Here is a 72,089-nt window from a genome sequence, read left to right as displayed (position 1 = left end):
GCAATTTGATTTTTAAAATTGTTGCTTTTGTGTTGTGCAGGATTCAAACTCAAATCTATCTCAAGTGTACTGCACTGTTAGTAGGGTTTACGTGCAAACCGAAATTAAATGTGCAAGCGAGTTCTAAAACTCACTTGGATACGAGTGCAAAGTCACACTGCCTACTCTGAAGTATATTTAAGAATACAGCCGTTTCAGCACAGAAAAACTGTTATGTTACTTGGGATGGATACATTCATTCATGTATGTTCATACATTTCCACATACCAACATATCTAACTACAACCAGCTGTTAATTTTTTGTTAGAAGTCGCTCTTATTCGTCTCAACACTTAAATTTATCTCTTACTTGTGCAATTTATCGTGGAATATCATCACAGTAAAACTCTCGACTACTCGACTGAGCAAGGTAGAAACCTTTTCTTAAAAAATTGGAGAAATTTCACTTTGAAATGAACAAATGAGAATGAGACGAATATAGGTGTTGAGAAAAACATCGAAGTGATGACTCTAGTTCTAGTTGCATGTGGAAGGTATTTTATTATTATTATTTATTTCTTTAACTGGAAGCGTAAAGGCGAATCTTTTTAATTTGCTACCTGCGGGTTTCTTGACGTCTCACAACATAAAACTTTGCAGTACTTTTGGTAAAATAGTAGACAATATGCTGTTACTTCCAAGATAATTTGCAGATTTTGAAAAGTATGTTCCTGTAACTTTCGAACAACAAGCAAATGAATTTCATTACTTAAGGGTTTGAGTGGTAGCCCGTTCTTTTGACACAAGTTTTGTCCAAACCGGTTACGTAGTCTCTGAGATATTGAAGATTCTAAGCATCTCTGAGAAAAGTGAGTGAGTTTGAAAAGTTGCACATTCATACATACACACACACATACAGAAAAAGTTCAGCTCGTTGAACTGAGCTGGGTGGTTTGTGACATTCGGCCTTTTGGATCACCTTTATACCTTCCGTTTTGCCAGTGTGCTCTCCGGGGCTCTGTGGTTAGCGATTTCGATCGGCTAGCTCTCCCACACGGTTGGGAAATCGAATTCGATTCCCGATCGAGGCGAGGGTCTTTTCGAGCTGGAAATTTTCTCGACTCTCAGCACTGGGGCACGGTGTACCGTTGTACTTATCCTACACATGCAAGATGTGCCAAAAACAATATCGACAACGAGTTTCCCCAACTAATCTAGTAGATCGAGACCGCTATTTGCCTCACAGGCTAGCGTGCGATATTGTTTGTTGTTTGCCAGCGATTGCTATACCTTTCTAGGAGAACGGCAAAACATGGTGCATATCAGAATGCGTATAGAAATGTTATTTTGGATATAATTAGAAATGAATTTATTTTATTTCAACTCACTTAACTTTATTTTCCGAATGTATACGTTTAGGAGGTCGTTTTGTACATTCAAAATTAAACTGTCACTCTTTCAATAATTCACATTTTAAGAACAGATTTGATTTTGACCACTTTTCATTTTTGCTACTCTAGAACCATATATGGTCGGCGTGCGACCAGACCGAACCAAGCGCCATTTTTTTGAAAATTAAGTTTTTAACACTAGTGGATGTTAAAATTGATAATCTATATTTCATGAAGAAACGAAATCATTTGAACAGTTTATAATGGTATTATAACAAAGTTTCTCTGCAGCAGTTTGAAGGAAGCATACGGGGTGAGTAAACTTTGATCGCCGATTACTCGAAATAATGTTTTTGGCGCTTGGTTCGGTCTGGTCGCACGCCGACCATATCGCAGCCAGACGCCCTAGCTGAGTTCCAAACTAATGTAAAGTTTTTTTGTAGTAGCAAATCGCAACCAGATAGCGCTACTAGTGACGCCAGCCTCGTACACCAATGAAAAACAATGTACTGTAGCGATTGTCATGCTTTGCACTTACTGGAAGTGGTGGGCACTCGAAGCTGAGTCTGCTGCATCAGACGTTCCTATGGACTGCTTGAATCTGACATCGTTTTTGGTCACTCCTGCAATGGTTATCTCTGCTGCGAAAAAGCTGAAAAGTTCAAATTCTCCGGGACCTGACGGTATACCGTCGGTGATGTTCTGTCGCTGTGCTGTTGATTTTGCTGCGCCACTCGCAGCCATTTTCACCCGCTCCTTCAACAATGGAGTTTTCCCTGCAATCGTTCATGTTTCCCGTGTTCGAAGCTTGCGACAAGAGAAACGTAAAAAATTATCGAGGCATAACAACCTTATCGACAGCGTCAAAGCTATTCGAAATAATCGTCACTGATGTGATTCGTAGCCAGTCTATAAGCTACATCTCTACTGATCAGCACGGTTTCATGCCTGGGCGATCTGTTACCGCGAATTTGCTGGATTTCACCAGCACCTGTATTACTGCAATGGAGAAAAAAATCCAAGTGGATGTCATCTACACAGATTTGAAGGCGGTTTTCGACAAAATCGATCACAATATACTGTTGGCCAGACTGTCTCGTCTTGGATCTTCTTCGAGGCTGGTATCGTGGATTAGGTCTTACCTGACTGGTCGTGAATTTCGTGTTAAAGTTGACTCCTGTGTATTTTCGAGTTTCCACAATTCTTCCGGAGTGCCCCAAGGCAGCAACTTAGGTCCATTGTTGTTTACGCTATTTTTTAAAGACGATGCTTCGAAATTGCGTCTGGGTTGCAAACTCATTTACGCCGATGACTTGAAAATATACTTGGTGATTCGTTCAATTGCAGACTGTCACTGTTTGCAAAATCAGCTGAATCTGTTCGTAGCAAACTAATCGCGAGCGTATCAAAATGCTTCGTCATGACGTTCCATCGCTCAAAAACCCAATTTTATTTGATTATTACATTAACGGGACTTCACTCCGAAGGGTTGATAAAATGAATGACTTGAGAGTCGATCTGGAACCAATACTGTCATTTAACAACCATAATTGCCAAGTCCAATCGACAACTTGGTTTCATTTCGAAAGTTGCCAAAGGCTTCAATGATCCATACTGTTTTAAATCCTAGTATTGTGCGCTGGGGAGACCAATTCTGGAGACCGCTTGTATTGTCTGGAATCCTGTTGATTCGTGCTGGATCAATAGAATTGAGGGCGTTCAGCGAAGATTTCTAATACTGGCCTTACGTCACCTTCCTTGGCGAAATCCTCTAGTTCTTCCTGAATACGAAAACAGATGCAAACTTTTGAACATGAACACACTTAAAAGAAGGCGTAAAATTCAACAGGCGTTGTTCGTCGCGAAGTTGCTCAGTGGAGAAGTTGACTCCCCTTGACTACTTTCCATGCTGGATTTGGCTCAACGTCCTCTTCGGTACCAGTCACTGTTGTAGAAAAGATTCCACCGTACTGCCTATGCATATGATGCGGCGATACCCTCGATGATCCGCACTTTCATGCTTGTGGAGGATCACTTCGACTTCAGTGAAACTTCTAGTCGTTTTAGAAATAAGATTTCACGTTCGGCAATTTTGTGAATTTTTATTTATTCATTAAGACACTACTAGTGTCAGATGAAATACAGACAAATACAAATACAAATACCAGGCAGTGCTAGCGTACAAGTGATTTATAACGCAATTCTCTTTAAAAATTTACATGGAATTTTCGATCAATGGTGTTCTTGCTTGGACGTCTGTCTGTATATATATAATAAACTATAGACTAAGCGTTGTGTGCTTTTCAAAGATCCGCGTTTACTGAAGTTCGTTTGCTTTTTCGAAGGTATTTGGAATTGGTAATAGAAACTTCGACCGCAGAAATAAAGATGTAGATATAAACTCGGTCTCAGTATGACCGTTTAGCCGGAAATTACCCGTGTTGCACATCGGAGTAGGTTTCGTTCGGTCGATAAATATCGTTCTTAATCTAACGGCCACGCAATATATACCTCCGTTTGCCTTCGTAATGAAATAACTTCGCGCGCAACTTTGTTTGATTCGTCACTTACCACGGTGACCAAACCCTACCTTTCCGCCGCAGTCGTGAAGATGCAGAGATAAACTCGGTCTCCCATAGCAACAACTGTTAGACTTCCTTCCTTACCACATTCTTCTTTTTTTTACGATCGACTGGGTGTGGCCGGCGCCGTTATCGATCTATACAAAGCGGTAGCTACTGAATTGCTGTATACTGAAGATGGCAAATTTATCCCAAGTAGCCATTACGCGGTTCCTTGTGCAACTTTACTTGTTCAAATCGATCTTATTTGTTTATTTGTAAAAAATACATCAACAGGCCTTGTGGCCCAACTGATTTTCTTAATCTAAGTGCTACGTGCTAATGTTAAAAATCGATTCTTCAGTACCTCGCGGCTGGCGTCAAAGTCGAAACATGATGCGTAACGGTTAAAACGGCGCTGTAGACCGGTTATCGTGCCGAAGCTACTGTAGTTTGTTCGTCTACTTTGCACGTGAAGAAACAGGCTATTTCGCAACATACGTGGTCTGACATAGATGTTAAGTTGTTCGAGAATCGCCGGGCAATCTATCCGTGAAGTCAATACGTCCGAGATGAATATAGCTCTGATCACATCCCGACGAATTTGCAGGGTGTCCAAATCGATATGCCTGCAACGTTCGTAGCTTGGTAGTTGAAGGGGTCAGTCCACGGTAGTCTACGGAGAGCAAAGCGAATGAACCGTCGTTGTACTGCCTCGATTCTGCTTACTCCGTTCAGGTAGTAAGGACACACTGAAGCGCAGTATTCTAAGCTAGATCGTACCAAAGCGCAGTATAATGATTTTAGACAATAAATGTCGCTGAAATTTTTTGCAATGCGCATTATGAATCCCAGGTTCCTGCTGGCCTTGTCGACGGTGAAGGTCATATGTTGTTTAAATGTGAGTTTGGAGTCGAGTTGTACTTCCAAGTCATTAACACAGGTTGTGCGTCGTAGAGGCGTATTTGATAGCTTATAATCGAAAGTCACTGGGCTAAGCTTCTTTGAGAACGTTATAATCTCGCATTTGTCGACGTTCAATTGCATGCGATTGTCGACACACCATTTCGCGAAAATTGATAACTGCTCCTGGAGTGCAGCGGCATCCGATGGAACCTTCACTTTTGCAAATAGCATCGTTCAGGTAAATAAGAAAAATCAGTGGCCCGAGGTGGCTACCTTGAGGAATGCCGGAGTGAGCGGAAAACGAATTCGAGGAAACTGCGTCGATGTTCACTGCTAAACGCCGATCTGTCAAGTAGGATTTAAACCATAGTAGTAGGGGGCCTCCGATGCCGAGCTTTTCAAGCTTCGCAACGGCGATCTCGTGATTCAGTTTGTCAAAGGCGGCGGAAAGGTCCGTGTAGATAACGTCCGTCTGAGACTGGTCGTCAAAGCTGTTCATTACGTAAGATGTAAGCGTCAGGAGGTTCGTGGCTGTGGATCGCTCGGGCATGAAACCGTGTTGTTCGTCTGCGATGTACTGCTTGAAGAACGAGAAAGTGGGTTCGAACACGCTGAGCTCAAAAAGCTTCGGAATAGAGCAAAGCGCTGAGATTCCTCGATAGTTATGAACGTTTCTTCTGTTCCCTTTCTTATGTACTGGAAACATGTATGCCGATTTCCAGATCGAGGGAAAACACCCGAACTGATGGATTTGGTGAAGAGATTACTCATTGGAGCAGCCAGACTACTGATACAGTTTCTCAGGAAAAAGGACGGTATGCCATCTGGCCCAGCGGATATGGAAGACCTGAGCTTCGAGGCGGCTAATGTAACCGTGCTAACGTCGATGGAAATGTTGGTGAATGCACGACCGAGAAAAGGAACACGTGCCATCGCAGAAGTAATTTCGTCCGTCGTTAACCTTTCGTCTACAAACACGCTAGAGAATTTCCGCGAAAATAGTTGGCAGATCTGTTCAACACTATTCGCTGTATCACCGTCTAAGAACATGCTTGATGGTAGGCCGCCGTCTTTTCGCTGTTCGTTCACATATTTCCAAAATGATTTGGGGTTACGTTTGAGCTTGCGCTCGACATGCCACTTCAGGGGCTTGGCAGCGCACAGTTGCGAAACAGAGGTCCAAAAAGCGCCCATTTTCGTTGGTGATTCTGTTGCATTGCTGAAGAGTAGCGGTACTGTAGCTATCTAGCAATTCGTTAGTGGCTGGTGACAAGCTGAGCGAGCCGAAATCAGCGTACATGAAACCATTACCCCGCTCTTGCCACCGCGGACGTCTTCGAAATGATGGTGTTAACCGAAGACATGTGTGCGCGAAGAAAGTCTGTATCGCGGGTACGATCAGGAGGAACATAGATAGCACACAAAAATAACGTGCGGTCCACGAGTTTAATTGTTGCCCACACTTGCTCGGCGGTCGACCAATCATCGTGTTCGAGAATAGAAGCATTGAGTTGATGGTGAACTGCGATCAATGCTCCACCACCAGAAGTTTTGCGACTATTTTTAGGGTTCCGGTCACAACGAAAAACTTCGTAATTGGGTCCGAAGATTTGACGAGAGAGTGTTCGATTGGTCGACGGGCTAAAAACGGGTAGCGAGTCAGTGGATGGTCTATGGTTAACGTTTGCGCACTTGCCTGATTTGAGATTTTGGATGCTCCGTCCCTCGCATCCACACGCAGGACCGGGACGACTGATGACCGCTGGCTGGAAATGCTCGCTGCGGCGGGGAGGTAGGGAGCATCCATGATGCCAACATCGATGCGTCCCGGTGTCACGTTGAATCTTGAAGTGTCAGTTGAAGAAAGATGTCTTGTTGTGAGAGTGCTGTCATGACAGCGGGAGTCAGTGATTTGATCGTCCAGGAGCGATAAGTCAGTTGTCGGTGGGCTGGAAACGCGTAGCGCATCAACAAATGAAGGATTGCTAACAAATTCATACTTGCCGCAGACATCGATCTGGAAGTTCCGTTCCCCTAACCCACACGCAGGACCGGGACGACTGATGAACGCTGGCGGGAAATGCTCGACTGCGGAGGCGGGGTCGGGAACTTCCATGATGCTGATAACGTTGCGTCTCGGTGATGGAGCGTGGTTAATTAGGGTTCCTCTATTGCAGATGCTTGTATTGAAGCGCTGTCCGACGCAGTTCCTCCAAAAGGGGCGGGCAAAACAGGGGTAGCGGATGCAGTCCCAGTAGCAATGTTTCCGTTGGGAATTGTTACCGGAGTGGCTGGGAAAGCGGAGGTGGTGGGAAGTAACCAAACTGTGGAGTTGCCTCGTGTGTCAGCGAATTCCCTGAAAACGATCCCTTGTGGCCAAGTACCAGGACTCAAGGCAATGGCTTTGTGTTCAGGGGGAACACCGACCTTGAACGAAACAAAGTTCAGTGACTGAAGATCAGTTCCTTTTTTTACCAGAGAGACGACTTTGATTGCATCCCGTGTCTGTTATCCATCCCTGACTAGTTTCTCAACGACATCGACGGTCACGGTAGGGTGAAAACGTGAGAGGTTTACCCAAAACAAATCCGGTGGAGAATTAGCCACTAGCCTGTCATGATTTTCAACGTGTCTAGTACCAACAGCCGGTTCGATTGAAGTTTCTGCCTCGCCGCGACGACGCTTAGCGGGACGGTCTCGATTTGGTATTCGCACCAGGGTTGCAGCGATTACCTTATCGGCAAGTTTAGCTTCATGCAGATTGTTTTTAACAATTTCGTCCTTGAGTTCCGAAAAACTGTGTAATTGATCGCGATCACGGAAAAGCACCTACGATATGTGCGGCCGTCATGCTCATACTCAAGCTCAATATTATTCAAACTAGAAGTCCGGTAACTATTTCATTTGAAACAAAAATTATCAAATACGGTTCAGTCATCTCTAATAAAACTGAGTGAGATTGGAGAGCTTTCCTGACAGAAATATTCAGATAATTCAAAATTTGTATACACTTTTTTTGTATTACTGCTCGCAAAAGAATTATTTTCGTAAAGGAGAAAGTACTATTTACATCTCTACAATAACATTGGTAACATAAACAAAATCTTACGTAGGAAATTTTGTTGGGCCCTTTTCTGCAGCACATACCAGCCAATTCTGCAACATCTCTATTCTAACCAGAAAATTCTGGGAACATATGTAGTAACAGGGCAGTGTAAGATATCCCAGTAATGTTTTGATTTAATTTCAGATTATTTATTAGTTGATACATTTTTATTGCTCGGCTTACCCAAACGAACCCTTATCTTCGCACAAAAGGACGAAAATTGCATCCTCCATCCCTCTAGCACTGACGACCATTTATCTCTTTTCAGTTTGACTCTTTGCGCTTTGCTGTAACTTTTAGCGCAGCTCTTCAGTCGAACGGGTGGCAGAGGAACATAGTGCGAAGGGTGAATGTTTTGTCATTCCGAGCACTAAAGTGCTGCTACTGTCGCTGAGCTGGAAAAATATATCATCTAACAAGAGCCAGACGAATATCAACTGCTGCTGGAGTGATTAGGGGTGGAAATCACTCGCATGCGTCCCATTTCTACACGCCTGGCAGTGGCACGACCGACACTTCGCAGCAACATCTGACCCACACACCATAGAAGCTTCCGCACCCGCTGGACCATTGGTGAATAGTCATGAGAATGAAAAAAGGAAATAGCTAGACGGTTGGTTTCTTACGATACATCTCCACGCTCGAAAACATCGGAAGTCAGTCAGTAAACACGCGTGTGACACTTTCAGTTGTCAGAGCAGTGCTCAGATGCGAATAACGTTGGCATCGAGCAATTTGGAAACAAAAACGGGCTAGGGTAAGGGGGTGAATATTTGATTGCAGTCATTGTCATTTATTATGTCGAGCATACGATCGGTATCAAGCATGGTAAATTACTTAATTTGATATGTTTTCGGTACATATCAAATACAATCCTAATCAATGAGAAATGTATTTTTCCGATCGAGAATATAACAGAGGCTTTCTTTCGAGCTGAAAATGCAATAACTCGGATGTTGTTTTTTTCCAAATTATCAATTCCACAAAATTTATATTCATGTCATCAATCTGATTACTATTGTGAATTTAAACATTTTTAAACATATTGGTTAAAACATTGTATAATAACATCAAATTGTAATATTTATTAACAGTAGTTATATCATTTAGCTATTGATGACTATCTATCTAATTAGTCATTAGTCATTACCAGACCCGGATTAAAAGTTGTGGGGAACCAAGTAATATGTCGAGGCCCCTTTTCAGTTGTCAAAATTTCAATTAAGCAACATGTTGTACAAAAATAAAAGTTAAGGAAAGGTTATAGAAGGACTGTGTTAGTTTCGTCTGAATTCTAGGATTTTAAGAAGTGTCACTATTTTTTTTGTTGGAAATGAAATTTTGTGGAGGCCCACAGAATGGGAGGGCCCGAGGGCCATGGCCCCCCTGCCCCTCTAGATCCGGCTATGGTCTTTACTAATTAAGAAAGATAGTCTAGATAGAAACATAGAGTTTTATTATTTTCCAATTATTCAACCAAATTTTTTTGCAGTCATAAAATGATATATGTTATATTGATAATACATTTCTGTGAATCTATGTTTGTTGCTGACAGGTGCGACTCGTGCGTTTTGAACCTGCCTGTTCAACTAAGAATTCTTTAAATCACAATTTGGGAAAGTAGTCACAATCATGTCCGCGTAATAAGTCATTTTCTCTGATACTATTTAAAAGTGAAAATAAAAACCAATTAAATATAAATAAAAATTTGCATTTGAAATAATTTTGTTGCTGGCATCCCCGTGTGCAGTGCACGGGTTGCACCTATGGACGAGTCGCCCCTGGTTGCTGAAGAACCACGAATAACTTACAACAATTTATTACATTAACATCAATTTTGAAATATCTCAAAAACGAATGAATTTAGAAAGTTAATCACCAAGAGCTTATGATGTGGAATTACTATAAGAATCATATTGCATCATTAGAATATTAAAGCAAAGCAAAGCCTTGGTGTTAAATTCCGTATCGGAACTCGACCTTCTGTTTATTATACACAGGCTTCGCAGCCAACTGTTAAGTGTACATGACAATTGCGGGGCTAGCGCTACGATCCTACTGACACTAACAGTCTCTCCCGAGCCGAGACTCGAACCTATGACGACTGGTTTGTTGGCCAGCATCGTACCTCGAGACCAGCTGGGAGTACATAAGAATATTATTATTTCTAAAAATGTTGGAATTGAAAAAATGCCTCAAAACATTACTTTGAGAAAGACAATGTTCTACATCTAAAAAAAAAGCAAAGCCTTGGTGCTACATTCCGATTCGGAACTTGACCTTCTGTTTATTTATACATACACAGACTTCGCAGCCGACTGTTAAGTGTACAGGACAATTGCGGGGCTAGCGCTACGATCCTACTGACACTAACAGTCTCTCCCGAGCCGAGACTCGAACCTACGACGACTGGCTTGTTAAGACCAGCATCGTACCTCGAGACCATCCGGGAGATGTTCTACATCTATCCACCCTGAAAATATTTATCAAAAGTAAAAGTTTTTTTAAAACGTCAACTGTCAATGATAGATAAATTTTTGAAGATTTTTCTTTGTTTCAATTCTGAATTTGGTGCTTATTTAATTTTTTTACCGTGAATTGAAAATAACTTGAAAACAGATGCAATTAGAAAGTTAATTCCCTTAATTTTGATAATACATATTTGTTGAAATCATTTTAAAAACGTGGAAATTTAAAAACAGCTCTAAAACATAACCTGCAAAAATTATTTGTCTCACATTTACTTAGAAAAAATTGTTTCTTTGAAACAATTTTTTTTCTCAAGTTAAAACTTTGTGTTTATTTAGAAATTTAAAAAAAAAGTCAAGCGGGGAAAATACTCAGTTTATTAAGTGTGCAAAATTCCATTTGAATTGAAAAAGGTTAAAATTTAACGGTAAGTCAAGGATTTGCTCAGTGATAAATTAGGTATGTGAATCTGGCACGAACAAAAAAAATATTGCACAAAACTAGGAATTACTTTAACTTCAAAAGTCTAGTATTCTATAAATAAGTTTGGATACGAAAGAGAGTGTAACAATTGCTTTGATGCTAATTTTCTTCAATACAAAAATTCCAATACTTATTGTACTACCTATTTGACTTTTCCCGTTTGGCTGTATCAACCCTTATCGCAAATATGGAAAATACAAGTATCTATTTCAAACAGATGTCCCTCCTTCGACCATCAATAAGCGTAAGGTTTATCGGTTTCTGTCCACCCGATAAAAATGAAAACAAATTCGTAACAATAAATTACACGTAGCCGTATTACATTGAAATTAGATCAAACCGAACCAATTAGTTATGGTGGCCTTTTTCATGACAAATAAATTCCCAGCTTCTTCCTGGTATCTCTCCCTAACAGCACTGCTGCCGTGTGCTTTGTCTGGTGCAGCAATGTAAATATTGGAGTAAAAATTACCACCGAAACGAATCGCGACACCAGTCAAGATATTATTTGCTGGAAGGAGAAACTGATTCGCCCGTTTGCCTCTTCGAAAAACCGCACCACAGCACACAATTCACAATCGGATTCGCTGCGGTGCATTGTATGTTTTGTTGCGCGGATCAGTCCAACGATTTCCTCGTTCGTTCGGTTATTATGCTCATGTACGACACCGTATCAATTTCTTTATTATTTGTGGCCCTTTTGATCGAATCACACACTTACAGAATACTGTTTCCTTCCCTATATCCACCCCACTGCTGATCTTATTAATTGTATTGAAAGTCGTGTTAAACATCGCCTCATAAGATCAAAGTGATTGAAGTACATCGTTTTGCCTCTCAATCTTTCACGTTACCATGCGGAAATACGAACAAACGTATTCGAACATTCGCCAGTTTCTGTAAGGCACCTTCGCTATCGTCTCAAAGGTCCGGACACACCTCCAGAAAGATGTTTCCCGCATTGCATTTGGCGATACTCGCGCGCGATGAATGGAGTGAATGGATGGAAACACAAAAAAGGTATTGAAAAATTCTTATCTCGTTTCAAGAAATATGATATAACTCCCCCGGCTCGAGAGACTCATCCCAACGCCAACTATGCGCGGTTGCTGTCGACATCCGTTGGGTCGTAGTCAGTCAAACAGATGTTCCCCGTTCACCATCGACCATCGACGTCATTCATAAATTGCCTCATCCAAGAAAAAAGCTCGAATATTATATCAACGGCATCCAAATAGTCATTTATTATAAACAACTGGCGGCGAATTTTTTATATAACTTGTTGTGAGGTTTTTGACATTCAAACACAAATTGTTTAACGTTGCTTATCAAACGATTCGGGATGAAGAAGCTCACTTTATCTTAGACTAGTATGTTCATTAGCTCATATAACCTTCCTTAAGAGACAAGCACACGAACAACAGTATAGTGTGATTTAAGCCAAAAATCGCTAGACTGACGCAACGTTCTACCGCGAATAGATTGCGCTTCCCGGTCACACGTCGCAACGTTTTTGCACAGCCATATAAAATATTGTAACATCCTGTGCATATTTCAAATTGATACTAATCGTTTTTCAGCTTCACGTGCTACGCATTGGTCCCCCCCAAGTCTGCAACGCGGACCCGAAAGAGACGGCTGTAACCGTTTGCATTCACTCGTGCAACAGCTCACAGGGTGAAACGAATGCAGGTAGATAGGTCTCGCTTCGATCAGCTTGAAATGTTGAGCGCGAAAAAAGAAAACTGTGCGAGAAAATGTGCAAACGCCAAATCCAACGTCTAAAGTGTTGAAGCAAACACACCTTTTTGTTGGTGCAACGAAAATAACATCAGACATTGATCAAACAGTGCTTGAAGGAAGAAGCGAGCAAATAAACAAACAAGCATTGAGATTTATTACGAAAATTAAGAGGCAAAATTCGCAGGAGTAGTAATTCATGAAGACTTTAGGCGAAATTGAATTTAGATGTCCATCGAACAGTTGCAAACAAGTTATAAGCACAGTTTCTAACAAATCTAATAGAACCACAGAATCTTCGTGGATGTGATTCGCACAGCGGGAAAAGCCACAAATTGTACCCGCTTGATCCGCATCACGCACATGTACCAGGCGGTGGAGGCATCAGGCTTGGTATGAAAATTCAATTAACTGATGAGGAGCAAACACAAACAAATCCGTAATCAATCCGCAAACGGTTCATTATGGTAATCCCTCGAAAAAGCAAAACAAGGGAGCAGATTATTTTGACAAACTATGTACAATGTTTCAGGTGGAAAGTCGACTGGGCTGGTTGCTTTTTCGTCCTAGGGATGGCTGAGTGACATGGCGAGACGTTTGCAGTGCGGGACTACGATTCTCGCTCAGCAAGAGGTCGATTCACGGCTTCTGTACGAAATAATCTTTTCAATTTTTGCTACAATGTTGGTTATTTGAGTTCAAATGCAATACTTTCTATACCTTTCTGGTAGCAGATTTACATCTCCATCAAACGTAACGCAGGTTGTTTTGATAAATGTTGGCTCTAGTTTCGCAAAAAAAAGATAATCTGATAATGAGAAAATCCTTGTTAGAGCACTGCTAAAAACTTGAAGAGCAAACGCTGTAGGAATAGCTGAATAAATAGAATTTTAAACCTTTTTTCTGTAGTTCGAGAATACATCTTACTTCATAATAATGATAATGCAGAATGATTGATTAGTGTTATTTCTCACAAGTTGTTCTTAGTCGTTTTGAGAAATTGAATAATGAATTAGTCTTGTTGCGAAGGGTAATAAGCTGATTTGTACATTTATTCATTTATTTATTTATTTTCTTATTTGACCAGCTAGCCATTAAGGTGATGATGGTTTTTCTAGGGTGGGGAAAAGCCCACTTTAGAATGCCAAGAGTCAGTCTCAAACGGGCGTGAAACCCCACCAGAGTTTCTTCTACGTAAAATAATATTTAACCATGAACATTGAACAATAAACATTAAACATTTAGCATTTTTAGCCTATTTTTTAAATTTAAACCATCACTAGAAAAACAAAAGTCAAAACGCACATACAAACTATTAAATAATCTACATACAGCTCTGATTGGTTTATTTTGTCCATATACGTCCATATACGCTGATAATCAAGTCTAATTATATCTGCTGATCTGAAGTTTCTAGCGGGATCGTTGATGTTTATTTGCGACAGGATACAAGGGGCATCTGTGAGGCCAGTTATCAGTTTACTAACCATAACTGATCCAAATATCTTCCATCTTTTCGCCAGGATACCCTTACCTAGTAAACGGCATCTCTCTTCGTCAGGAGGCAGCTCCATCCTGTTACGCCGTACTGAATGAATTTACATTTATACTTTCACAAACCCACATTTTTCCGGGCATATTTTGTGAATCTCAATATTATGTACATAATGTCCTGTATACTAATACTTGGCTGTAAAGTATGTATTCAATAAACAGAAAGCACAAGTTCCTATAACGGAATGGTAGTCTTACCTTAGCCTTGCTTCACTAGGAGATCAGGTGGGCGAAATATTGACATTATTACCACGAACAACACCACTTTCATCGACGTAAACTAGAAAACTCGTACTCTAAAGCAGGTATTACACGAAGCAAATATTTGCTATTTTTGGTACGGATTTTATTTTGTGCAAAAAAATCGTACCAAAAATAGCAAAAATTCGCTTCGTCTAATACCTGCTTAAGAGACACGAATGATTCTTGAGGTGCTAGCATGGACGTTGTTAAGGGCCGACCGAGTGTACCAAGGGGTTATCATCTAAAAAATTAACACACTGTTTGGGAGGTGTGCTGTTGATGAAAATTCCAGTAGTTATGAATGAAAAATTAACATTTGTATTGAAGAGCATCGAACCTTCAGCGGAACCATCTCGGCCGCTTACTGGATTTAGTTTTTTGCTCCCCTGAATGCCAACTGTTGATTGATCGCAGCATTGCACCGTTACTTCCTTTCGATCCACATCACCCGCCTCTCGCTATCACATTGCCCGTCACCTGTACTTGCGTCGCTGCTCGTGCACGTGAAGAAGTAAATCCCAGATCGTTAAATTATCGCAGGATAGATTTTGCCACACTGACTAATTATTTACTGGACTTCGACTGGGAAAGCTTGTATGCGTGCCCTGACGTTGACGATTTGACTGACCGATTCTGCAATATAATTGTTGAGTGGTTGCATTCCAACTTGCCTCTTGTGAAGCGTCCTAATTCACCTGCTTGGGATACTCTTCGGTTGCGTGAACTGAAACGACTACGGAATCGCTCTCAGCGCACGCATCGTCGACTGAGAACAGCGCTTACAAAGAGTAATTTCAAGCGTTACTCTGATGAGTACCGCCACCTGAATAGCACACTTTATAAATCATATGTATTACGTGTGCAGACTGACCTTCGAAGGAACCCGAGAAGCTTCTGGAACTTCGTCAACTCCAAAAGAAAATGCTCTTCCGTACCCACGAATGTACATTTCGATAGTGATGAGGCAACATCGGAACCCGAGTCATGTGAGCTGTTCTCGAAGTTTTTTGCCTCCGTTTTTGCCGAAAGAGTTGCTTCTGACCACGAAGCTCAACTAGCGGCATCTAATGTTCCCTCCTGTTTAGTTGACATAAGCACCTTTACAATTACGACCGATATGGTATTGGCTGCTGCTAAAAAATTGAAACGGTCTTATTCGGCTGGTCCTGATGGAATTCCTGCTGTTGTTTTTAGTCGTTGTGCCACCGCTCTTGCAGTTCCGTTATGTTACATTTTCAACAAGTCTTTTGCTCAAAGAAAGTTTCCTGCTGTTTGGAAGCAGTCGCTGATGGTGCTTAAATCCGGTGACCGGCAAAACGTTCGAAACTATCGTGGCATTACTAGCCTCTCTGCTGGGTCTAAAATGTTCGAGATCATAGTAAGCGGTTACATGCTTTCTCGCACTAAGCACTATATCTCCACCACTCAGCATGGATTTATGCCGGGCCGCTCTGTTTGCACCAACTTATTAGAGTTCACTTCATCGTGTATTTCGCAGATGGAGCTGAAAGCTCAGGTAGATGCGATTTACACCGATATCAAAGCTGCTTTCGATCGTTTGGACCATACGATACTCCTGTGTAAAATCTTGCGCTTAGGTGCTTCCCATCAGTTCGTTGAATGGCTAAGCTCATATCTTCGTGGAAGAGTTGTACGCGTAAAACTCGGTTCAAGTGTATCATCGCAATTCACCAACAAGTCAGGAGTTCCCCAAGGAAGCAACATGGGGCCCTTGTTATTTGCACTGTTTTTCAATGACGTGACACTGCTGCTAGGTGACGGCTGCAAGCTGGTGTATGCAGATGATTTGAAATTGTTTCTGGAAGTTCGGACTATTGAAGACTGCCGCCGTTTACAAGAATTTTTGAATGTTTTCTCCTACTGGTGTCGAAAGAACTGGCTCGTGGTTAGTATTTCTAAATGCGGAGTTATAACTTTCCATCGTATCCTAAAACCGATTATCTTCGACTATCGCATCGACGGTTTGGAACTGAAGAGGGTCGATCATGTAAAGGACCTTGGTGTTCTACTTGACAGTAGACTTACATTCCACCTGCATCACAGTACGATGATTTCAAAAGCTACACGCCAGCTCGGCTTCATTTGTAAAGTCGCCCGTGATTTTAAAGATCCTCACTGCTTAAAAGCCCTGTACTGTTCATTAGTACGTCCACTGATTGAGAATTGTAACCTGGTTTGGTTTCCCTACCAGCTAACTTGGAACCTGCGGATTGAGCGTATCCAGAAACGATTCGTCCGCATTGCATTGCGTGAGCTTCCTTGGCGTGATCCCGCTAATTTACCACCGTATCCAGACCGCTGCCGTTTAATTGGTATTGATACTCTCGAGCACCGACGGAGATTGCATCAAGCAGTGTTCATAGCCAAACTGCTCTGTGGAGAAATCGACTCACCGAAGCTTTTGTCTCTTGTGAACTTTCGAGCTTCACAACGCGCTTTGCGTTCAATTGGATTTCTGCAGACCCCATACCATCGTACATCGTTTGGCTATAATGAGCCCATCACCGCCTGTATTAGAACTTTTACTCGTGTTGAACATCTATTCGACTTCAATGAATCCTTGGATAAATTCGTGCAGAAAGTCAAAAGAACGAACATTTTATCAACTTGACACTCAAACATTGTTATATTTATTAAGACTCGGGTCAGATAAATTATAGAAAATAAATAAATAAATAAATAAATAAATAAGAGCATGGGAAACCAGTTCAAATAGAAATTTAATTGACATGTGAAGTTTTTTGGTTATACCGATAATTTTCTTTACTTGGTGTTGAATCTTTGAACCATAGGTTACTGATATGAGGCTGCGTTATTGCAACGTCACAATGTCCGCTTCAATAAACGGTTGGGAGTGAGTTGGATTCCTGGTAGAATGTAGCTATTTAGTTTCAAAAGAAACCCAGGCTTGTGTTTATTTTCAAGCACCCGACACACCCTTTCTTTGTGCTGAATTCAAAAATACCTCGATGACTTTTTCTGGACGAAGCAAGTCTCTCTTGCAACTATTGTTACTTCTGTCCTTGTTTAGAAATCCTATCGTATCCATTTAGTTTATTACGCAGACCATCAGAATGCAATCGCCGCTTGTATCATTTGTTCAAAACACTGGTGCAAAGGAGTGCAATTTAGCTATGTCGAGCTCAAGATTAAATTGGTTGAAGTTCACGGCACAGTTAGAGTAGTGAAGGGCAGAAGTACGCGTTGGTCTATTTGAAGGTGCGACGCGACCATTGGCGCGTAAACCATATTCCGGCGGTAGAGTAAATGCTTTGCCAACCCGAGCGTCCGTTCACCAAGATGGTGCGGCTCAAAACAGCGTCTGATCTTCATGTTAGGAGCGGCTGATTAACGATCTGATCAACGTCCTGGTGGCAGCGTGGGACTCTAAACAGAGTTGACACGATGGTTCCCCGGCGAGACAGGGGGTTGGGGAAGGCCCAACGATCCGCCCCGGAAAAAACATGTTACAAACAACGCAAGAAATAATACGGATCCGAACAATCGTCACGGACCTAGGCAACGAAATTAGGACTACGATTGGAAACTTGGGACATGGAACGTCAAATCGCTCTGCTTTCCAGGATGCGACAGGATAATATATGACGAGCTACATCCACGCAACTTCGAAGATGTAGCGCTGCAGGAACTTTGTTGGACTTTGTTATACGATTTCTGGTTTGCTGGGAGAACTATCGACGGTGTATAACACCCGCCGAAGTCGAACGCAACGACCGAATATCGAACTGCAACAGCAACTGCGGGACGCTGAAGTTGCACAGAAATACGCGCAGCAGCTGGAGGCAGAGCCAAGGATGGAAAAACTCGTATCGCATAACAATCATTCGGGTATCATTTCTGAACGTGCTATTTATAAGCTTTCAATCCTAGCAAACCATCGCTATTAAAAGTTACATTCTCAAGCTTGCAAGAGACAACTTAGAGCAAAGAAATATATGGTAGCTTTCTTTGATGATTTTGTTTCAGTATTGCCTGCTTTAGGCGGAGCGAGCAACATATAGCGAGTGTTTCACGAAAGAATCGTAAACGATTGCACTCAAGCGATCGCAATGATTCTTTCAAATGTTGGTTGCTTGTTGGCGTAATTCGGCTACTCCACATCGTGCTTTCACCGTGATATACCACGATGATTCTTGGTGATTTCAAGTATCAGATGCTAATGCATCATGCTAAAATTTCGGTAAGCATTGATGATACCTATTTGCTCCGGCAAGCAAACAATTGAACGCAATCTAACGTTCATTTGGATTCATAGTTTTGTATCACTGGCGATAATATCTCAAAGCTTCTCGCGATAATGTTGAGTGCAAGTGAACTTGGATACAATAAATACTATCGTGTTTGAATCATTCAGTCTCCTTCTATGGTATTCGGAACTGTTAGAAGCGAAAAACAATCAGCAGCGTTTCTATGGAAAACTTGTACGCGAGTGGAAATAGTTGAACGATAACTGATAAATCAAAGAACACATTTGCATGAAATATTGCTAGTGAGTGAACTTTTCCATGCTTGGGCAGAGCAGCTTGGCGAAGCTACTCTTGAAAATGGCTGGAGGAGCATCCGATCCGCCATAGGTAGCACTGCTGTAGCGCTACTAGGTACAGAGGCTCCGAATCATAGAAATGACTGGTTTGACAGCGAATGCAAACGGAGAGAAGAACGCAGCATGGGCGAGAATGCTGCAACACCTTACGAGAGCGAACGTGGAACGATACAGACAGGCATGGAACAGCTAACGACACTCGGAAGATCTACGAGAGACTGAACAGCTCCCGTAAAGGCTTCGTGCCGCAAGCCGATATGTGCAGGAGCTTGGACGGCAACCTCCTTACAGACGAGTGTTAGGTGATCGAAAGGCGGAAGCAGCACTTTGACGAGCATCTAAACGGCGATGCGTAGATTGCGAGGACGGTATGGCAACTGATCTTGTTGCACGAGCAGAAGACATCAGGATTCAGGCCCTGGAGGTGGAGGAGGAGATTGGCCGTCTGAAAAACAATAAAGCTGCTGGAGCTGACCAACTTCCCAGCGAGCTATTGAAATACGGTGGAGAAACACTGGCTAGAGCCGTGCATTGCGTCATTGTTAATGTTTGGTAGGAAGATTGTGTGTCCCATTCACAAAAAGGGTGACAAGCTGGAGTGCTGCAACTACCGGGCAATCACTCTGTTGAACGTCGCCTACAAGGTACTCTCGCAAATACTCTGCTATCGACTATCACCATTTGCGAAGCAGTTTAGAAATCCTATCGCACTACCAGGCGTGATTCATGGGTGCCCGCGACACCACGGATCAGATATTCGCGGTTCGGCAGGTTATGCAGGAATGTCGTGAATACGACGTTCCCACACATCATTTGTTTATCAATTTTAAATCAGTGTACGACACAATTGATCGAGACCAGCTATGGCAAATTATGCACGATCGCGTGATGTGTGTAGTTCGAGTATCGAGAACACTCTCGAGTCCCTTTAAAACCCGAAGAGGTTTAAGGCGCGGTGATGGTCTCTTGTGTCTACTGTTTAACATTGCCCTGGAAGGTGTCATTAGAAGAGCAGGGGTTAAAACGAGTGGTACAATATTCCAAAAGTCGGTTCAACTATTTGGTTTCGCCGACGATATCGACATTGTGGCTCTGACCTTTGTGAAGATGGCAGATACGTACATCGGACTAAAGGCCGGAGCCAAACGGATTGGACTGGTCATCAATGCATCGAAGACGAAGTACATGAAAGAAAGGGATTCACGAGATGGTGGTGATGAAATCGATGTGGTCGGTGAGTTCATGTACCTGGGCTCACTGGCAACTGCCGACAACGATACCAGCAGAGAAATTCAACGGCGTATCATGGCAGGAAATCGTGCATACTTTGGTCTCCGGAAGACGTTCCCATCGAGTAAAATTCGTCGCCGCACCAAGTTAACCATCTACAAGACGCTGATCAAACCGGTAGTCCTCTACGGGCATGAGACATGGACTATGATTGTGGAGGACCAACAATGCCTTGGGGTCTTCGAGCGGAAAGTGTTGCGTACCATCTTCGGTGGACTGCAGATGAAGAACGGAGTTTGGAGAAGGCGATTGAACCATAAACTGCAGGAGCTGCTTTGGGAGCCAACTATCGTCCACATCTGCTAAGATTGGCAGGTTGGGGTAGACTGGGAATGTTTTAAGGATGTCGGACGACAGCCCGGTAAAGATGGTTCTTGAAACCGTCAGGGACGAGACGGAGAGATGCACAGCGGGCAAGGTGGACCGATCAGCCGAGTGGAATGGAGACGACTCTTACGAACAGCAAAGGCCACACCACGGCTTGGGTAAGGTATTATTACTGTGGTAGTTTGACACCCTTCTATCCTCTGAAAGGGAGGGGCCCATACAAACGGAGTACAAATTTCTACGTAACTCAAGAACTAATCAAGTAAATAAAACCAAATTTAGCATACGTTTGTTTTTAATAAACTTTTAAATGGAGGTTCGACACCCCTCCCCGAGTCGCATATAAATAACACAAACATTTCTACACAGCTCGAAAACCAATCAAGCAAAAAGAACTAAATTTGACATGTGGAGGTTTTAGGGACAAAAAATGTTTTCATGTAGGCTTGACACCCCTCCCTCTTCTGAAAGGGAAAAAATGTTTCTATGATGGTCTGTCATCCGTCCATAATTGGAAGTGGTGGAGGTCTGCCATGCAAATGAAACAGATATTTAAACCAATCTTCCGGAAAATAGTCTGGAATTATCGGGATAATGCACAGCAGCCAAATATCGACTACAGACGATATTTTTGAATGGATGGAACCTTCTGGTTATTGAAAAACAGGTGAAAATGGCCAAATACTACCCAATATCGGTATTGCTGGAATCAAAATAATGTCCTGATGCCAGAAATGGACTCCTAATACAATTTTGAATCCATGATGACGACTCCCGGTGTTTGTAAAACAGCTTTTACATTTCTATTATTGAACTTTCAGTACATTCTATATTGCTAAAATGCTAACCTTCATTCTTGGCTTGGTGGCAACAACAATAAAAGTCAGGAAAAAAGACCACGTGATCATTTTGTTAACCTCCCCACCCCCGTGCGTGGTCTTTCGTGGTCTTTTTACAAACCCCCCCGTTTTCCTCTTTATGACCACGTGGTTTAGGAACGGCCCCAAAATAAAATCATTCTAAATAAAATTTCTTCAAAAAAGGATAAAGCTCCACCTATTGTGGTAACTATTGCTTCTGCATCTAACATTTTTAAAAGAGAACTTTTCAATGTTTGTCTCTTACGTTAAAGTTACCTATCAAATTGGCCGAAGAGGCAAATGTCTCACATTCAGTATTTAACTGAAAAGATGTTTAAATTTTTACATACGACACTAAGAGCGCTAAGTCATTCAAGGTCGTATTGAAATATCTTACTAACGATTAAACCGTTGATGAGATCAAACTTACTTTAACAGATTTACTTGACATAGCCCCTACCCAAGATATTCTAATGAAACGAAAATCACGAGGCGAAAAGAGTCAGTGGAATGGAGCACATGCTATCTATAATGTACGAGTAAAGTTGAAGTTGTATAGAAAATTTGGTGGAGGTGAAAGTTAAGTTTGTAACATGGACCAGAAATGCCTCATTTGTGAAAATTCTTCGCACAAAAAGGACACACGTCCTGTGGAAGAGAGTAAAAATTTTCACTGTGCCAATTGTAACGGCAACCATATGTAAAGCTATTTCCAGTGCCCTATCCGTTAAGCTACTGTTAGGGCATGGCAAGGTAAACAAATTTCAATTCCCAAATCAAAACATATTGCTGATTCTCCAACTGTACCAGTTGTACCGCCCAATTTTTTTACTCCTTTGCATGCCCGTCTATCGTATTCACAGCTTACAGGTTGATCGAACGCAACGCCGGCATATCCTGGTAGTTTGAAAATGACCGTTAATGTGGGTGAACAAAAAACAGTGGAAAACAAACATACCACCTACCGAAAATATATTTTCTAATATCAACGGCCTGGGACTTATTACGGCAGGTAAACTTTTTTTTCTGCAACAGGCAATGTTCAATCTTATGAACGCCACGTTGCAGGCAAATTCCATGTTTGAAGCAATTCAAATTGGAACATTTAATCCCCAGTTTTTAACCCTCAGCATCGTTTCAAATTAAAAATTCAACAATGATTGTAAATCAAGTTTTAAATTTCAAATTGAAATGCTTGCTCATTGAAATCCGATGAAAATGAGATTTTTAGTTTTTTATTAGTAAATAATGTATGTATAAGAATAAATTAAAATATGATTCCAATTACGTAGTTCATAGATATGACAGAAACCAGGGTTCCAGCGGTAGAGTTGCAATTATAATCCATCGCCGAATCAAACATCGTGTTCTTTCCCATCTTGAGACGAAAGTTATTGAACCGTTGGGAATTGAAGTTCAAACTGAATTTGGGATTTTATTTTGTGCCGCAACATATTTATCATTCCAATGAATGCACACACAAAAATTATTTTGAAGGTGATTTACGAAAACTTACCGAAAATTGTTCAATTTTTTTTATAATCGGCGATTTTAATGCTAAACATCGATCATGGAATTATTCTCAAAGTAATTCAAAACTTTATACTATAGTAATTGCAAAACTTTATTCACTGATTGTTCCTCACGAAACTTTTCTATTTTGTCTCCGAATGGTCCTATATGTTTTTCTCCTGTAAAAAATCCATCAACGATTGATTTGGAACTAACTAGAGATCCTCAGAGGGAGAGATACGCGATGAAAAAAACCGCTGATTTGGCAACTAGGTTTCACATATCAGAGGTGCCAGATCTCTTCTCAGAGCGCAATGTTCACTAACTTTTTTATTCGGCTCGTATAACTGATGGTGACGGTGGAAGTCCTGGGGAATAATAAAGTGCATCACAAAAACTGTGAAGGTGTTAATTTTTATGTTTATGTTTAATTTTATATACTTTCATCATTATTCTGTAGACCATATAAAGGGTTTGTGAACCACCAGTTGAAAATCACTGTGATGAAGCAACTTTGGAGCATTCTCAATTCATATTTTAGCAATAAAACATGAAAAACGTGCAAAAATAAATATTTTCTTTATTGAACCTTATGTCAATACCTTTCAATGTGTAACCTTTCTTGTTCGTTTGGCTCGAATTTTGACATGTTCGTTTGGCTCACAACACTCTCTTCGCATATCTCTCCTTCTGAGTATTGCTAGTACTAACCAGTGCTGATAAAAGTCATTTTCCCCAGCAAAATTCTTTGAAAATCACAGCCAATCATTTTCAATTTTCACTTCCAATGATCGCAGCACTCTTTCAGATACACTAGATTTTCGTCCTAGTAACGTGCTGTTATACTCAGATGAAATAGATCGCGCGCATCGTTCACGGTTACGGAATAAAATTTGACGACAAATCCAACCAAATGATCTTCACTTCAAAGCGAAAAAGAAAACCAAACAGTCCACTCAACCAAAATAAACCTCTCCGAAACACTTTTTCACTGACACTGACCGATGCCTTGACAATCTTCGTTAACTGATAAACTGATTTTGTTGTCTTGCTTCCATCGCATGAAATATAATGAGGTGTTTTGACAGTTCACTTCCATGCAAAAAGCGGGAAAGGAGAACTCTGAAAGGATTGTAAAAAAATAACGTTTATGGATGCTTTTTTTCACTTTCACTCAAGAGTGTCAACAAATATGAACCCTGGTACTAACAGATCAAAGTCGTGTGTGTCGTGATCACACATGTTGATTTTCTGACCATCTTCAAATAACTTTTCCATATTACATGGATCAGTTTTAAATCCTATGAGCTCTGTTTTTAATTATCATAAACCTGATTGGGAAAGATATAAAACTCATATTGAGAATAATTTTAATAGTGAGGTAGATTTGCAAAACAAAATAAATATTGATTCCGCTTTGATAGCATTGAAATATGAAATTAACCAATAACTGACGAAAATCTTCAACTTCTAATTCGTTTGAAAAATGTTCGCAGACGTCAGTATCAGCGTTCTCGTGACCCTATTTTCAAAATTATTTATTAAGTGTTACAGAAAGAGATTGAACATAGATTTAGTTACTGAGAAAGCTTTGAGGAACGATCATCCGGGGGTTGATTATCCGTGGCTCGATTATCCGGAGCCACCTTTTTTTTACAATCTCGTATTTTGTTTACATTTATGACGCTTGTGTTTTTGTCGATTCTCTCTAAAAATGTCAAATTCAATGTAGTATTTCGCGCTATATACTGCGTAGTTAATTCGATTAATTGAGAGGTGACACGATTGATACATCTCATTATGATTGAATTTTCTACATTTGACTAACATCGAACTACAGTCGCTAGATAATTTGTATATTTTATGTTGGCACATTTACCGCCTACAATGTTCTATTGATCAACAAACTTACTGTTCTCGATGAGTAAAGATAAAAAAATTAATAAAAGTTCGACACGATTATCCGAAGAATCCGGTTATCCAGAGAAAAATATTTTTCAAAACTCCGTATAATCGAGTCCGATTTAGATATATCGATTCATGAACGATTAAAAAACTTCAGCCGTTTTCAAATGTAAATTTTTGAAAATATGTAAATCACCCACAAAGCTCTATTAAATTCTGAAAAGGTGTTATCAACACCTCGCTCCAGTTGGCGCGAAATCCGTCATTCCTTATATTTTTGGGCACTCACGTTAAAAGAATTAGGAATTGAAAAAACACCAACACTCATAATCGTGCTGAATATGTTAGAAAATAATCGTGGTTTGTATCAGCACACATGTGTGTATAACAATTTGAATCATCTACATTGCTATCTATGATTTACAAAAAGGTTTTGGATAACTGAAGCGACTGACCTCTAGGTCAAAACTCCAAAAAAAAAAAACAATAATAATAATAATATTTGGGATATCACAGTCAAAATGTCATTGTACCAGTCGTTTATCAATTCAAGTGCTTCCCTCAACCGAGATTCCCTGAACTGTTTGAACGTCATTACAGCTGAGATTGTGTCAAATGCATAAGCCCTTTTATACGATTCATACTCGTATCTGCTGGAAGAGTGCACACCGCTGGGGAAGCTGTTTTCTTGCCCAAAGAGTTGCAGAACATAAAAAGGAAATCACTCCCGAGACGTTACCCGTCTCTAGCACCTAGCTTTTAGAGTTCGCAGCCTTTTGTGAGGGCTGATGGTGCCGAAGTTTTTGTCTTACCTAGCACTTTGGTTGTGACGCCAAGCGTAATGCTGCAAAATTTATCATCGTCAAGTCTCCGGGCCAGTGACGCATAGTCCACGGTAAAAGGGGCCTGCTTCTAATTGTCAGTATATCACACATTTAAATTATATAATGTTTGCTTTTCTCTTCATAGCATGCCATGCAAAGTTACTTATTCAACTTTATGTTAATATCTATGTGTTTTGCTTTCTTTCTGCTGGTGCTGCAATTCTTTTGAACAAAATAAGCGGGCACCCAAGAGAAAGAGAGATGTACGTATATTTATTCAGATCTAGACACTAGAACTCTTGGCGATCCTTTCCCGGTTTTCCCTTCAGGGTGTCCGGCTCGCGCTATGGGCTGTGGTCTGAAGGATTACTGAAAATGTCTGATCACATTAATAGCTTTTTTACAGTAATAGTTTGATATAGTGGTTGGTTTAACCCACCTAAATAATTGCATTTTTTTCCGACTGCAAAATGTTTTGCTGATATATGTTTATCCATTTCAATTAAAAAAACCAAAATAAAATATGCGAACCCGCGTTAAATAATTCGAAATGTTGAAATTGTGACCAAACCGTTGTTCGCATTCTCGAATGCTTTAAAGATGGTGGTATCTGTCGCGTTCGTTTATATCAAACATCTATAACATGGATGAGCGATATTGGTATAATTAATGCACTGCATGTAACACATTTTAAAAGTCTATGTAAAAAATAGAGTCCAGCTTGGCCCACAGTCTATTGTTTGATTTCTTACTCGCGACATCCCATCGCGAAGTATTTACAGCGGGACGAGTGTTTGGGAACCAGCGGAGGGAAATCTGAATACAAACAACTTTTTGTGCTTTCCTATTTGTGCACAGGCAATCAGTGTCCCATCTTGACCTCATGAATTATTATACCACTCGGTATCATTTCCATTTATGCATGTCACAATCCAATCTGATATGAAAGCGTTCCACACTCGCCATATCTCGAGTTTGAGTCTCTTGGCTATGCGGATCAGAAGAAGTCATAGCACTGGTACCAAGTGGGATCCGTCGAATACATATGGAAAAAAACATCGGTCTAGCTTTGGTCTAGGGTTTGCTGGCTCGATGCCCAGATGCTTCTTCCAGTCAGCCACATTCGTTAAAGGTGGGTGGAGGCTTCTATACGGACGAGTGAAATGTAAAGACATTTCCATATCGCGTCGGAATGGTTTACCCTGTGCGTTCACTCGGCTCTCTGCAGACGGTTCTGCTATCCGAGGTTTTTATGTACATATTTGCTTATACTCACTGGATCGCACTTTATGTAGAAGAAGGATTGATGGTGGCCACCGTATGCACACACATCCATTTGCCTTCTACTGTGCAACAATACGGCCAAAGACAAAAGAAACATGGCGACACATTTTAAACACCCCTCGTACTGAATTCATATTTCCAGTTAAAAAATATTATAAATGGGAAAGATCCAGCTCCCCGCACTTTTTATCGAGCAGAAACCCTTCGCTAATGGTTGTATGTGAATAAACGAGCGCTAACGGAACCTCAAAGATAAATACCCTTACACTTAAGTCAAATAGCAATGCATATTGCGAATATTACACAGCGAGTCATTAATTTCAACAGAGATAAAAATGGTTCAAACCGATTTTTAGTTTCGAGTTACTATTTTACTATTTTACTATTTTACTATTTTACTATTTTACTATTGTACTATTTTACTATTTTACTATATTACTATTTTACTATTTTACTATTTTACTATTTTACTATTTTACTATTTTACTATTTTACTATTTTACTATTTTACTATTTTACTATTTTACTATTTTACTATTTTACTATTTTACTATTTTACTATTTTACTATTTTACTATTTTACTATTTTACTATTTTACTATTTTACTATTTTACTTTTTTACTATTTTACTATTTTACTATTTTACTATTTTACTATTGTACTATTTTACTATTTTACTATTTTACTATTTTACTATTTTACTATTTTACTATTTTACTATTTTACTATTTTACTATTTTACTATTTTACTATTTTACTATTTTACTATTGTACTATTTTACTATTTTACTATTTTACTATTTTACTATTTTACTATTTTACTATTTTACTATTTTACTATTTTACTATTTTACTATTTTACTATTTTACTATTTTACTATTTTACTATTTTACTATTTTACTATTTTACTATTTTACTATTTTACTATTTTACTATTTTACTATTTTACTATTTTACTATTTTACTATTTTACTATTTTACTATTTTACTATTTTACTATTTTACTATTTTACTATTTTACTATTTTACTATTTTACTATTTTACTATTTTACTATTTTACTATTTTACTATTCTACTATTTTACTATTTTACTATTTTACTATTTTACTATTTTACTATTTTACTATTTTACTATTTTACTATTTTACTATTTTACTATTTTACTATTTTACTATTTTACTATTTTACTATTTTACTATTTTACTATTTTACTATTTTACTATTTTACTATTTTACTATTTTACTATTTTACTATTTTACTATTTTACTATTTTACTATTTTACTATTTTACTATTTTACTATTTTACTATTTTACTATTTTACTATTTTACTATTTTACTATTTTACTATTTTACTATTTTACTATTTCACTATTTTACTATTTTACTATTTTATTTGCCTTTAGACGGTCTTCAGTTGAACCTCCAAAAAGCTTCAATAAGAACTTAAAAAATGTTTATAAAGCTTCATAGTGATTTTTTCGAAGTCTAAAAATTAATTTGGGCACTAGAGGGTTGAGCATCTACATTCTAATTCAAAATTTGAAAAAAAATACCGTGTGGGTATTTTGAAAGCTACTTACAATCTCGTTCAGAACATTGCAGACCGATTTCTCCTGAGCACTTTGGTGTTAGTGCAGGATGTGGTTCTACAAAAACATGCTACGTCTATTTTCTATTTATTCTCTCCAGTATTAATTAGTAAAGTGACACAGGAAAGGGTGCCGTACTTTGAGACACTTAATGTTTCCGATCAGGATTTTCCTATTTTCCGACTCTTTTCCACTGGACAATGGTTTGTATTCTCTCATAATGTTCCGGAAAGCGGAAATACATAAAAATATGCTGCTTCGGAACTCCCCCACAAAAGAAACTTCTTTTAATCCTTTAAACAGTACTTGTAACGCAAAAACTCGTCACAAGAGAATAAACTGTTTTTTATAACCTTTTCAAAAAAAAGTAATGCATATAATTGTATAAAGCTTTAAAAAATGTCAAGCAAATAGTAAAAATCATGTGAAGCCACGGGGTGTTTGTTTATGCTTCTAGGAACCTTATTATCAGTGCTTATTGACGCATTAAGGGCAAGTTTATTTCAACATCAGATTTCATTTAGAACGTTGTAGATCAGATGGAATAAAAAAGAAAATAAATAAACACCAATGAACTAACGGTAAACTAAAAATTGTCAAAATTTTACTACAAAGTGATGACCAAAACCAAGAGCAATGAACATACCTTTTTATTTTATATCCTCTTGATGAAAGGAAACTTGATTAGCAAAACTATTTACTTCTGTTCGATCATGTTTCATGAGGAATAGCCCAGCGAACACTATCCTGTTCGTCACCTTCGTTTCAACGAACAGGGCACATAATAAACGCGACCGTTGAAGGAACATTTCCCTAGCCTATCTTTTGTCGTTTATTGTCCTCTCTGCGGGAGAGAGCCAATTGCTTTTATCCAAACGCAATAAATTCTATAAACTCTGTTGCAAAAGTGCAACAAAAGACTAGCTAGTCTTCAGGTAATGTTCGGCAGTGCGGTCGCTAAGTCGAATGTTATGTAACTACCTCGTGCAGGATTAATGATCACCATAACAAAATTTCGATCAATGCACTCTATTTTGAAACGAAAGTACTCATGCCTAGTTTAAATCGAATGAATTTTATAGCCAAGTGTCCAAAACATTTATCACGGTAAGTGCTATTGATAACGACCCTCTTGTAATATCCATGAGCATCAATTAACTTAACCTATGGACACCCTTTATAATGGACATCTACACTAGGCGCAATGGTTTAGGGATTTTTATATCTTTCGAAGCTAGGTAAAATTCAGCCCCTGTACGCTGTAAGGTTGAAAAACGATAAGGAAATTGTTGCAAACTTAAACTGTTAGCTTTTAGAACGGTAGTCCAAAATGTATAGTTCATGATTTTTCACTAGTATCACTAATTTAAAGGTCTGTAGAGCAAAAGTAGTATTTGAGAGTTACAAAATTACTGTTAATATGACGAAAGCAAATGATTCATGACATCAAAACTCATGTTGGTATGTGGTTCTTAAAAGCCTTTCATAAAGTTTCCTAGATAACTTAGATAACCTGAGAATTGAATTTAGATTAACAATGGCCATGGATATAACAAAATCGCACGCTTAGCCTTGGGGCTAATAGCGGTCTCGATCAACTAGATTAGTTGAGAGAATTCGTTATCGATATTGTTTTTGACACATTTTGCATGTGTAGGATAAGTACAACGATACACCGTGCCCCAGTGCTGAGTCGAGAAAATTTCCAGCTCGAAAAGATCCTCGACTCGATCGGGAATCGAACCCGATATCACAACCGTGTGGGAGAGCTAGCCGACCGACATCGCTAACCACAGAACCACGGGGACCACCAGTATGGCTATGGCTACGGATGCCAACATATATATGAGCCGTTGCGAAACAGAGTGGTCTAAAGACCATTTTTTTTGAAAAATGAGTTTGTTACATAAACCACATCTACTCAAGAAGCTGAAGTTAGGATAGAAAAAATTCAAAAAACCGAACTTAAAAGCTGATTAATACCATGTTGAAATTTCGTCCGAAACAGAATGGCCATTCTGTTCGGAACAGAGTGGTCTATGTACATAAATCGAGGTAATACCATCATGTAACATGTTACATGTGATATGTACCATGTCATTTGTCCTGTAACATGTTACACGTGATTTGTAACATGTTACACGTAATGTAACACGAAAAATGTAACATGTCAAATATCATGTAATATGTAACATGTTGTGTTACATGTAATGTTACACGTCACATGTTACATGTGACATGCCATGTACATCATATAACATGTGACACTAGCCATTTTATACGAGTTAACGTCATTTTTGTTTATGTTTATGTACATAAACCACTCTGTTCCGAAACGATACAAGGATTGCAGTAAAATATATATGAAGTCAGAGTGGTCTATGTACATTGGAATGGTAAAATCACTTATTTCGCAAAAAAGGTAATTTTATGTATTCACATGTTAAATCACTTCATAACTTTCATATTAGAACATTTTGTTCGAAAAAATCCGTTAAACAGAATTTTATTCAGAGATTTTTCGAAAATTGTTTCTCCTGACAAATTTGCTCGATGGCACATAGACCTACTCTGTTCCGCAACGGCTCATATTCCAAACCGACATAAGTATTAGGTACCAACAAAAAACTTTTCCAAACCGACAGAGGTGTTTGAAACATCAAAAATATTCTTCAACAATATTTGCCTTTCCTGAATTAATGGAAAACGCGTTTTTCCCAAATTCATATTGACTCTCCGGTGCCAATTGAACGGGCCATTCGTCGGTAACGTTTTCGATGCAACGAAACCAAGATGTAACTTATAACTCCAGGTTCTATCCGCATTGGTACGGTTTCAGTTTTCGAGAAATATCAACTTTGCCTGTAAATAAGATTATCTGCTTTCGAATTGATTGCAGTTTCCTCTGAGCTAATTTTACTCCACGTTACAGGATTGTACGCCAGTTGACTTGTAATATCGAAGAAGATCATAATAAACCTGCTATTAGCTCTGTGTAGATTCCTAAGTGGAAAAGTTTGACCAAGTAAGCTGATTAAGTAATTGACTCGAAGACGGTTTAACGAACTGTTATGATCCCCGTTTGCTCTGATTGCTGACCCTTTTAGCGGTAGATTACGTTGAATGCGGTAGACTTCGATGTTTTTATCTCAGTAGCCTGAAAGTTAGAGCGAACGAGATGGCACTCTGAATATAGGTAATTTTGTTGAGTTTGTTTCTGTTAGTTCAAATTAACTGTTATCTTGTAAAGGAGCAAACGGATGTTATGTCCGCAATGAATACACCTAGTATTTAACAAGGAGCGGAGCTAAATGTAGGTCGGTTGCGGTTTAAGATTGTTCCTAAAATACAAAAGCAGTCGGTTCGTTATAAACATGACGAATTTCTCATGGATGAGACGATAGCAGCCTCGCAAAGCCACAGCCACAGGATTTCAAAAACAAGGAACAAGCGATTGCGGTTGAAAAGTCTGCCAGTTTCTGGTACCGCTTTGAAATCGATGCGACAACATGACCGTCCATTGCTGTCTTCGGATGAGTGAGTGAGTGAAGTAAGGCAGCGTGTCGTCCTGTAGGGTTAAGTAGGGTAAATGCCACTGTTTTCAGCTAGTACCGTGTTATTACCTGCTAATTTTCACAGCACCAGCAACATGTTTTGTGATTAACAAGATGTGAAACGTTTTTAAATTATCTTTCTAGATTTTTGGCCAACGAGCTATGAAATAGACCATATAGAACCTATGGATGGGTATCTATTCTCTCTTGTTGTATGTTCGACGAATACTGAACCTTCTCTACTGAGACCCCTGACCACCGCACAGAACCGGTACAAAGCACATACATTTTCCATGCGAGTGCGGTTCTTGGTACCGCAAAAAGACGTTTTTAATTAGGCATTCTTCTTCAGTCGCTACTGCGCTATACTCATTATTCCTACTGTTTGTCGGTTTCGGCCGTAATTGAGACAAATGAATGACGAGTCCGGAACGAGACGGACAGTTGTTTAAGTACCGTAGAAGCCACATGATCAGTTGTGAATGCGAACTGATATGATGTGCTATCGATGATCACCAATCGACCTTCTGAGCTATGTTAGAAAGCTTAGCCATGATGAAATTTAGAATACATAACAGCAAGAATCACCCCTGCTTAAACACAACTGTTGAGAGAAAATTGTCGTCATCACAACATTTGAATATTTTATACGTCAGAGAATAATAATTATAAGAGAATAAACCCTTTTCCATCAGTGAATTGTAATAATAATCAGGTAATCTAGAGCCCGTGTGCAAACTTTAGAGTTGTTTGTGTATTTTAAGAGTTCGCACAGATTTGTCCTCGATCGTCGTATGTTGAAATTCGAGAGAGATCATTAGAGTAAATACTACAAGGTATACAGCCCTAGGGGTTGTATGAAATGGTGACGTAGGACTAAATATATAATATATGCTAAACTAAATATTATTATATGCTGCGCTAACCGTTTATTTTTGATAGTCGTTATTTTAAAACTAACGATGCATGAATACATGAAAATTTTACACTAGTAGTAGTTGCGAAAATTCTCATAACTCTTATCTTCAAGCATCTATAGTTCTGAAAAGAACCGATTCCATAATATTCAGTTAGAAATTCGTGCTACAGAACGCTGATAATCGCACCATGAATATTTCGTTGGCCGCGCATAAAATTTGCTCTCCGCTGTGCCCTCCAGTAGCTGTGCTAGCAAAATATCCTGCATCGAACGATGGTAAGTGTTGCTGCCGTATGCAAAATAAAGGTAACATGCTCCGCGGTGCCTGGAAGTTGACTCGTATGCAGCTCTCGTTTCTCAATGTCGCAAAGCTTTAACAGCTGCACCGCACTCGCTATTGTGGAACAAACTAAACTGAAGCTGAATTTTCCACACGCAGTCTTTTGTATCGAGTTCAGCGTAGATTTTACCATTAAGGCGTGGCTACGTAGCTTATAGAAAGAAAGAGAAACAAACCAATACATCTTCAATACTACTGAGTGATTTTCATAAGCATCAAAAGAAAGTTTTTGCTTTCCCGATGCGAAAATCACTCTGGTTCTTAGATTAACTATTTTTCGTTGCTGATATTTGACTGATAACGGTGTTCGAGTGAACACAAACAAACAATTAAACCGGAAAATCACTCAATTTAGCAGTGAAAATTCTTGAAATGAGGGTTATGTCTTGTTGTGATAAACTATTCATAGGCAACACTATTGTTTATCTTTGGTGCGCCCTGGTCGTTATTGTAAAAATGATTATTGAGAAATAGATGGACATTTCACACTAGGAGTAGTTGTGAAAATTCTCGTAACTCTATCTTCAAGCGTTTATAGTTCTAAAAGGAACCGATTCGATAATCTTCAGCTCGAAATGTATGCTACAGAATGCTGATAATCACACCACCACCGGTAGCATCGATTATTTTGTTGGCCGCGTATAAAATTTACTCTCCGCTGTGCCCTCCAGCAGCTGTGCCAGCAAAATATTCTGCAGCGTACGATGGTAACTGTTGCTGCCGTGTGCAGAATACAGGTAACATGCTCCGCGGTGCCTGGAAGTTGACTCGTATGCAGCTCTCGTTTCTCAATGTCGCAAAGCTTAACAGCTGCACCGCACTCGCTATTGTGGAACAAACTAAACTGAAGCTGAATTTTCCACACGCAGTCTTTTGTATCGAGTTCAGCGTAGATTTTTACCATTAAGGCGTGGCCACGCAGCTTAGACAAAGACAAACAAACCAAAACACTTTGTTGAGTCAAAATATGTAGGCAGTGGAATTTATTTCGTCCATGTTATTGTTATCTGTGCTTGGGAAGCAAGCCAAGAACAAGGGAAATGTATGGGAAAGCTTGACCTTGGAACTTTTCACCTTTTTCCACCATTAAGCAGTAAAGCAACAATGTTGAACATAATATCAAAAAATTGTTACACATTTTATCTATCCACCGACATATAAATGACAAAGATGCATTAAGTCGTTCGCTTGCTATAACCGTTTGAAATCTGACGCAACATTTGCCAGTTTCATTTTCATTTTCACAAAGTGTAATCAAGTATAGAAAGCAAAGACGTAGTCCTACGTCAAAAGGATCGTTAACCACGCACTTGTCCTGTTCAGGAGGACAGTTGACAGCAAAATCTGGGTCAAAAAAACAGAAAGTTAACACTCGAATCGTATTGTAGCACCTGAGCTCAATACGATTGGATTTGTGGATTTGTGCCCGAATCTATTTGCGCAGAATTTCTCAAAATGTGTGTAAATTTTAGTAGACTTTTGTGCAAGCTCAGCGATGCCAACACTGTTTCTCCAGCTGAAAAGTGAAGCTGTAAAAACTACACCCTGTTTCATTCGCGTGTCACACGGGGCAGAAAAGTGTAATTCCGATGTAGCTTTAGAAGCAAAAACAAACAGTTTTAGTGCAAAAGTGTAGTTCTAGTGCAGCTAACCAGATGGTTTAAGCTCCTTCGCAGACTATCAATTAAAAATATTATTGTGATGGCGGAGGGGGTGCTGTGGATTCTGATTATTACCGAAAAGAAGTGAACCTCTAAACTCATTTTTTTGTGGTTTTGTAATTTCTTATGCCTAGGGTTGCCACCTGATAGGGACATCTAGCCCGGAGATTTTCAAAGTATGGGGAGGGAAGGGAGTATATGGTGCATTGACATGCTTGTTGTGATTTATTTCCAGCACATGATCTACACTATTTATTTACTTCATTTATTTTAGCAATTCTAAACAGCCGATCGAATTCGGTGATTTTGGTGACTATGTCAGTAAAATATTTTAATGAAATTGGGTTGTTTAGCTATTCACGCATTTCTGATTTTTATATAACAGCTAAAAGAGTGTAATTTTCTAAGCAAATGTGTTTTTTTAATGTTAAATCATTGTCCTACGGTTTTCAAATGAATAATTAAAATCGTTCTAAATCGTTACAATGACAGTTGGTATATGGGTGAACTGTCATTGTAGCGATTCCGAGCAGATTTCGAGAACTTTCATTTCGTGATTTAAAAATCGATTGACAACGATAGAAAATTTTTGAAAATCACGTTTTGCTTAGATGCGTAGTTTTGCTTAGAAATGCAGCTCTTTCAGATGATATTAAACCCAGAGATCACCTCCCAAACCCGGAGACTTCGGGTGAAACCCGGAGAGGTGGCAAGCCTACTTATGCCGGTTAAATAATTTTACTTTTTATTTACTGTTTTGATATTAATTAATGAAGCGTGACTTGTAAATGCAGGAATCACTCTTAATTTTTTGTTTCCAAGAGTTATTTTGCGAAAAAAATTGTTTTTGCCTTTCTCCTAGAAAGGTATAGCAATCACTTGCAAAACCGAAAGTATAGAAGTGCTCCAAAGGGCCGAATGGCATATATCACTCGACTCAGCTCGACGAGCTGAGCATTTTCTGTATGTGTGTGTGTATGTGCAGATTTTTATTCTCACTCACTTTTCTCAGAGATGGCTGGACCGTTTCTCATGAAATTAATTGCAAATGAAAGGTCTTGTTGCCCCATAAGACCCTATTAAATTTCATTGTAATCGAATTTTTAGTTTAGAGGTTATGTGTCAAAATGTAAAAATTATGAAACATCATTATCTCGAAAACTACACAACCAATTTGAACAGAATTGGTTCCAAATGAACGGGCTACCTAGAAAACCCTTAACTTTTGAATTTTAAAAAGATTGGACATGTGATTCAAAAGTAATGAAAAGAAACGTTTTCTAGAGACTGTTTAATCTCACTCATGTTTCTCAGAGATGGCTGGACCGATTTGCATAAAATCAGTGTCCCTATTGATTTTTTTTGCAATCGGACTATTACTTTGCCTGTTATGTGTATAAATGTGAAATCCAGCTATGAAAAGGAACATATTCCGAAGACTACTTGGACTCACTCACTTTTCTCAGAGATGGCTGACCCGATTTCCACAAAATTTGTGTCAACTAATAAGTCTAGCTGCCTCGTAACACCCTATTGAATTTTACTGTAATCGGACTACAGTCTGTAATGTACCAAATTGTGAAAATCACGAAACTTCATTATCTCAGAAACTACACAACCGATTTAATCAATATTAATATCAGATGAGCGGGCTAGTTAAGGGTTAACTGATGAATTATGATTTAACACGTGGTTTCAAAGTTTGGCTGCCCTATACGTTCCCATTTCATTTGATTATAATTGAACTTAAGCCACCGTTATGTATTAAATTGTTAATAAAACAACGAAAGTCTGTTATTTCAAAGATTACATGACTTATTTGAACATAACTAGTGTCATACGAAGGAGTCATCTCTCAAACTTACAAATAACAAACTTCATAACAATTTGATATGTGGCTCAAAAGTTATGGAAAGAAAAGAAATTTAAAGACTATTGAAAACTGTACCTGCTTTGATCGATATATGTGGCCTCAACATAATTTAAATGTGGTATCGTACTATTTGAACGTTCCAAATTCATTGATTCCTTGCAATGTGTTTAAGATCTGCAAATGCACGACGAATCGGCCATAGGATATGATCAAAGTCAAATAACAAATCGTTTAAAATGATTGGTTTTATCGAAATGACAACATCCTCGACTTTGATACACAGCAGCTGAAATAAACCACAGACCCCATTTTAGATTCTAGGTTAGCGACTTCCGGTTCCTGGGAAACAGCGGAAAATGATCGAGTTACACCCAATATGGGTGTTTCTTAAACCAGAATGACGCTCAGAGGCCAGAAATTATTTTAAATACCATTTTGAAATCCAAGATGGCGACTTCCGGTTTGTGAAAAACAGCCTAAAATAACCAAATACCACCCAATATGAGTATCTCTGGAACCAGAATGATGCAATGAGCTAACAATTGACCTCAGGCACCATTTTGAATCGCTAAATGGCAACTTATAGGAAACAGTCGAAAATGACCAAATCATACTCAACATGGATATTTCCGTAATCGAGATGATGCATAAAAACCAAACATTGACCCTTGACACCCTTTTGAATTTAAAGACGACCACTGTTAGTTTCTGGAAACAAACCAAAATAACTAAATACCTCCCAATATGAGTATTTCCGGTGTCAGATTGATGCCAGAAAATTTGCTGAAAATGACCGAATATCACCCAATATGAATATATTCAGAATTGGGGCGCCAAAAGCCAAAAGTCGAAGATTTTGTCATTTCGATAAAACCAATCATTTCAAACGATTTGTCTTTCGACTTTGATCATATCCTATGGCCGATTCGTCGTGCATTTGCAGACTTCGCAACACATCGCAAGGAATCAATGAATTTGGAACGTTCAAATAGTACAAAACCACATTTATATTATGTTGAGACCACATATATCAATCAAAGCAGGTATTTGAATTTCTTCTCTTTCCATAACTTTTAAGCCACATATCAAATTGTTATGAAGTTTGTTATTTGTAAGTTTGAGAGATGACTCGTTCGTATGACACTAGTTATGTTCAAATAAGTCATGTTTTTGTTTTTGAGATAATAGACTTTCGTTGTTTTATTAACAATTTAATACATAACGGTTGCTTAAGTTCGATTATAATCAAAAGAAAAGGGAACGTATAGGGCAGCCAAAATTTGAAACCACGTGTTCAATTATAATTCATCAGTTAACCCTTAACTAGCCCGCTCATCTGACAATAATAATAATCAAATCGGTTGTGTAGTTTCTGAGATAATGAAGTTTCGTGATTTTCACATTTTGGTACATTACAGACGAAGTTACAGTCCGATTACAGTAAAATTCAATAGGGTATTATGAGGCAGCTAGACTTTAAATTTTACACTAATTTTGTGGAAATCGGGTCAGCCATCTCTGAGAAAAGTGAGAGAGTCCAAGTAGTCTTCGAAATATGTTCCTTTTCATAGCTGGATTTCACATTTTTAAACATAACAGGCAAAATAATAGTCCAATTGCAAAACAAATCAATATGGTCTTATGGGGTAACTAGACCTTCCATTTGACAGAATCTATCCAGCCATCTCTGAGAAGCATGAGTGAGATTAAACAGTCTTCAAAACACGTTTCTTTTCATAACTTTTGAACCACAAGTTCAATCTTCTTAAAATTCAAAAGTTAACGGTATTTCAGGTAGCCCGTTCATTTGGAACCAATTTTGTTCAAATCGGGTCGGTAGTTTTTAAGATAATGATGTTTCATGATTTTTACATTTTGATACATAACCTCTAAACTAAAAGTTTGATCACAATGAAAATTAATAGGGTCTTATGGGGCAACTATTCCTTTCATTTGCAATTAATTTCATGAAAATCGGTCCAGCCATCTCTGAGAAAAGTGAGTGAGAATAAAAATCTGAACATACACACACACATACATACACACACACATTCAGAAAATGCTCAGCTCGTTGAGCTGAGTCGAGTGTTATATGCCATTCGGCCCTTTGGAGCACTAGTTTTATTTTATGCGTACTTAGTATATATTTCTTTCATTTTTATCGCATTATACGTGAACCTTTACAAAAATGTATGCTGAATTTAATTTTAACTCTGCGATTTGCGCGACATTTACCCCTGCGATAAATTTATCCTTCTCAATTCTGAGCAAGTTTTTCTTAGCGTACAGTGGTGGGCACAACAAACAATATCGCACGCTTAGCCTGGGGGCTAATAGCGGTCTCGATCAATTAGATTATTAGTTGAGAGAATTCGTTATCGATATTGTTTTTGGCACATTTTGCATGTGTATGATAAGTACAACAAATACACCGTGCCCCAGTGCTGAGTCGAGAAAATTTTCTAGCTCGAAAAGATCCTCGACTCGATCGGGAATCGAACCCGATATCACAACCGTGTGGGAGAGCTAGCCAACCGACATCGCTAACCACAGAGCCACGGGGACCACTCAGCTGTGGCGGGCACCATTCCACTATTTCGCTAAATCGCTAATTAGAGCTAAATATTTTTGAGCTGATTAGCGAACTGTTAGCGTTGCTGAAGTTTTGACCTTCGTAACGCTTATCGCTAATTCGCTAAATTTTTAGAGAAGCGACAAAAACTATTTACAAAGTTTGTGAGTTGCTGATGGCGTACATGAATTGATTCGAACGATGAACATACTTTACGGCGAAAATTACTTTAGAATGTATGTTTCATTCAAACAACGTTCATTTGTTTCAACTGTCTACTAGCCACTAGAGAATTCTGAAATTATGGAAACTTCTTCGATTCAAATAATAGGGTAGGGAACATATTCTAAGCAGCTTTAGGAACCGCCTATGTATTCAGACGAAATACTCGAAATGTGTTGGGTGAAACTCAAACAGTAGTATATCAATCTGTTCTCTATCGTTTTCTCTGTCAGAACTTGTTTTCAGATTGTAAAACTAAATTAGCAAACTTTAACAATCATCAATCAAAGTTACCAATCGAGGGACACTATTCCAATCACCCCGAACCTATTTTAAACAGTTTCCATCTGTTTTGCAGGCGTTTTTTTCAGCACCCGAAGTGGCTCCTGAATGGCTGCAATATAGGTCGATTTGTTTCAATTGCAATTGTTCACAGATTTCTTTGTGATTAACGGTATTTCTTGTATTCGTAAGACAGCTAGACAATCAAAATTTTCGTTTCCATCATTGAAATTGTCGATATTGATCAAAATGCAGGAGTTTGAGGCCTTTTTTCTCCGACTGATTAAAATAGGTGTACTGTTTAAGCCGTTACCTACCCTAATTGTGTTTTTTTATGAAACATCTTTTAAAGTCGATATTTTACATACAAGCAAAACCACTTTTGATGCTCCTTGTTTTGACGCAGCGCGAAGAGGGCAGCATATGGTGCTAGTGTTACTTACAGAAACTACTGTTATCTTCCAAACGAAAAATTGATTCAAAATTTGCTAGAAGTGTTATGTCTGTTAGCCTGTGTCTTAAGTATCGAGATCGTTTTGCAAACTTCGAACTTCTAATTATAAATAGCACTCAAAAGTAATTATTTTCGTTTGTTTTTATGAGCTATGATTATGGCCATATGACAATCTACGTATTAAAAAGTTAGCTATTAGCGATTAGCGAAAGTTCCGCTAAAATAGTATCAGCGTTTAGCGTTTAGCGATTTTCGAGTTAAATTTTCCAGTTAGCGAATTAGCGGTTAGCGTCGCTGAATTTTCAGTTAGCAGTGCCCACCATTGTCAGCGTCAGCGATTTTCTTTTTTTAATCTTTGTTTAAACAAAACTTATCAGCACCCTGATTTTTGACGTTGAACTACGTCTTTTCCACCATACTTGAATACATTTTGTGAAAACTAACTATGAGCAATGAGGTTAATAGAAGAAGATTCCAGAGATAAAAAGCTTCCATACAACTGCACCTAACAATGTGTCGCTAGATAGCAGAAGTGTTCAAAATTGTTAGAATATAATTGTTACCACCATCATTTTGTAACGAGATGAAAAAATGGAAAAGTCGAATGTCCCCATACATTGCTCATACGAATGACTCATTTCTCTAACGTAACAATCCAAAAGGTAGATGGAAGGACTCCAAGTATACGGTAATTGACTAACGATTTTGCATAATATGGACATTGGCAACGAAAAATACCTGTTGAAACCAGTTGCAGCTGCCTAACACTGGAAATGATAAACCCTTTAGTGCCCAAGCTAATTTTCAGATGGACTTCGAATAAATTACAATGAATCTTTATAAACATGTTTTAAGTGTTGATTGAAGCTTTTTAGAGGTGTAACTGAAGACCATCTAAAGGAGGCACTGGGCACTAGAGGGTTAAGGTTAAACGGTATGGAAGCCACAAACAGCCGATTTCGAGCTACCACTTCGAAATTTTAGTAGCACAAGGCTCGGAAATAGATAATGCGTTCCCTGTAAAACGCTATTGAGCAAAATCATTTCAAATCGCCTGGAAATAGGCGAAAATTTAATCGACCATTTTTGATTTGAATGAAACTTTGCACACGTATTTGGCTTAGCAAACTGAGCATTTTTCACAGGTGGAGAGATTTTTTACACCCATGAGTTACATTCTAGAGGGGCGTATGCCTTTTGGCATAGGTTTTATTCGAAGCATTGTAGCCCAGAAACCGTTGGTTGTATAGAAAAACTATCTGAGAATGAGTTGTAGGGAATTAAAAATTCATCATAAAAAAAATATACACTGTACAAAAAAAATTTTTTTCGACCAAAACAAACTCAAAATAAACATTAAATTTCAATTAAAAAAAAAAGAGTTGAATTTATTTTTATTTTTTTTAAGGAAACTTGACGTAAATACGCAATTTTTCTATGGTAGATTAATTTTTTTATGAGAATTCAAATTCAAACATTTTTCAAAATATTTGTATTCTGATGATTTTAAAAGATGCAGAGAGTCATTTTGAATCTAAAAGCTCTTGATAGTAAACATTCTAAAGGCATTGGTTTTCGAGTTATTTCTAATTTAAGCTCGAAAAATTATAACTATTTGGGAAAATACACGTTTTTCTTAATTTGTCCATGGTTCTTCAGCAAAAACCATACGTTCATTGGAATGCTTGATCAAAAATATACAATTCATTCTTTGACAACAAAACGATTGGGCGAACGGTTCTCCAGAAAGTTAAATGTTTTAAGTGTTATAAATATATATAAGAATCAAATATTTATTTTCGAGTTTTATTATCTTAAAAACATATTTTTTTATGACATAGATACTTTACAGAACTAGTTTCACCTTATATTTCATATACATCATAAGTAAATGATTCGTCATCTTTTGAAAACAGCTTCGTTTGTATCTTATTTTCTAAAATCGAAACAAAAAAATAATACTTTTGTGTGGCAGCTATTATTATAGATTTTTTGAAAATATTGCTCCATTCTGTTACTCCTTGTTCATTCTTCATATTATACCCAACTAAATGACATTTTTGATGAATTTTTATTACTTTTCTGATTAGACCAATCATACAATTCTTTTGCGCTTGTAATGGGATGTTCATGTTCTTTAGCTAAACTTGCATTTCCTGCCATTCGTTTTAATATGCCACCAATTGCATCGCATGGGCCAAAAAAACAAAAAAAAGCAAAAAAACATGAGAAGTCGCAAAAAAAATGCCACTCTGCATCGACGTTATATTTTGTTTTGAACTTGCAAAGACTTGCAAAGTTTTTTCTATTTTTATTATTATTTTTTCTATTGTGAGGCGATGACACCCCGTTAAGCATACAGACGCGAGGCATACAGACGCGAGGCATAGTACGCTAGGCATAATGGACGGCAGGCATACGGACACGAGGCCGAATGGACGCGAGGCCGAATGGACGCGAGTCCGAATGGACGCGAGGCCGAATGGACGCGAGGCCGAATGGACGCGAGGCCGAATGGACGCGAGGCCGAATGGACGCGAGCCCGAATGGACGCGAGGCCGAATTGTACGCGAGGCCGAATGGACGTGAGGCCGAATGGACGCATGGCCAAGGGGAAGTGATGCGGAATATGTTATTATCGTCATCATCATCACAGCCCTCTTTCAATAACATGTATTTCGCTTCAAAGTGTCATTTGAAAAGCAATACACTCGCTGCCTTCGGCCGACTCGCTGTTCGAGCGAATGCAGTCCTTACTCGCTACCGCTCGTTCGGATTTAACTAAGGGAAAAAAACTCTGTTTGAGTAGACCTAGCAAACCAGTAGATCAGTCGTTTGGGTGCGAGAGGCCGCCGCTTCCGACGGCGGGTCGGCGGGCGCCTCGGACTGCGGAAACCACGGCGGCTTAGTGCCGCCTCGTTTCCTTGCCCTCGACTATGCGTCTTCGTCGCATGAATTCAAGAAAAGTATTATACCCAACTTAAACTCTTTAGGAATATATTAACACCTGAACTAAATAATTGGATTTCATGCGATCGTACAAAATCGCATTCGGCCTCGCGTCCATTCGGCCTTGCGTCCATTCGGCCTTGCGTCCATTCGGCCTCGCGTCCATTCGGCCTCGCGTCCATTCGGCCTCGCATCCATTCGGCCTCGCGTCCGTTATGCCTTTTAGCAATATGCCTCGTATCCATTATGCCTCACATCCATTATGCCTCGCGTCTGTATGCCTAGCATACTATGCCTAACATCCATATGCCTAGCGTCCATATGCCTCGTGTCCCGTCCCCTTGTGAGGCCGCTCCATCAGACATTAATATCGCTTTTTTCAACTCTATTGTTGTTTTCCAATAACTCATTAATTTGGCAATTAACACCTGAACCGCAACAGTATCATGATGGAGTACTTCCGATATTATGATGAAGCTGATATTCTTAAGTGTTCCAGATTCTGAATAGTAAACAACGAAGGGATGAATGGTGGCTTGACTATCATTCCAAGAACTACACGAATCACAAATTGATAAAGACGTATTAAAATGAGCTTGACTGTTCAATATTTTTAATTTTGCAATAACGTTTTCGTTTTATTTGCGTAAGCTTGATGAGCACCGATGATCAGGAAAGGGTTTACAGCATTTGGGCTTGGTGTATTCCATTTTCACTTTATCCATCTTCACAAAATGCAAACTGTTACTAACACATCTGGAGTAGTGCAATCGTATTTATATACGAAAACAGATATTATAGGTAACCCAGTAGTTATTGGTTGCGTACTTTACAAACAGTTATTATTAGTAAACAAGTAGGTAGTGTTGCACGACAAACATATTTTTTTATAAAACATTCGCAAGGGGGAACGTGTAGGTGGGCTAAGGTTTAGCGCTTGAGTTATTTATCCAATTGTTTTGTTGTCAAAGAATGAATTGTATATTTTTGATCAAGCATTCCAATGAACGTATGGTTTTTGCTGGAGAACCATGGACAAATTAGGAAAAACGTATATTTTCTGAAATATAATTAATTTTTCGAGCTTAAATTTAAAATAACTCGAAAACCGATGCCTTTAGAATGTTTACTATCAAGAGCTTTTTGATTTAACTTTCTGCATCTTTTAAAATCATCAGTATACGAATATTTTGAAAATTTTTTAAATTAGTATTTTTATAGAAAAATTAATCTACCATAAAAAAAATAAATTTTCATTTCTCCATCCTGGACTTTTTTTTAAAGCTGCGTATTAACGTCAAGTTTCTTTAGAAATAATAAAAAAAAATCAACTCTTTTTTTTTAAATTGAAATTTAATGTTTTTTTTATTTTTTTGTCAAAAAAAATTTTTTTTTGGTACAGTGTATATTTTTTTATGGTGCATTTCTAATTCCCTACAACTCATTCTCAGACAGTTTTTCAATACAACCAACGGTTTCTGGGCTATAATGCTCCGAATAAAACCTATGCCAAAAGGCATACGCCCTTTTAGAATGTAATTCATGGGTGTAAAAAATCTCTCCATCTGTGAAAAATGCTCTGTTTGCTAAGCCAAATACGTGTGCAAAGTTTCATTCAAATCAAAAATGGTCGATATTCGACCATAGGTCATTTCGCGCGAACTTGCTCTATTTTATGTTTACTTCACCGCAGAAACATAAAATAGCGTTTTCATAGGTGACGCACCGAGTCTTGTGCTTTTGTTTGTGGCTCGAAGTTGGCCATTTTTGACCTCATTACCGTTTGGCCTTAAAAAGCACTTTCATAGTGCTGATATTGTCATTTGGCGCGCTGACACTTACGGTTGTGTACGGTCTCCGTTGCAATAATAGCGGAAAATTCTTTTGTGCGGAAATAGCGGAAAATTCTTTTGTAATTTGTTGTACGATCCGTAGTCCAACATCCAACCTGCGCTCGTACACTCAGACACAGACCCTCTTTGTGTTTAGATTCAGACTGTTAACTCTCTGATGAATTTGACAATTTTCATTACGTTACCGATAGTTTGTAGAGCGCCCTCGTAATTTTATATTAGATTATTATGATTTGATGCTCCAATGATTTGTTTTGATTTGTCATCGATCTGTTTTCTCTTTTCTTAATTTTGGTAACATAATTTCAAAATTTCATCATATAATTAATGTTAATCAATGACTTTGCTTAAATCCGTTTTCAAAACTAGTCATGCAGCAGTTTTCGAATCTTACCAAGAGGTTAAGTGATCATGGTGATCTTCATCTGTTTAAAATAAAAAAATATCACAAAGTTACTTCCTTTAAAGTGAAAAATTGTCTGAGGTTAAACTTTGCAAGGCAGCTAATCCCGTGTAGCAGGCAGAAACCGGAAGGACGACCGACGAATGAATCGTGAAGCGGAACCGCTCACTTGACAAATTCAAGTGTGCGAAAATAAACGGCACAAGAGCGGCTATTTTTGGAGGAAAAGGCACCAATTTTTTTATGAAAGCTTTCATAATTCTATGTCGAATGAAAGGCACACAATAGACAATAAGAGTTTCCTTGTATTTGACTACTAGCAATAGTCAACCGTATCCCCAAACCCATGCAAACCTAAAAGGCAAATGGGCACGCCACCTCCTCCCCTACTACCCACAGCTGCAGTGCACTGCGCTGCCAAGTCGTTCGAACCGATTATACTTGTTGGGAAAAGGAAACATATTATGGTAGTTTGGCGTGGACGGAAGCAAAAAAAAATGGAAATCTCTAGCTCCAGACACAATGAAGGTTCATAATAATGAAACAGGCCTCGATGCCAAACGGCAACGGTGAGAAAAGGAAAGAAAAATGACCTCAGGTGAATGGTGAGTTTTCTTTTCTCGCGAAAAGCCTGCCTCGTATCTACGAGTATACAGTTCAAAAGATCTGTGTGAAGCATAACAATTCACTGCAAAACTAATTCAAAAGAAAACAATTCAAAAAAATATATAAAATCTAATTCGAAGGTGTCGAAAATTCTGGTTCTGGAAAGGTATTTTAGTATGCCAACAATTAAGATAACTCGTCTCAAACATCAACATCATTGTGCCAACTTGACAACAAGCGAAAAACAAACGTCTAACACTGTTGTCCTTACGAACGAAGCGTGCACCCTACAAAAACCGAAGTAAGAATAGCAAGAGTACGAAGAAAACAGTCATGCTGTCACTGAATGTAGAAATGTAGCCGCATTCCAGGAACAGGAAAATTATTTCCTTTCCAGCGACAAATGCAATAGCTGAAAAGCTAAATTGCGGTTGGCTAATCCTAATATTCTAGCATTTGTGTTTATATCTGCGCGACAAATGCACTCTCTGTTTTTGTGTGCTGTTCAGTCAACGGAACCGCCTGCTGTGTGCAAAGCTGAGTGCATTTCAGGAAGTAGGAAAATGCATCAGTTTGAAAAAGGTAGGTAAGCCCACCAGGTGGACGAATGACTTGACGAACGTTGAAATCTATGTAAAAAATGGCTTTTTATGCACTTCAGCCTTCTTGGCACATGCTCGGCGGGGCAGGACTATTTTAATACCATATCGTTGGAATAAACAACAAACGTGTTCGCGTACGCCTTTACAAATGAGCAGCGTAAATCGGAATACATTACGCCTCGTGGTTCCGCTAGTCGACCACAAGTCACGGTTGATATTCCACTTATGCGACAGGCTTCTCGTCCTGGCTACGGTTAAGAAAGAAGGCGGCACTGGCGCTTGTTCATGTTTATTATACAGGTTCTACGTTACAATGGAAGCCATCTTTGTTGGAACCCTTTTTTCATAATGGCATTCGGGTGAACAGAATCCTTGCAGATTTTTGAATTTGAACTTCTAATGGAAGTCGTCAGTCATCGGTACGTCAGCGTTATGTTTTGTATATGGTGGCGCTATTTTTTATATTATGTTTCTTTTTTTTTTTGTTTTTTAAACGCCATTTTCAGTTGTTAGCAGTTGAAGTCTTTCTTCTTCCTGCATTGTTAGAAAATTCTCAACGCATAAAATGAACCTCAAACAGTAGTACATCCTAGAATCACACGAGATCGATTGTTCGGAGTCAAAAATTTAGCTTTGAAGGTATTATTATGGTATATGTTTTAGTTAAATGTTTTTAGCCTTCTTCCGAAAACTGGGTAGGGGAGAACCGTACAGAAAGCACCAGCGGGTCCATACGATTTGTTCCCTAAAATATTTTGAGACATGATTTTTTTCGTTTTTCGCATATGAACCTAGCTTTCCTACAGTTCTCATATGAAAAAATGCGCCGTAATAAATAAAATACTACCTACTTAAAAGCTGTACTATTGTCTGTGGCTCTGTTCTACATGATTTGTCGAAAACCAAGCAACCTGGCTATCTGCATACAAAATTACATATGACCCGAAGTAATCGATCCTTGAAATATATTGTACCAAGACAACGCCCGTCAAAGTACGGGAACTCATTTATCTTACGAGATGTAGTACACTCGACTGCATTACCCAATAGTTTGGCCAACATGGCTTCTTGCACAGCAATTAGAAAAGCCTGTATTGAGCTTTTTAATTAAGAAGAAGGTAAGTAGTTATTCAAGTAGTATTTTTATTCAAATAGTTTTTGTCATGAAGCTGTAAACTATCTGTTATTTATGTGTGTTTTTTATGGATGATTCCACTTCGAAGAGTTATCAATGTCACATTAAAAGACAAAAGTCTTAGGCTACGAAAAACAAATGGAAAATATGTTTCATTGCTTTTGATGTTACTTCTGGGACTTCAAGCGCTTCTCATTTCGCGTGCTGTTTTCGGCTAGGGGCATTGGTCCATATTGGCAATTTGCGTGGTGCATTTTCATCGAAAATAACATTAAAATCGAATATTCTAGAATAAGCTTAGATCTGTAAATTGTGTAAATGCTTAGCTGGTGCGCTTTGTACAGTTCTCCCTCACATGTAGTTAGTAAGATATTCATTACTATATTGGCTATGAATAGATAGGTTTACAAAGAAGAATTTCTTCAGGAACCCAGACTCACTCACATGAAAGTCCCATAAAGTATTAGCTAGACTCCGCCAAATGCCATAACAGCCGGGATATCAGGAAATAGTATGAGCACAACCGTAGCCAGAATTTGAAATAGCGAGAGTCAAGCTTTTCAAAATAATCGAAATAAAATAACTAAAAATCTACAAAATGATTACACTGAGATTTTTTTATAAAGAAAGTTTTTTTACAAGTAATTTATGTAGGTCAAATATACAATAACTAATTTAAAAATGATGAATAGTTGAAACACAGACAAACAGACGTGCCACTCGATGAGGATTTCATCGACCAGAAAAATGACTTTTTTTGTAATTTTGCTTAGTGGGTAATAATAATTGTGTCGCTATAAGCAAACGTGCACATTCATTATCAAAGACAAAAACCGTCAGTAATGCCGCTGGTGTTAATTAGAATTTAAGCAATCCTGCACACCCATTAGCAAAGACAAAAACCGTTTTACGAAAATAAGTTAGTAGGCAATAAGCTCACATGGTGGCGCACGAGTGTAACGTTACGAATAAAAATCAAGAATAATGGTGACCCAAATTTTTGAAGAAATAAAATATATCTAACTTTTTTATTTTTGTAAATATAAGTAAAAGTTTTTCTTTAATGTTATAGCCCAGTGATTTTGAGTGACTTTGTAGAAAAATGTTTTTTTTACCATTGAAAATATCCGGTTTATATTGAAAGAAACACAGTTTTCACTCTAAGTTCAAAACTGTCTTCGAACGATTTTCAGGGCTTTTTAAGGGAATCAGTTTGCAATACTGACATCGTGATTTTCTCAATTTTACTCAAAGTTATAAATGTTTTTCATGAAAAATATATAAAAATATAAATATATATAATATTCTTAAGAGAGCCTGTTAGTGTCAGTAGGATCGTAGCACTAGCCCCGCAGCCCCGTCCTGTACACTTAACAGCTGCCTACGAAGCTACAAATTCTGTGCATAATAAAAACAAAAGGTCGAGTTCCGAAACGGAATGTAGCACCAAGGCTTTGCTTTTTGCTGTGCTTTTCTACATTATTTATTATCAATTTTATTTCGGCTTTAAATTTTCATAAAAAAAAATTGAGGCAAATTCTTGCTTTCAATTTATTTTTTTCTCTGCGTACATTTTTTCACGTAACAATATCAGTTTACTACACCTCGTTTTCAAACAGTTTTTTACAATTCCGATCTACAATGCGTTGAATTATGTGTGTGCTAAAATACATATGCTCTTTTACTCTGGAGTTTAGAAATTTCGCCTCTTACGTGAGAAAATTTCAATTAGGCAAAAGCTCATTTTCACGCCTTCACAAAATTTATGCTTAGTTTTACCAATAAAGTTTTCTATTAATATTTTATATTGGATCAAACTTTGATTTCGTTTTATGAAAAAAACAGATTTCGGTCGAACGATTCACAACAATTAATCAGATCACAGTCTTCAACCCTTCTATTCAGCTTACAACCAACAGCGTCCCATTGGCGACTCTTCCAACTAACATGTAATCACAATATGTCTTTCTTAGTGCCTGTTGATGTGACTTTTCCAGCACTAAATAACATGATTCTTACTACACCATTAAGCCCAAGCACCTAAAATGAATCATTCGTTTCATCCCTTCACCCAAATTGCATTGTAACAAGCTCCTTCGCCCAACATTCAATGATTGCATCAAACGGACAAAGGCCCCCTCGGAAAGCTAAGAACTACGAGCTACGAGCCTGCGACCTGGGCCAATCCAGCTCATCATAATCTGCCACGTTGTTCCTGAGGCACGTTGGGAACACTTGTGCCTTCATTTTGGAACCTCAACGCTAACTGCGGTGGGTTTATACGTTGGGGCCAATGCAGCATTAAACTTAATAATCATATTGGCGCCCAGGTACGATTATGATGCATCTTCGTTGGTCTTGTAACGAAACTGGAAGGAGTCAAACGCACCAACAACGCTGAAAACTTGGAACGCCACGGGAATACTGTGTTTAACTTTGATACTATAGTTATAAAATTTGAAGAGATGAAACACAAAAAAGTACATCATACATGTAAAAAGTAATGCTTATATTTGATCACAAGTTTTTCCCAATCATATGAAGTAACGTAGATTACGATGATTCTGTTTTTAAACACATCGGTCATAAATAAAATCTAAATTACAGTTTAAGTAACAACATCGCAATAGAATCATAACAATGGATGACGATAATTTGTTTGATTTCGTGGTTTTAAATAATCTATAAACAATGAATAATGACTATGGAAGACTGTTACTAGGAATGTTTACAACTAAATATTTTATTCTAGTTTCAAAATAAGTCACCTTTTTTCCAAAGGTTTTCTTTTGGTAAAATCCCTGTCAAATGATTTGAAAATACACAACCACTATTTGCGATTCGAACGAAACTTTGCACAAGATCTGGCTTGACTGGGAATATTTTTCAAAGCCGGACTTTCTGAAAGTTAAATTACAGAGTATTTTTTAATCTCAACTTTCTAATGAATTGTTTTACTCCAATGATGTGAAATGATTTTAGCAGTTATTTACGATAAAAAAAGCTTAATGTGACTAACTTTCTAAATGCATCTGTTTTCAGGTCAATTTGAATTTAGGTTTGGTAAATTATAAAATATACACCAAATTTCAATTACAACGAAAAAGGTTTCGATTATTCCCTTATTTTTTAATCATTCTTAAAAATATTTTATTCCAATGACGTACGTAATACGACTCCATTAGTTATTTCAAAGTTATTTCCAATGCATGTAATGTTTGCAAGATATTTCAAAATTAGGTTGAGTAGATTTGAGCTTTTAATGAGAATACGCTCTTTTTGTAAATTGTTCGAGATTATGCAGCAACAAGCGTGAATTTATAGGAATGTATGATCCTGGGAGGGAGAAACGAAGACTACACTCAAATAAAAAACACGCACATGCGTCGTTTTTTGATAGCGTGTAACTATCTTCTTGCTGTAACGCATGCATGACTCAAACGAAGTTTTTAGTAACAGCAGGAATACTGAATGTGCAAATTTGTCTGTAAAATACAAATTTTTCGAGTCTGTGTTTTTCCAATTTGCCGTTGTATAAAAGTTTCTTCAGAGTTTTGTGTTTATATATATTTGAGCAGACTTTCTGACAATGTGTACGAGAACGTGACCTGTAAGGCAAATTTTTCGGGGTTTCATGCAGTTTCAATCCTACATCTCTCTTTTTTTGTGAACGAGAATCAACATTCGACCGTGATGAAGTATGTTCGAAGTTGTAACCAAAGCCTTCAATCCAGAAAGCGCAAGTTTTATAATCGAAGTACGCTAACATGATTATTACTCAAAGTCTATTTTAAAAATATTTTGTAAAACGATAATGAATACAAAAACTGTTTGCGATGAATATTTTTCCAAGCAACGCGATACCTTTCAAATATAACAATACTCATTACAAAAACATGCTTTTATTTTCCTCGGTTTAAATTGACAATCAATGACAGCTCATTCTGATTCATTTTGACACTCCCACAGCTTCGTAACCGTTTCTCCCTCCCAGGTATGATCAATATAACAAAATTCACTCCTAGCCAGCAAAAAAAAGTTGAAAAATTCAGAAGTGTGCGGCCCTTCACCATTTTGAAATTCATGATGGAATCACTATCAGAGATTTCAAAATGACATCTGGGGTAGATTTTCAGCTTATGAACACTATCCTGGTTCTAGAAACATCCATGTTAGATGGCATGGATTTCAAAATAACATCTATTTCCAGTCTCTATGCATAATCCTAATACCTTCCGGTACCCTTGATAAAAATTTGGCCATTTATCAGTCAAATACACTTCAGAAATGAAGGAAGGTCAACTGCGTTACGGAATTTCCCATTGATCGGGGTACAACCAAACCAAACCGAGCGCCATTTATTCAAAAATGAGTTATTAAGACCAGTGTGGTTGTGGAAATTAATAATCTATGTTTCATGAAAAAAAAAACCAAATCAAAATAGTTTATAATGGTATCATAACAAAACTTCGACATGCTGTTTTTCCGTGGTACTCGTATGCTCAGAATTATCTCCGACTAAAAGTGACTGTTCGTTCAAAGTAGTTAGTGCCAATTTTCAAAGAGAGCCTCGAAGTGATGGTTTGGATTTTATAAAACTTTAAAAAATCGTCGTCATATAGTGAACTAAACTTGATGACAAATTTTTTGAATTCCCATTTTCAACTAGGGTAGGTGAGCCAGTTATGGCAAGTGCACCAGTTATGGTTATATCGCATAAGCGCAATGGTACCAGTCTTGGCAATACACCATATAACTTCATAGGCCATAACTGGTTCATGCCATAACTGGTACATTTTTTAGGTTTTGCCATAACTGGTACTTCTCCCCTACTTTAAGCAAATTTTTTCGGGCACAGTTATGTTTGTTGTACTTCATTTTTATCTATGACATCCTCAAGACAACAGCCGGAGGCAGAGAATAACTTTTGTTCGTAGTAGAGGTGGGCAATCCGCTCACGAACTGATCTAAAGAGCTGGTTCTTCAAAGTGAGTGAGTGATCTATCGCTCTTTTTTAAAGAGTGGTAACTCACCCCTTACTTCAAGCAAAAATCTGAAGCCGATTTTGTTGATCAGACTCAGCAAGCGAGAGCCATATGAATGTTTTACACCCAAGCGCAAAGCGGCGTGCGACACTGCAATAGAACTCCCAGAAAATAGCTGCCGCTGGCTTCCTGCTCTCCTATGCATAACCATCCACCCGCCGCGGGAATAAAAAATAAAATCTACTTGCCACAGTTCACACACAGCACACGGGCTAGCTAACGCCGGGACGCAAACGAAAAGAGCGAAAGAACTGGTTCACTGATCTTTCGAATCTATGCAGACAACCCACTCCCGAGCTGATCAGAAAATCAGTTCTTTAAAAGATCGAAATCTTCTGATCGCGAGCGGATTGCCTGCGAGCTAAACAAAAGAGTCATCGGAAGAATCAGTGATGCCACATTTTCATCTGTATTTTGAAGCTCAAAAAATCTTGTCACCTTGGTAAAATTTCAAAAAATCTGTGTAAAAATCTGCATATGTACTGGATATATCTTTCACAAAAAAAAACGCGATATAGCTTGTTTAACATATCTCCCGTGATTCATTCATGCACACGCTTACGCGTAGCATATAAATATAAATAAACCTCCGACACGCTCGACAACATTTGAGCTCATTCTTGTTTTTCAACTATATCAAGAAGTTCGATTTGCGACCATAGGGAAACCAAAAAAATCTGTATAAATCTGTATTATTTCCAAAAAATCTGTAATCTGTATGTGCAGATATCTGTATGAAAAATACGTAAAAAATCTGTATAAATACAGATAAATCTGCATATGTGGCATCACTGGGAAGAACCAGTTCTTCTGAGAGCGAAAGATTTCGCTCTTTCAAAGAACTGAATCTTTTGATCAACCTGCGAGCGGATTGCCAGATCAGTGAATCAGTTCTTTCGTTCTTTTCGTTCCACATCCATTCGTGTGCGTACTCGGCGTTAGTCAACCCGTGTACCTGTGTATGGACTGTTGCAAGTTGTTTTTTTTTTTTGCATGCTCTTGCGGCTGGCTGGTGGCTGTGTGATGGGAAATGCAAGTCATGCATATCAGGGCAGACGATTGGTGGCAGCTTGTTTCTGGGAGTTCTATTGTAATTTTGCGCACGACCTTGCGCTTGGAAAATCGGGTGTAATGCTTTCACCTGGCTCTCGCTTGCGGTGTCTGATAACTAGCTACACTGATAAAAACCAAAAATTAGGTAGGAACGAAAAGAGCGAGTGAGCTGTTAAAAAGAACTAGTTCATCTTAGTGAGCGGAACCGCTCTGATCCGCTCACTATAGTGAACCATTTTTCCCACCTCTAGACTTTAAAGTCTATTATAATGCGCACGTTGTTGTCGATACCGGAGGACTACGAGCTAGAGGTGGAAAAAATGGTTCACTATAGTGAGCGGATCAGAGCGGTTCCGCTCACTAAGATGAACTAGTTCTTTTTAACAGCTCACTCGCTCTTTTCGTTCCTGCATAATTTTTGGTTTTTATCAGTGTAGCTAATTATCAGACACCGCAAGCGAGAGCCAGGTGAAAGCTTTACACCCGATTTGCCAAGCGCAAGGTCGCGCGCAAAATTACAATAGAACTCCCAGAAACAAGCTGCCACCAATCGTCTGCCCTGATATGCATGACTTGCATTTCCCATCACCCAGCCACCAGCCAGCCGCAAGAGCATGCAAAAAAAAAACAACTTGCAACAGTCCATACACAGGTACACGGGTTGACTAACGCCGAGTACGCACACGAATGGATGTGGAACGAAAAGAACGAAAGAACTGATTCACTGATCTGGGAATCCGCTCGCAGGTTGATCAAAAGATTCAGTTCTTTGAAAGAGTGAAATCTTTTGCTCTCAGAAGAACTGGTTCTTCCCAGTGATGCCACATATGCAGATTTATCTGTATTTATACAGATTTTTTACGTATTTTTCATACAGATATCTGCACATACAGATTACAGATTTTTTGGAAATAATACAGATTTATACACATTTTTTTGGTTTTCCTATGGTCGCAAATCGAACTTCTTGATATAGTTGAAAAACAAAAATGAGCTCAAATGTTGTCGAGCGTGTCGGAGGTTTATTTATATTTATATGCTACGCGTAAGCGTGTGCATGAATGAATCACGGGAGATATGTTAAACAAGCTATATCGCGTTTTTTTTTGTGAAAGATATATCCAGTACATATGCAGATTTTTACACAGATTTTTTGAAATTTTACCAATGTGACAAGATTTTTTGAGCTTCAAAATACAGATGAAAATGTGGCATCACTGGTTCTTCCGATGACTCTTATGTTCAGCTCGCAGGCAATCCGCTCGCGATCAGAAGATTTCGATCTTTAAAAGAACTGATTTTCTGATCAGCTCGGGAGTGGGTTGTCTGCATAGATTCAAAAGATCAGTGAACCAGTTCTTTCGCTTTTTTCGTTCCACTTTTCGTTTGCGTCCCGGCGTTAGCTAGCCCGTGTGCTGTGTGTGAACTGTGGCAAGTAGATTTTATTTTTTATTCCCGCGGCGGGTGGATGGTTATGCATAGGAGAGCAGGCAGCCGGCGGCAGCTATTTTTTAGGAGTTCTATTGCAGTGTCGCACGCCGCTTTGCGCTTGGGGTGTAAAACATTCATATGGCTCTCGCTTGCGGAGTCTGATCAACAAAATCGGCTTCAGCTTTTTGCTTGAAGTAAGGGGTGAGTTACCGCTCTTTAAAAAAGAGCGATAGATCACTCACTCACTTTGAAGAACCAGCTCTTTAGATCAGTTCGTGAGCGGATTGCCCACCTCTATTAAAGTCTTCAAACTAGGTTTAGATATTTTGCAGGCATGTGTTTCACAATACGCCTAAATTGAATGATCCAACGAGTTAAAGTCTGGACTGCTAGGAAGCCACATATAAAGAATAAAAGTAAAGCATTGGTGCTACACGCAAAAGTTGGAGTGTGCGTAACCAGATCATTTATGAGCGAAATTAGCGCATTTACTGATTAAAATTGGAACCAGTACAACGCATGTGCGTTGGGCATAACGCATTTGATGCTCTAGCGTATTTTGAATGTATTGCGCAGCTCCAAACCACTACACTTATAAAGCATCAGCCGATGTTCAGAAGGTTGGCATCGTTAAAACAGTGCAACCAGCAATCAATACTGATAAGTTGGGTACTGACTCCATTTAAGAAATTATTGTCTGATTGATTCACTTTCATGAATCAGGTCATTTGAAAACATCATTCAATCATTAACAATAAACAAAAACATGAGATTAGTCCAAAACATTTTGTATTTAATTATGACTCTGGTTTCATTCACATGCATTCGGTTCATGCTCGCCATTGGCTGTTTCGGTTGCTGACGATTTTTAGGGATGCACGAGCCGTTGATACGCACCGGCTCGCGAGAGAATAGAACGGTTTTTGAGCGCCTCGAAACTGATCGTTCGCCCGAAGCCGAAGTTTACCGTTACATTACGATTTTCGTGTATATGATACATATTCTGATTTTGATCTCTGTCAATGTATTCCTTGTATAACTTTTGCGTTATGCGTATCACGCATTGGTTGTGCGAAGTCAGAGCAAATTCTGTGCGAATTGAAAGGACACATTGGATGATTAAAGCTTGAACTTTTGCGTGTACATTCCGATTCGAACCTACGACAACCGGCTTGTTAGGTCAGCATCGTACCTCGAAACCAACTGCGAGCCACATATAATTCGTCCAATATTTCACGTTTTCCATCAACCAACGTGGGGTCCGATTTGACGCGTGGCCCTCCATCCTGTTGTAGAACAACGTATTGATCCTGAGAAAATTTTTCATTCAACCAGGAAAGCATTAGGTTCTTTGAAATATCATGGAATCCGGTGGATGTTTGTTCTGGAACTAAAATATCACTTTCTCCGGAACATCCGAATTTTTTTCCGGTGAAAAAACCTGGTCTGTGCGGCAGTAGGATACGATAATCATTTAAAACAGCTATTCGTAGGAGAACAGGATTTTCAGATTTTTTTTCAACATCAACATTCAACTTGGAACGAGTTACTCGTAGCACCTTTACCCGCTTCGTAATGAAGTAGCGTATCACTCTAGTTCTGGAAGATCATGAAAATCCTCTATAAAGATCCTTCGCATCGGTTTTCCAAATATGTTAACTTCCTTGCCATGTTTCTTGATGAAACGTACCAGGCTGCGAGGAAACTTTGCGCGAGCCAATTTTATAATGTTTAGCGTATGGGCAAATCGCAGACCTCTTCTTCTTGGATTCCTCCGCTTAGGACCATCGTTTAGGGACCTTTTGATTCAATGAACTGTGGCCCATCCAAACATCCTATCACACTGGAAACCTATTTCGGCGACTTCTGGGCTAGCAGCAAACTCGTGATACCTTTGGGGTACATTTTTACAAATTTGCAATAAAATAATGCCGATTTCCTGATGCAGTAGTGTAAAGCGGAGCTAGTTTCTCATTCTTGGCCGAAATGTTCAGTAACTTTTTGTGGGGAATATTATGGCAACAACTCATTACATGAAAATGTTGTGTTAACTCTACAGCTTCTATAAAAAATATGAACTACTCAGAACAGTTTGCAATTTTGTGAATATTTTATGTTTTTTGAGTGGATGTCCAATTGGCCAACTAGCCCCTTAGGTGGGGTAAGTTTGTTAGGGTATGGGATAAATGACCCAGTTTTATTTCGAAAGTTATCTTCCATCACTGCATTTGTAGCAGCCTGTAGCGTCTCAGCGTCAGTTAAACCTATGCCGGTTTTTTGTTCATACGTTCGCTATTCGAAATCCCAAAGCTCATGGTAATTCAGTAACTCAGAATTGCATAAAAATATATAGCTACATCTTGTTTTTTTTTTGTTGACAGGTTGCATTCACCCCAAAGTACGTCAAAATTTTCGTCAGGTTCTATCAAGGCATTAGTGTGTGTTATAATTATCTTAGATCAATGACTCGGCATTTATAATATGCACTAAAACATTTATTCAAAAGAAATGGAGATAACTTTCATTAAATTGTCTATAGTTTCAAATAAATGGTTTTGCAAAGCAGCGCACATGCTGTTTTCGGTTGTTTTTTGTTTGCATTACGAAATGACAGTACCTGGAATTGCATATACTACTCGAGTTCATTGATGATGTGCATATGACCAACTAGCCCCGCTAATGCTTCTAGCCCCTCATGTATTAAATATGAAAATCACTTAAAATATATGTAAATAAAATTTTGGCGAAAGTTTGCTCTATACAGCTTAAAAAAGATATGCAGAACTTTCATTAGAGAGCACGTAGATTTTTAATGGTTTTTTACCCCCCTCCCCCATCGTAGCATTTCATCACAAAGTCAGACCCCCCTCTATATAATTACTTACCTTTTTAACAACCCCCTCCCCCAATAAAAATTCTTTTTTTTATGTTTTATTATAAAAAACATTCTTTTTATCATAAATAAACAAGGAAAGACAAGAAAGTGTTGAAAATTACCCAAAACAAACAAAACAGTGATAAAAAAACAATTAGAACAAATCCAATCTTTTTCTTTGTTTCATATTTGCTACGTAGCTTGGCTTGATACCCCCCCACCTCCCCCTCGTCACATTTCATCACAAAACTGCTAACCCCTCCCCCTACCTCCCTCGAATGCTACGTCATTTATGGATGTCCCCTTTTGCTTTGAACCAGGTTTATTTCAATTTGTTTAACTTTGTTTAGACAAAAAATTTCAACTTGAAAACCGAGTAGAATTGATGGCCAAATTGGCATCTACCTGTATTTATTATAGGGTAGCAACGGCTTCTACTGAAACCACTGCCGAAGCCGTTCGCTACCATACCTCCAAAATTTAATCTGTACTTTGATTTGTCATTTAGTTTATGCCTTTCTCCTAGAAAGGTATAGCAATCACTGCAAAAACCAAGGGGATGAAAGTGCTCCAAAGGGCGAATGTCGTATATCACTCGACTCAGTTCGTCGAGCTGAGCACTTTCTGTATGTATATGTATGTGTGTATGGGTGTGTATGCAACTTTTTTTTCTCGCACACCTTTCTCAGAGATGGCTGGACCAATTTTTATTAAATCAATTGCAAATGAGAGGTCTAGTTGTCTCATAGGTTACTATTGAATTTTCATTGTAATCGGATTTTTAGTTTAGAGGTTATGTATCAAAATGTAAAAATCACGAAACATCATTATCTCAGAAACTGCGCAACCGATTTTAACAAAACTGGTCTCAAATGAACGGGCTGTTTCCAAAACCCTTAACCTATAAATTTTGTAACGATTAAACATGTGGTTCAAAAATTATGCAAATAAACGTTTTCCAGAGGCTGTTTAAACTCACTTATTTTTCTCAGAGATGGCTGGACCGATTTTCACAAAATTAGTTTCGAATTAAAGTCTCATAGATTACTATTGAATTTCATTATAATCGGTTGGTATCTTTGGCCGTTATTTACAAAAATGTGAAATCACGTTATAGAAGCAAAGCATATACAAAAGCCTGCTTAAACTTACTCACTTTTCTCAGAGATGGTGAGACCGATTTTCACGAAATCAGTTTCAAATGAATATCTAGTGGCCTCATAATACCCTGTTGAATTTCATTGTAATCGAATTTTTAGTTTTGGCACCGTGTTTCGAAATGTGAAAATCACGAATCATTATCTCAGAATCTACCAGTGCTTTGGATTTTCGATATTTATTCACGAATAGATGAGTAGAACTTTTTCCAGTGGTTGTACTTTTTGTTTCTAATGAAATTTGGCAACCAATGCTGTATGAATGAATAGATCTTCATTATTCATTCACCTCATTGTGACGATGCATGAACCTTGTTTACCTTATCAATGAAAAAAGGGTTCAATGAACATCAAATGTGTTTAGCCATTTCATTTTGTGCTATCATTCTCTTGGAAGTGATATTCAGTGTCGGTGATTATTGTGTTGTGAAAATCGTTTTAGAAAATCCTTGTAGGAAATCTTTGTTTTGAGAATGGCGGAAGCTGGACCATCCCGAGAAAATCGGAAAAGACGCAATGACGGAAAAATTTTACAGGATATCGCGTTGTCATTCATCGAACGCGATGGAAATAAAGGAATTTGCCGGATGGATATCAACAGCCGATGTACCTACATCCAGGACACCTTGGATGTGGGTAACATGATTAGACACTTTCGAGCGCTGCATCCAGAGGCGGCCAAAAGTTGCGGTTTGTTACAAGAAACCAATGTCGCAAAAAAAGCAAAGGTAATTCCGAAAAAGCCTATCGGAATCGATACGGCCTTATTTATGGATTCAATCGTTAAGCTCGTCACATACCATCAATTGCCTTTATATTTCGTTGAGTGGGAAGGGATGAAGCAATTACTGGACCCGATTACCTCGGCCCTTGGTTTTACTGTCAACCGGAATAATTTAAAGACAATAACCCACGCGGTTGCGAATCAGATACGAGCGGAACTTAGTATCGAAATGGCAAACAAGCTTATTTCACTCAAAGTGGATTCAGCGTCCCGTTTCAATCGCCACATTCTAGGAATTACTGTGTCCTACTGTCTGAATGGAAAAATTGTCGTGAGAACAGTACGTAAGTATGAACCAAGACTTTTCATCAAAATTCTAATAGAATCTGAAGTCTTAAATTTTGGTTGGAGGCATTCGGATTTTCTTGGAATAAACTGAAGAAATGTTGACAAAAAACATGCTTGATTTAGAAAAAAATGTTAATTGACAGAACTTTAAAATTAAAAATAAAACCACCTTATTAAGCTTATTATTAATCGTTATAAGATTGCTATAAACGGTTACCACCGGGCATTAGTGTTTTGGTTTACACTCCTCATTCATCTTTCAGACATGCACGAAGTCAAGGAAAGACAAACGGCGAGTTTTCTAAAGACAAAGATTTTAGAGGTTCTGCAGACGTATGGAGTATCCGTAACTTAAATATATTCTGTCACAATCGATAATGCAGCCAACATGATTGCCGCCGTTCGAGGATTGAAGCAAGAATTTGATTTGATTATTTTAAACCAGTTGGAAATCGATGATAACGCAGACGAAGTCACAACGGAACACACAGATGCTTCAATTGCTTTAATTGAGACCGAAACCGACGAAATAGAAGAAAACAACCATGATCGAGAGTTGTCCGATGCACTTTCGAAAGAGTTTTTACAGGATCAACTGAATCTCATCAGATGCGCGGTCCACACCATGCAGCTAGCTATTCTTGACGTGGTGGACAAAAGAAACGAGTCTATTAGAGAGATTACTGCTGTTGCGAAGAAGAGTAAAGGCGTTAAATACGCAACTCATTTCGATTTCCATAAGGCTACTCTCCCACCAATTTGGGGACAAACTAGATGGGGAGGCATTTATTCCATGCTAAACTGCTTTAGCCAACAGAAAGATTTTTTTAATCAATTGGCAATCCAGTTTCCTGAGCTAGTTAAGACTGTTAGGGAACATTCATAAATGACGTAGCTTTTTTTTAGGTTTTTGTGAGCCCCTCTCCCTTATCGTAGCATTTTGTCACAAAGTCAGGGCACCCTCTAGATAACTGCGTAACTTTTCAACAACCCCATGTACAAGAAAAGACAAAAAGTAATGAAAATTATCCTAAACAGAGAAACAGTGATAAAAAAAAAACAATTAAAAATAAATCCAATTTTTTTCTTCGTTTCATATTTGCTACGAAGCATTTATTTTAAAACAATTCATCACATATAGGTAAACTTTTTAGACATATTCATATGTTTCGAAAGCTCTATTTTTCGTTTTTCCAAAACAGCCAAAATATAAAAAATCAGTTGAAAAATAACCGTATTAAACATAACAATGTGAGCTAAGGTAAAAAACAGGGTTTTGACCATAACTTATAATTTACGGGGTATTTGAAAAACTTCAAGTAAACGCGCAAGTAACACTTGACTAAAGCTACAACCCACACTAAGTAACATCAAAAGTTCTTGCATTTTTTCATCATTTGTAGCACCGTGAAATAATTGTGCAATAGAAGCCAAAAATTCTGGTTTTCTTAAAATATATATAACTTAGCCAAATATCAACCGATTTCCACAAAACTACTTTCGTTTGATTCGGAATCGGATATACATTCAAAATTTTAGTATATTTGTGGTATATTTCTTACAAAAATAGACGGCAAGTTTCAAATTAAATTGAAAAATTGCGTGAAAATATCTAAAAAAATTAGATTTAAACTCAAATAGCTCAACATATTTTATTGATATTAAAAGACTGTATATATTTTGAAAGCTCTATTTGTCCCCTTTCTAAAACTGCTTAAATATCGAAAATCGGTTGATATATGACTGAGTTGAAAAATATTATATGCGCTGAGGTCCAAAAAACCGTATTTCGACCATAACTTCAGATTTTGGGTGTGTTTGGAAAATTTCTAGTATGAGCGAATGTTACACTCAACAAGACCTACAACGTACACTAGGTCACTTCAGAAGTTCTTGCATTTTTTTTTTCATTTGTAGCACAGTGTTATTCATCATCCCAGATGTCAAGTATAGTATCGCCGTACCGGGAAGGGGCTAAAGCTGCATAATATAATATGTTCAGATTGTCCAAAATTAAGTTTTACCGTACCCTATTAGTGTAAGACAAGGATTTTTACTTCAATTTCTTACGTTCTTCGTACTTACTGTTGCGTTACAGTAGGTTCAAACTCCTATTAATAAATACCAATATATTTACATACCTATCAAAGTTAACCCTTGAGTGTCCGGAACGTTGTTATATATTTTCGAAAAATTTTTGTAACTTCTTCAAAACTCAATCAAATTTAATCAAACAAGTTTTTAAATACCAATAATCATCATTATACCGATTAAGTGATGAATTTCTTTCCGAATAATTTCAGTCGTTATAGTGGTTATAAGCAGTGGCGTAGCGTGACTGGGTTACACCCGGAGAACTTGGGTGTCACCAGGTTGCAGTGAAATCGTTTTGTTATCAGAAATTGTTAGAATTAGCACGTTCGTTTTCAATTACAGTAAATCTAAATATTTTGGAAAAAATGATTGAGATCATACTCTTAGGAGCAAATTTATATAATTTTCGAGAGTTTCACTGCGACCTCCACTTAATTGATAATCAGTCTCACGGATGTCACCTTTTCGAAGGTGGCACGTATGAAAATTTTCCTCATGGGTGTCACTTCCTAGAGGGTGACATCCGAGGTAGACCGAAACCCGCCGCCGCTACGCCAGTGGTTATGAGATTATAGCTCTTCAACCATTTCTGTGAATGTTGGTGGCCCTAGTGAAGATATCTTTTTCAGAGACCTAAATGACCGCACTTCTGCTAGGTAGGTATCAACATTCACAGGAATGGTTGAAAAGCTATAATCTTTTTAATGTAACTATCTTGAGCTTTAGGGCCACTATTTTTTGCCTTTGTCGGGTGTTCAATTTCAAATATATAGACCGTTCCGATAATTGTAAATACACTTACGATCAACCGTCATTTCAAATAACGTGCAGTATTCAACCAAACGTTGGCTGCGTCCTGTTCTTTACATCCAAAAAAAAACAGATGCTGTCATTTTTTTTTCAACATTTAGTGCGAAATTTTGAAAATGCGTGGCCTTTCTCCCGAGCAAAGAAAGCGAATTGTGCACAAATGGGGCACCGTGAGTGGTCTTTCTATAAGAAAATTAGCCAGAGAAGAAGGTATAAGTGTCGGAGCAGTTCAAACCGCATTGCGGAAGTATTGTGAAGAGTGCACATTTACTGATGCCCCAAGACGTGGTAGAAAACCCGGGCCTGTTGATCCCACAATGGACAGAAAGGTTAAGGAATACTACAAGCGGCATCCTTCAGTATCAGTACGAAATGTGGCGAGAAAGCTTGGAACCTCGGCGAGTAACGTTATGCGTGCCAAGGGGAGAATGGGTCTGCAGACCCGTCGGAAGCAGAAGCAGCCAAAACGAAATCCAAAACAAGCTAAATCTGTGAAACCGAGAGCTCGGAAGCTTTATGACAAACTTCTGACCAAAAAAATGGGGTGTGTTATCATGGATGACGAAACTTACATAAAACTGGACTATAAGACTCTGCCAGGACCGCAATTTTATACATCACCGAAGGGAAAGGATGTCCCTGGACTAGTGAAGGCCATTTACACCGAAAAATTCGGCAAGAATGGTTTGGCAGGCCATTTGTGAATGTGGGAAAATATCTTGTCCATTCATTACGAATGACACAATGAATGGTAAAATTTACGTGAAAGAGTGTTTGTAGAAAAGGTTGTTACCCATGGTTAAGCAGCATAACAATCATCCAATCTTTTGGCCCGATCTTGCTTCCTGCCATTACTCTAAGGATGCACTAGGGTGGTATAAAACAAATAATGTCACATGTATCCCAAAGGATATGAATCCTCCAAACTGCCCTGAAATTCGCCCTATTGATACTTTTTGGGCTTTGACCAATGCAAAGCTGAGGAAATATGTCAAACCAGCGGACAATGTTGAAAAACTTAAAAAAGATTGGCTTAAAGTGGTAAATATGGTCGGAGAACACACTGTGCAAAAGTTTATAAGTAGTGTTTAGAGAAAAGTTAGAGAACTCGCGTATCCTACGAAAAATAATCCCAACTTGAATTGAAACTGGAAAGAAAACACTTATTATCTATGTTTCAGAATAATATGACCCGAAAAATCCTGTATTTTTTGTTTTATTCAAGAAAGAAGATGTATTTATAATTTTCGGAACAGTCTAGAACTTATCTTAATTGAAAATTTCTCAAAGAAACGTCAGTTGATAATAGTCTTACCTCATCGGTTTGGACTGAACGATTTATCATTATAAGATAATTTTCAAACAAACCAAGCTTAAAATTTGTTATTCTGTTTTGTTATTACTCCCATATTGAATTATTTAAATTGATTGGAGTTTAGAACCTAATGTTTAACTTCGAGACTTTGGTAAACATGAGCATTGCGTGTATGAAACATGTAATCGCTTGCCTTTTCTATACGAACGAATCATTACAACAAAGCACTCTCATCCACGGTTTTTATTAGACCTTTCAAATACTCAGAACTATTCAAATCGAAAATAGCATGCATTATAGCTTGCAGATACGAGTACGATTTAAGCTCCAACGACTGAATTAATCGCAGGCAAATTTTTATTCATTCAGCTCGTGAGCCGCGTCATCTGGACACTGTGGCAAAATATTCCCATCGATATTCATCAATCGCATGAGAAATCCCGTTTAGCTGATGGACATAAATCGGGAAAAAAGCAAAACTCTATTGATAAAAGGCCGAAGAAAAAAGCTTTCTCCCAGCAGCTCGATTGGATTCAGAAATTCGTCAGCCGTATTGGAACGCAATGTGTTTGAATTCGTTTGACATGACGATATGATTGAACATTTTTCATTTTTGTTGCTTCAGCTCTTAGGTCCTGAGTTCACCTTCTGTCTCTCTCTCTCTCTCTCTCCATTTGGTTGGATGGATTCGGTTTTATTGAGAACCTGTGCAAGTCAGCGCCATTGGACGAAATAAAAATTTCATTTTTGCATATCCATTTGAAATTCAAATAATAAAATAAAATTTTCGCTCATAAAATGGAATAAAATAAATTTGAATAATTGATTCTACTGTTCGGTACAGCTTTTGTGAGCTTTTTTCATCTGTGTTATGTGGTACTGTTCGAGCATTGATGAAAACTGCTTTTTTCTCCGCTCGATTGGCAGGTACCTCGCAACTTGTTTTGCAATATGCCCTGCGGAGTTAACCTTTTCTGTATACAGGTCGAATACTGCGTGTGGCTCTGATTTATTTATGAAATTTACTCGATTCGTTCCTCGGTGTGGCCGAAAAGGATAGCGTGCTCTTCGTAGCAGGTATTATTTAAAACTATTTGTGACAGAAAATGATCATGCTCTCAATTTCATAGGCCAATGTAAAACTCCCATCGTTCAATTTAGCATTCATAGACCCGCAAGGGATATATTTCACTGTAAACAAATATGATTTATGCGAAAGTTTCATACCCCGTAAATCAAAACAGTGTTACTTTAGAAACCTTACGAAACACTTAAACATCAGTTTGTTTACTTCAAAAAATTGTTCTATTTGTAATAATAATAATCCTAAAAACGTGTATGCAAAGTAATTTAACTGTATTCAAATGAATACAGTTTTTTGGTAAGGAGCCGTTCCTAAACCACGTGGTCATGTGCTGATAACTTTTTTGTGTCTTCAGCATAGGGCAGCGGTTCTCAACCTGGGGTACGCGTACCCCTGGGGGTACTCGAAAGCCCTCAGGGGGTACGCGAAAGAAAAATCAGTAATGGCGGACAAAGCAATTTTTCTCTAAAATACTTCGTTTGTTTTTCAATCTTGCTCCTAAAACATGACTGCAGCAATCAAACAAACCATAATTTAGTTTAAAACTTAAACAAGACTACCCCAACATGATCTTCCACTACTCACTACCACTCTGCGAAAAAATTCCAGGCAAGGGAGTATAACCGATATGAAAAATATCGCCAAGGGGTACGCGAATAAAAAAAGGTTGAGAACCGCTGTTCTATAGTTACGTAAAAACTAAACTAAAATCTGTCAATTTTCCCTCTATAACGCATCTTGACGAAAATGTCGGGAATAACTCGGAAAGGATTTGAAATCTTTTTGCGAAATTTTTCCAGGAAATCTATACAACATTGTCTGAAGAGGATCGCGACCACGATTATTTTGCATTTTATCCAAACTTCTCGAGAGATATTGGTGTAAACCAAATTCATGTGCAGGATATTTTTCAGGCGTTGAATAGCTTAGATGCCTCAAAAGGTCCTCAAAAAGTCCGCCAGTATTAATGAAAAATCTTGCAACGGAACTTACAGCTCCATTGTTCTGGCTCTTCAACATGTCATTGGAATATGGATACTTCCCATCAAAATGGAAAAGCTCGTTTCTAGTGCCTATTCTCAAATCAGGCCGGAAAACCGACATGCGCAATTCTCGTGGAATAGCCCTAATTTCTTGCATTCCTAAACTATTCGAAGCAATTGTAAATGAAAAACTATTTTCCCAAATTAAAGACCGAATAACTGAGAAGCAACATGGCTTCTTCAAGGGCCGTTCAACATCGACCAATTTACTTGAATTTATTATTCATTGAATGCAATGGATAATGAAAACCATGTAGAAGCTCTTCACACAGATTTCAGTAAGGCATTTGATCGCATAGACATACCAATGCTACTTTTCAAATTGCAAAAAATGGGACTTGAGCCTGAACTCCTGAAGTGGCTCGAATCATATTTAACCAATCGCCAACAAATAGTTAAATTTAACGGACAAAACTCAAATCCGTTTTAGTCACTTCTAGTGTTCTCCAAGGCTCTTATTTAGGACCTCTTCTTTTCATCTTGTACGTTAACGACATTTCCTTTATTCTCAAAAAAATAAAAGTGTTATTTTATGCCGACGATATGAAGCTCTTTTTGGGAATAAGAATTAAAGAAGACATCAATGCATTCCAAAATGAAATATACATATTCTACACATGGTGTAAAAAAAGCTTACTAGAGTTAAATGTAAAAAAATGCAACCAGATATCATACTCTCGAAAAAGAACAACACCAAACATTACAATATCATTAGGAAACCAAACTGTAACAAATTGTATTTGTATTTGTGAAAGAGTTAGGGACTTAGGAGTTGTCTTAGACTCCAAACTAACCTTCATTGACCACTGCAACACAAAAATCCACAAAGCTAATAACATGCTAGGATTTATAATGCGCTTTTGTTACAACTTTCAGGATCCGTATACCTTCAAAACATTATATATAGCCTATGTAAGACCAATACTGGAATACTGCAGCATTGTATGGTCACCCTATACAATCACACACGAAGAAAGAATAGAATCAGTACAGAAGCAATTTCTATTGTATGCTCTTCGTAAATTAGTGAATTCGCAATAGTATCATTTGTAAACGACATCGTTTCGCAGCGCATTGATTCAGCTACCCTTTTATCTAAGCTAACCGCGCAGCTCAATACGCAATCGCAACGCTTATTGAAAAGAAATGGTTTGTAAGTAAACATTGTAATGGTTTGTAAGTAAACATTGTATATTGGTGCTTATTACGGGAGTCACTTCACGGTGAAATATATTTCATTCTCACGCTCACTTCGCTTTTTGAAGTAGAATACTTCTCTCAGGAAGTTCGGCTACATAGGGATGTGAAATGAAAATCTAAAACCGAAAAAAGTGAAAAATATGTCCAATTTCAAATGCTAATAAATCGGTAAGTATTCGATGGATTTCCTTCGTTCTTGCAGCAATAGATTGGAAAATCTTCTAAGATTCTTCCCAAAATAACATAATTGTAATTTTATTATTCACACTATTGTACTATTGGAAATAGTCAAGCCTTGTCAAAACGAAAAATTCGACCTCTGATTGGTCGTTATATGCTTGCTTCCCAAGCACGGTCGACAGGATCATATACCTTGCAATTGAAAACATGCTATTTGGCCTATATAAGAGCCTGTTTCAGCCGGAGCCGCTCATATTCTTCGTCTCACGCTTGGTGTGTACAGACGTGTTTGTTACAACAACTGAAAGTTTTAGTTTACCTATCGCATTCGTTTATTTTACCTATCGCATTCGTTATACAACAGTACGTTGTCGTGTCCCAACGAAATGGGAAAAACGGGTTCCAGTAAGGAGCAAAACAATAAGCGTCCTCGTGACCCTGCTGAAAAGGATGATGGAATCGCCAAGAAGATACTAGCTGCTAACAAATTTGCATCGCTGACTGACCAAACTACCGAGAAAACGGAAAAGAAGGAGAAAATGCCGGCTTTCTACGTAAAAGGTTTCCCGCCTGGACTAAGGCAACACTTCAATGAACTTATCAGCAAAGGGCTGATAGCTACCCTGAGGCTATGCACGGACGGCTACAAAATCGTCGTTCCATCCACCCCACATTACAAGGCAGTAGAGGCTTACCTGAAGCAAACAAAAGCGGAGTATTTTACTCACGATATTGCAGCTACAAAACCATTCAAAGTTGTACTGCGTGGTTTACCGGAATTGGAACTGGACGAGTTAAAAACGGAGCTTGTCGCTCAGTTATACCTGATCCACCTGACCAAGGGTTCAACTACACTGAGCACAGTGAAAACAATCACCGCCCTATTCAACATCATCGTGCAATGGGAGCGATACAAACCGATTCATCGCGATGTCACGCAGTGTTCCAATTGCTTGAACTATGGACATGGCACAAAGAATTGCCACATCAAGAGTCGCTGCATGAAATGTGCAGGTCCGCATCGAACAGTGGATTGTCTTGTTGAGGAAGCCGAACAAATCAAGTGTCTCAACTGTGACAAAGAGCATGCTACGAACAGCCGTTCCTGTCCAAAACGAGCAGAATTTATCAAAATTCGAAGTGAAATTGCCAATCGCCAGCGACCGTCGAATAGAAAAAGTGTACAACCTAGCGTTACACCAACCCCGCCAGCGACTTCAAGTACGTTGCCGTTTCCACCTCCTCCAACTGGTGGTGTTCCTAGCCGGGACCCCCCCGGATTTTTGAGTTATGCGCAGGCTGCCAGCATGCCCCCAGCAAGTAGCAATTTGTACTCGATGGAACAGCTAGCTACGCTGTTTCTTAAACTCGATCAGCAAACAAAGGCTTGTCGCACCAACCAGGAACAGATTGCGGTCATGATGACTTTTTACTACCGTCATGGATCCATTCTTTCGAATCCTTAACTGGAATGCCCGCTCTGTGGCCAACAAGAAGTTAGAACTTCTACATTTTCTGAACACACACCACATCGATGTCGCTGCAATAACCGAAACACATTTGAAGCCGAACATAAACTTCTGCCTGCCGGAACACTCGGTAGTCAGACTGGACCGCACAACCTCAGCTGGGGGCGGGGTTGCAATCGCCATAAGGAGAGGACTACCATACAAATCACTACCGAGTTTCAACACAACCTTTGTCGAAGCTGTAGGAATCGTAATTACCACCACTGATGGACCACTCACATTTATTGCGGTCTATTGTCCGAAGCAGTCTCGACGGGCAAATGGAACCACGGTGAAATTGAAGAACGACATCCAAAAGCTGTCTAGAAGAGGAGGCAATTTCGTCATCACAGGTGATCTCAATGCTCGCCACTCCGCTTGGGGTGACTCCAGGTGCAACTCAAATGGTAACATCATCGTAGAAGATTCCGAAGCTGGATATTACTATCCCGCTCATCCGGAATTGCCAACTTACATCTCTCCTGGTGGTGTAGGCTCTAAGCTTGACATTTTTCTGACCAACATCACCGATCGATTTTCGGTTCCGAAAACCATAACAGAGCTCTCCTCGGATCATCTTCCGGTCATCGCTGAGATTGGTGCTAACGTAGAGCGGCGTCAAGTTCAACAAAGAAGAAATTACCATCGTGCAAATTGGGTTCAGCTGCAGCGGTATGTTGAAAACCATCTTGATGCGGACATCACTTTGAACAGCACTGGAGACATCGATCGTACTCTACAGTCCATGATAGACGTCATCCAGGAAGCAGAGTGCCGCTACATCCCATCTGTTCCAGTGACACGTAAGTTTGCGCAAATCGACGATAACACCAAGCGCATAGTTTCCTTGCGAAACTCGCTGAGAAGGCAATATCAACGTACCCGCAACCCTAGGCACCGATTCTACGCTAGACAGCTGACAAAAATCGTTCAAGAACGTCTGGAGAAAGTGAAAAACAGACAGTTTGCAACCGAATTACGCTATTTGCCCAACTGCTCACGGCCATTTTGGCGTGTGGCTAAAGTGTTGAAGAACAAACCAAAACCCATTCCGCCATTAATAGTGAATAGTGAAACTTTGCTAACTTCCCGCGAAAAGGCTTGTGCTATCTCTCAGCATTTTGCCGCTTCCCACAATCTTGGTCGTGATATTGTGAGTGGAATCGAACCAGCTGTCAGTGAATCGATAGTAATTCTGGCCCGCACACCGAATATCTTACCACCTGATCAGCGAATAACAGTGGACGAGGTACAAAACAACATTAAATTCTCTCGGAACATGAAGGCTCCCGGATTTGACGGAGTGTTCAACCTTGTGCTCAGAAACCCTGGACCAACAGCCTTGTCTGTGGTGGAAAAAGTGTTCAACCGATGCCTTGAATTGGCGTACTTTCCAACAAAGTGGAAACTGGCGAAAGTGATTCCCATTTTGAAACCAGGAAAGGATCCCACATGCCCCAAAAGCTACCGTCCCATCAGTCTGCTTTCTGCCCTCAGCAAGGTATTCGAACGATGCATCTACAGCCGTATTCTGTGCCACGTAGAAGTGAACAACATATTCCTGGACGAACAGTTCGGTTTTCGCAGAGGCCATTCAACAACATATCAACTGCAGAGAGTAACAAAACTCATCAATCGGAACAAGGAGCTATCTAAAACAACTGCCATGGCCTGCCTGGACATAGAAAAAGCATTCGACAACGTGTGGCCGACGGGCTTATCTACAAGCTACAGCGCTACAACTATCCCGTTTATCTAGTGAAGATTGTGCAAAACTATCTTACGCTGCGCAAATCTCAGGTCTGTGTGCTGGGTGGCCTGTCTGACCCATACGACGTAGGAGCTGGTGTTCCACAGGGCAGCATCCTTGGTCCTGTTCTGTACAACTTATTCACATCAGATATTCCTGAACTACCCAATGGAGGCATCCTGTCGCTGTTTGCTGATGATACCGCCATTATGTACGAGGGCAGACAGATCAACCAAATAGTTAAAAAGCTGCAAACTGGGCTTAACGTCTTCGTGAATTACCTCACCTCATGGAAAATTTGTGTGAATGCAGCAAAAACTCAGACCATAGTCTTCCCACATCGGAATAGTCAACGTTTGGTGCCGACAACAAAGATTCGGTTGAACAATGTGGATATTCCCTGGTCGTCAAATGTTCGCTACCTTGGTTTGAC

This window comes from Wyeomyia smithii, chromosome 2 (genome assembly GCF_029784165.1).
Source record: "Wyeomyia smithii strain HCP4-BCI-WySm-NY-G18 chromosome 2, ASM2978416v1, whole genome shotgun sequence".
NCBI classification, from domain to species: domain Eukaryota; kingdom Metazoa; phylum Arthropoda; class Insecta; order Diptera; family Culicidae; genus Wyeomyia; species Wyeomyia smithii.
Note: the sequence above shows the minus strand (reverse complement) of the source record.